Source organism: Nipponia nippon, unplaced genomic scaffold (assembly GCF_047370975.1).
Source record: "Nipponia nippon isolate SJK-2023a ecotype South Korea unplaced genomic scaffold, ASM4737097v1 scaffold_26, whole genome shotgun sequence".
Classification (NCBI taxonomy): Eukaryota; Metazoa; Chordata; class Aves; order Pelecaniformes; family Threskiornithidae; genus Nipponia; species Nipponia nippon.
Genome location: NW_028262343.1, coordinates 67,466 through 137,091, shown reverse-complemented (window position 1 = coordinate 137,091; position 69,626 = coordinate 67,466). Strand labels below are relative to the sequence as shown.

General features: G+C 49.8%; 2 protein-coding genes, 2 long non-coding RNA genes and 1 pseudogene across 7 annotated transcripts; 3 read left to right on the top strand and 2 right to left on the bottom strand.

Moving 5' to 3' along the window:
• Positions 1-15,128: 15,128 nt before the first annotated feature.
• LOC148055120 (uncharacterized) lies at positions 15,129-26,451 on the bottom strand. 2 transcript variants are annotated; one of them, XR_015705840.1, is made up of 3 exons: positions 23,659-26,451; positions 20,546-20,815; positions 15,129-18,661 (listed from the first exon to the last, which is right to left on the bottom strand). It is a non-coding gene; the product is annotated as an uncharacterized LOC148055120 (long non-coding RNA). The 2 variants fall into 2 exon arrangements; XR_015705841.1 differs by having other exon boundaries at positions 15,131-18,661; positions 20,666-20,815; positions 23,659-24,511.
• Positions 26,452-29,590: 3,139 nt separating this feature from the next.
• On the bottom strand, positions 29,591-45,967 carry LOC148055118 (uncharacterized). Its single transcript, XR_015705814.1, has 3 exons — positions 45,788-45,967; positions 42,637-44,706; positions 29,591-29,772 (listed from the first exon to the last, which is right to left on the bottom strand). It is a non-coding gene; the product is annotated as an uncharacterized LOC148055118 (long non-coding RNA).
• LOC148055119 (protein NYNRIN-like) lies at positions 36,448-42,643 on the top strand (annotated as a pseudogene).
• A 362-nt stretch (positions 45,968-46,329) lies between the features above and the next one.
• LOC148055117 (non-lysosomal glucosylceramidase-like) lies at positions 46,330-52,904 on the top strand. 3 transcript variants are annotated; one of them, XM_087762448.1, is made up of 6 exons: positions 46,330-46,814; positions 46,982-47,088; positions 47,243-47,385; positions 47,691-47,806; positions 51,773-51,916; positions 52,050-52,904. In XM_087762448.1, the coding sequence occupies exons 3-6, from the start codon at positions 47,280-47,282 to the stop codon at positions 52,428-52,430; spliced, it is 747 nt and encodes a 248-aa protein (XP_087618574.1). In that variant the 5' UTR covers positions 46,330-46,814; positions 46,982-47,088; positions 47,243-47,279; the 3' UTR covers positions 52,431-52,904. The 3 variants fall into 3 exon arrangements, 2 of the variants coding, with proteins under 2 accessions (XP_087618574.1, XP_087618573.1); XM_087762447.1 differs by having other exon boundaries at positions 51,773-51,964; XR_015705813.1 differs by lacking the exons at positions 51,773-51,916; positions 52,050-52,904 and adding an exon at positions 50,929-51,122.
• A 7,824-nt stretch (positions 52,905-60,728) lies between these two features.
• Positions 60,729-62,792, top strand: LOC148055116 (avidin-like). The gene is made up of 5 exons (XM_087762387.1): positions 60,729-60,817; positions 61,737-61,863; positions 61,985-62,195; positions 62,541-62,661; positions 62,743-62,792. Exons 1-5 carry the CDS (start codon positions 60,729-60,731, stop codon positions 62,774-62,776), a joined length of 582 nt encoding a protein of 193 aa, XP_087618513.1. The 3' UTR covers positions 62,777-62,792.
• The last annotated feature ends 6,834 nt before the right edge of the window (positions 62,793-69,626 follow it).

The following is a 69,626-nucleotide window of genomic DNA, read 5'->3' as shown; positions in this document are numbered from 1 at the left end:
GTAAAATATATATATATATATATTATTTCCCAGTTTTCTCTCTGCTTTTCCCCAACCATGCTGCCTGTACTGTAGCTTTCCCAGTTCATGGTAGCCTCCTTTCAGTAATTCCATACCGTCAAGCCTGCACTGTGCATTGTACCTAGACTATTAGGAAAATCTTCTTAGTGTATTGGGCTAGCATGATTAAAGCACGCTCTAGCTAATGGCGCAGACCACAGCATCTCATCTGCCTACCTTGCATTGTGTCCAAATGACCCAGTACCCAAATTTTTCCAGGGGTCGAGGGGTAACTGAACATCATCCCTGAATGACGTCAATAATGAAACCCTAGGTCCATAGTTATACATGTAAATGTATTATACCACTGAATTCAAGACTCCAACTAGTGTCCCCAGGCTGAGGAGAGAGTGAAAAGTAGATCCCTGTTTCACAGCAGAGGCCAGCTGTAAGTGAAATGTCTCCTTCTATTATGCCCCACCATGGCAGAAAAAGGCAAAAAAATATGGTGAAGCAGTGACACAAGGGTGCTGCTTGTTGATCTGGAAATTATTTGGCTTTGTGTTGTTACAGTATCATGTAAAAAGAGTAAAAAAGATGTGTTTGTCCTAAACTAGCACTACTTTTCCCTTACCATTCTCCCACTACTCAGTGTGGAGGCCAGTTCCCTTCCTCAACAAATTGATATTGCATACATTACACAAAGGTGAGCAAGAGAACAGGGAATGTATAAAGCAGGAAAAACAAGCATAAGTGAATCAAGTAGGCTTATTGGCAAGCACAAAATCAATCCCAGTCTTGCAGAAAGAGTCGGATTCTGACCTCCTGTAGGTGCGTGTCTTCCTTGGTGAAATGCTGAAGTCCAAGTGAAATCAAGACCAGAGAGAAGCCTCATGTTTGCAAAGAGCTTCCACCTGTTTTGATCCTCTGCTGTGTGAGAGCAACCTAAATGGCATTCACGGAACTGGAACACAGAGTTGCAGCGTATTTGGCTGGGTGTATGAGTAGGTGCAGGAGTGCACATGACAAAACATTTCAACGGGTACAAGGATGGCTATGGTGAGGTACTGCACATGGGATCCTATATTTGTGAAGAGGGATGAAAAGGAGTGCCCTTTTTTTACACGGGAAAATTGGATGCACAAGTTAGACCATACCTCATGGACGATGTATGTTACCATTTCTTTTGGATTACCACAGCTGCTGAGGACTTTGCCATGCTTAGAAGATAAAGGAGTATATTAAGCACAAAACTTAAATGTTGTATCTGTGTAGCTGCTACTTCTACAGTATGTTTAGTGCTGGGTCATGTCCATGTTACAAATGCAAAGAAAAAATTTTTATTTTGCCATGTTTTTCAGGGCTTGCATGTTCTAATAGAATAAATACAGGTAAAAATATAAGCAGGCCCTTTTCAGATAACCCATAAAGGTTTGAATTCCCTTCCATGTTCTCTGGGCCAAAAGATAGTTGGTATAATCTCTATACCACCAGTACAGGTCATGTTGTATAAACAGCTGGCTGTCTAGACCTTTCATATCTTTTGTATATTATCTTAAGAGGATGTGTCCATTCCTGTAATTGTTTCCCAACTCCTCACTGTCAGTATGCCACAAGCAAGGGCATTAGCTTTAAGAACATTACTGTTCTGTATTCCTCTTCATATTATGTGTATATCAATATTTACAGAGCAATGACTAAGTCACTGGTGTAGCTTAGAAAAAATGATAGTGCTCTAACCCTGTGGTCTTTGGGCTTCTCCTCTGGGAGGAGTTCTCCCAGCAGCTGCAGATTCAAGTAGTCTTGTAATCCAGGTAATAAAGAAATCAGTGAGATTTGGAGAAGGAAGTTGTGGCCAAGAGAGAGGTGGTCTTATACACAGCAGACTGAAAGAAACCTCTAAGAAAGCATGAACTGAGGCATTTATGTCTTATTTTCTTAATTTCAAGCAGGCAACTAGGTATAAATAACATTGTTCATTAATATGCAATTTTAAGTAAGTTTGTTAAATGTCAAATGTTACGTTTGTAGAATAGAATAGCATAGCATAGCATAGAACAGAATAGTTCAGTTCAGTTGGAAGGGATCTACAACGATCATCTAGTTCAACTGCCTGACCACTACAGGGCTGGCCAAAAGTTAAAGCATGTTATTAAGGGCATTGTCCAAATGCCTCTTAAACACTGACAGGCATGGGGCATCGACCACCTCTCTAGGAAGCCTGTTCCAGTGTCTGACCACCCTCTCGGTAAAGAAATGCTTCCTAATGTCCAGTCTAAACCTCCCCTGGCACAGCTTTGAGCCGTTCCCACGCGTCCTGTCACTGGATCCCAGGAAGAAGAGATCAGCCCTTCCCTCTCCACTTCCCCTCCTCAGGAAGCTGTAGAGAGCAATGAGGTCGCCCCTCAGCCTCCTTTTCTCCAAACTAGACAAGCCCAGAGCCCTTAGCCGCTCCTCATAGGACATGCCTTCCAGCCCTTTCACCAGCTTTGTTGCCCTCCTCTGGATGCATTCAAGGACCTTCACATCCTTCTTAAATTGTGGGGCCCAGAACCGCACACGGTACTCAAGGTGAGGCCGCACCAATGCTAAATACAGTGGGATAATCACCTCTTTTGACCGGCTGGTTATGTGGGAATAAATGAGATTGTGTTTTACTTTGACGAGATGCAGCTGTGCTCTTGAGGCTTGTTACAAACAGATTCGCAGGAATGCAGCTGTGCCCTTGAGGCTTGTTACAAACAAGTTTGTGAAACTTAGAGGCAGAAAAATAAGGACGAGATTGGATACATCCCTGAAAGAGGAATTCGCGTGCACCAACTTGAAGAACCAATAAGTAACGCTGAAGAGACGCGTGGATGCAAGACAGTAACCAATGAAATAAGTTTTGCTTCCTCGTGAACACTAGATCATAATATAAAAGGGATAGATTGTAAAAATAAAGTGTCTTCGCTTGTCTTCGCCTAAACTCATATGCAGAGTCCGTGTTTAATTGCCACATGGTTATACTGTGTTTGATGCACCCCAGGATGCGGTTTGCCCTCTTGGCTGCCAGGGCACGCTGCTGACTCATATTGAGCCTGCTGTCGACCAGCACCCCCAGATCCCTTTCTGCAGGGCTGCTCTCCAGCCACTCCTCTCCCAATTTGTACTTGTGCTCAGCGTTACTCTGCCCTAGGTGCAGAATCCAGCGTTTCGACTTGTTAAATGTCATCCTGTTAATCATAGCCCAATGCTCCAATCTATCTAGATCCCTCTGCAAGGCCTCTTGTCCCTCAAGAGAGTCAACAGCACCTCCCAGTTTGGTATCATCAGCAAACTCGCTAATGGTGCATTCAACTCCTGCATTCAGATCATTGATAAATATGTTGAACAGGACTGGCCCTAGGATTGAGCCCTGAGGAACACTGCTGGTGACCGGTCGCCAGCCAGATGCAGCCCCATTCACTACAACCCTTTGAGCCCTGCCCTTCAGCCAGTTCTTCACCAAGCGCACCGCAATCCCACTCATCCCACAGTTGGACAACCTCCTTCTGGAGGATGTGCTGTGAGGGACAGTATCAAAAGCCTTACTAAAATCCAGAAAAACTACATCCACCGCCTTCCCTTCATCTACTAGGCGGGTGACCTTATCATAGAAGGATATCAAATTAGTTAGACAGGACTTTCCCTTTGTGAACCTGTGTTGACTGTGCCTGATGATTGCATTATTCTTTAAATGCCTTTCAGTAGCACCCACTATGATCTTCTCCGTAATTTTTCCAGGAACTGAGGTTAGACTAACAGGTCTGTAGTTCCCTGGGTCTTCCCTCACACCCTTCTTGTAAATTGGAATAATGTTGGCTATCTTCCAGTCAGCGGGGACCTCCCCAGACTCCCAAGACCTTTGGTAGATGATTGAGAGGGGTCCTGCCGTAACATCCGCTAGCTCCTTCAGTACTCTGGGATGAATCCCATCAGGCCCCATGGATTTAGCTGTTGCATTTTGACAGCAATGGCAAAGAACAGCAAAATGGTCGAGACAGCTCTTGTTAGAGCCGGGCAGTAAATGACATCCTCTGCTCCATCCACAAAGAAATGTTTATCATCTGTTGCCAAAAAACACAGTGCCCTGATGTTTCCTCAGGCTTGCTTTCCATTTCTACAGCCACCGAGGAGGCTGTTACCCTTGGGAAGTCTCATTTAGAATAAACAGAATCTTTATGTTCATTATCATAATTCCCAGAGAAAGGGCTGGAGGTAGCTAATTAGCAATTAAGCATGACTGATCAGGCAGCCTGGAAGCCCCAGGCTGGACCCAGCCGATCTGCTAGTGCATCTTCCAGGCTGAAGAGCCACATCAAACCTTGTGACTCTTCCTCCAGCCTCAAGGACACCCGACACCCGGGCTTTGAGCTGGGGAATTTCTTCTTTTTTTTGGGTGACAAACAGTTCACTGGGGGGGGGAACCTAACAACAGTGCTGTTTCAGGAAATGACCGATTTTAAGGAAAAAATAAGAACCTGAGTGCCAAAGTGTTTCAGTTCCTCATTTAGAAGCAGTGTTTGCAGATCAGAAGTGACCAACCGCTTCTTGAAGGCAAAAAGGAGACTCCAAACAGACAAGCACAGGTGTTTTGAGGGAGGCCTAAATTGCATTCCTTGATTTTTTTCCAGTTCAGCCTTTGAACCTCAGTTCATCCCTGCTTCAATCTCACCCCCGTAATGATGGCACAAGCCAGCTGGACTCAGTGAGCTCAGAGCCGGTCACCGGCATCGCTCAACCAGGAACACCCGGCGATGCTCACAGCCTCCTCAGCTGCACAGACCGAGAGCTTCGGAGCAAGATTGCAGCTTGGTTTAGGCACAGCTGCCAGGGCTGGGGACTCGCACCCACCTTTGCCCGGTTTGTCCCTCTCCTCCCAGCATGCTGGGGGGTCCTGGACCTGGTGGCTGTGGTCCATCATTCAACCAGTGAGGGGAAAACAGGTCTGATAAGCAACCCTCCTCAGAGCAGGTCTGTTTTAAATCCAAGCAAGATGAACCATTTTGCTATTTAGGGAGTTGCTCACAGACTTTGCCAGTGGCAGATTTTTGTTTCGGTTTGATGCCTTCACCCTAGATTTAGCTCAACTCCTAATAATAGGGGTTAATCTCCTCTTGTCAACATGGCTTATTAAAAGATCACAGTAATTCCTCTGTGGGTTCAAAATCTACAAGTTAAAAATGTACTAACGTACTCAAAGCGATGGCAGGTTAAAAGGAGTGATACTCACACTCTGGCTTATCTGTAAGTTAGAGGTTGGATTTTGTTCTGCTGGTTGTACTACCTGAAATAGCCGTTTGCTAAGATATAACTTGATTGCTTTCTGATGTTTTGTAACAGGCACAGAGATTGTCTCACTTTTGAAATTTCTAAGATTTCAAAGTCCCACAAAGACAGTCTTTCAATTCCCACTGGCCTGCAGGAAATGCTTGTAACCCATAAGTTTGAATCAAAACAGTGCATTTTTATCAAATCTTGTTCAAGTTATTTTTCCATTACCAATTTCTCCCCCAAATCATTATTTTCTTATATCATAGAATACCAGGTTGGAAGGGACCTCAAGGATCATCTGCTCCAACCTTTCTAGCACAATCTAGACAAGATGGCCCAGCACCATGTCCAGCTGAGCCTTAAACGTGTTCAGCGTAGCGGAGTCAACCACTTCCCTGGGGAGATTATTCCAATGATTGACTGTTCTCATTGTGAAAAATTTTCCTCTCGTGTCCAATCGGAATCTCCCTGGGAGTAACTTGTACCCGTTACCCCTTGTCCTCACCATGTGACTCCTTGTAAAAAGGGAGTCTCCATCTTCTTTGTAGCTCCCCTTTAAGTACTGGTACATGGTGATGAGATCACCTCTAAGCCTCCTTTTCTCAAGGCTGAACAAACCCAGCTCTCTCAGCCTATCCTCATATGGCAGGCTTCCCAGATCATCTTGGTGGCCCTTCTCTGGACCCCCTCCAGCCTGTCCACATCTTTTTTGTATAGTGGGGACCAGAACTGTACACAGTATTCCAGGTGTGGCCTGACAAGCGCTGAGTAGAGTGGGATAATGACTTCTTTATCTCTGCTGGTGATGCCCTTGTTGATGCAACCCAGCATCCTATTGGCCTTCTTGGCCGCAGCAGCACACTGTTCACTCATGTTGAGCTTCCTGTCCACCAGGACCCCCAGGTCCAGAATTATACATTCTTTGCTACTTCGAAACATAGGAAGAGAGAACAAATGCATCAGCCAGCAATGCAATCATCTCTGGAACCACTAATGGCTTCTCACTCAGCAAACAGATTTTGATGTAGGCACATCGAATTCAGAGAAGGAAGCCAAGCGAATGGCACCATTTCACTTGAAAACACACAGAGATGACCAAAACCCTTATATAACACAAGCTGTGTTTTTTTAAGTAGACGAGGAATCACATCCAGATTTCCCCCATGTTTGCAGAGCCTGGGTTAGCCAATGTGTGTTGGACGTGGAGGGAGAGCTTTTCAACTGCACCAAGTGGAGCGTGCACTGGACAATCCCATTTGCCTTTCCCAACTCAGCCTGCCTGAACTTGTCCCTGCGGGCCAGGACATGGAAAGGAAAGCAAAGAAATAAGGTCTGGCATGGCATCCCCACAGAAGGGTGGGGGTTAAAAAAAAGGGCAACATTAAAGTTTCCTGTTGAATTGAAAGCAGGGGAGCACACACAGGATGAACTGAAAAGGCCGGTCTTGATCTGCACGGAAATTCAGCATCTCCCTCCTGCATGATGGCACAAGGATCCCAGAGGGCACTAACCTACTTTCTTTTCTCTAGCATTCCCAAAGGACCTAGAAATGCATGGCACTGTCTTGCAAAAGCAGGACAGCAATGAGGCAGTCCTGTGGCTGGGGTGACACTGCAGAGCTGCTCCCTTCTCACAGTGACCAGCTTCCCCTGCCACCGAGGTGTTTGGAGCCAGCAGTCCCGCTCCTGGCCAGCACAGAGGGCTGTTGTACAGGGATGCCCAAAGAGCTGGGCAGAGCCTGGGTACCCCTTCCTCGCCCCTTGGCTGAACGCTGCTACATGCCCAGCACCCAGCATCGCCTGGCAACCTGAGGCTCCAGCAGCCCTCCCTCCACTGCAGCCACCAAACATGTTATGGGGTCGACCGGTCTGTAACCCACCAACGTGTGGGCAGGTGAAAGGGGCTCCCAGGATATACAGCTCTGGGACAAAACCCCTGAAGGCAACTCTAGACCTAAAGCAAAATGCATCCCCAGCTCCCAAGAAGCTTGCAAGAGGATACCCGTACAGGTACACTCTGTGCACTCTGTGGGGGATCTTCAAATGTAAAAGGTCTGGAAAAAAGGGACAGAGCATGGAACAGTACTGCAAGGGAAACTTGTAAATAAGGCAAGGTCTTTTCAGTGAAAAGAAAAAAGGAACAATGAAAGGGAGGTGGAACAGAGGGCTGAAACTCAAAAACAGTGGGGAGCAGGCAGATAAGGAGCAGTGCTGTGCCGTGTCTCACTTTGTAAAATCCAGGGAGGACCCAAGGAAATGAAATTTAAAAAAAAACCCAGATAACAAGTACTTTTTCATGCAACACTAAACTGCAATATTTGGAGTGAGGTGGAGGTTAGAGGATTAAGGAGGTTCACACAGGAGTCGGACAAATTCATGAGGACTGGCTCTGGGTGGGCACCACAGGCAAAAGCCTGCCTGTCCCCATCGGCACAGGCAGGCGTAGAGACGCTGCCAGCTGTAGATGGGAGGTACGCACAGCAAAAGTCATCCCCAGCGCTGCTCTTGTGCTGCCATCTGCCAGCATTTTATTTAAGCTCATACTAAGTCACTCACTGCCATGCTATCTTAGCCCCTTAGAAATTGATATCAGCTGAATGCTGGTGGCCTAAGACTGCATGGTCTGCTTTGATTTACTTCAAAGCTCTTGCTGCAAATGGGAATGTCGAGCAAGAGCAGCTTTCTCTCAGCCTGCCCAGCTACCTGGGCTGGTTTGAAGGCAAGATAAAGCAGCCCTCCAAGTGTTATGACAAGAAGCCTTTTAGCAAAAATGAAGCAGAGAGACTCTGTTTACAAGAACCGCTTGTAAATGGAGAACAAAACCTGAATTTGAAAGGAAAACCACATGGCCATAATCTCTCTCCCATGAAAGGAGCAGTAATTCTGATGTCACCCTGCAAGCTAAATGGTCTCCTCTAACCAAACAAGGATTACAATTGCATTCCTGGATCATACCTGACCCAGAGAGCGCTCTGAAGTGTGGGGAGTGGAAAAGGCCTCTCCCCTTACTGCATTACACCACCCTGGCACAGCTGAACAAAAGGCTATGGAACAGCTCGGTTAGTTTACAGAACAATTCAAATTATTTTTCTGGAATGAAACCTTGACGTGAACATTTCCAGCGGGGATGGATACCAGCCTGCTTCTACTGTTTCATTGTCAACAGGAAACTTGTGACGTATGCAATGGATTCACTTCTTAATGCTGCATTTCATAATTCAACTTATAGGTGCAAAGTAAATGTGGATTTAGGAGGCTGTTGCAGTATTTATTTTGCCAGTAGACATTCCATGCAAAGACTGGACTTCGGCTTGTACTTCATCCCAGCTGAACGATGACCTAGGTTTGGATTTGCTCTGAATGACTGTGTAAGACAGGGAGTTCACAGTGGGCCAGTATATGCCTACATATGTGCACATGGACGGATAGATACATGAGCCAGCACTTCTACAAGCAACAAGCCTTTATACCAGGGCTTTTAATGCCTTAGAGCTGCAGCAAGGAGATTTCACCCAGGGATCTCTGAACCTCCATTCTGGCCACTGAAATGCGCATGAACTCCAGGGCTGACTGCCTCCAAAACTCCTCCTACCTCCAGGCATGGCACCCGTGGAAATGTAGAGCTGGCAGAAAGTCTAAGAAACAGCCAGTGGTGGCAATGCAACTGGCAAAAAAATATGGGTTATTGGCTTTGCTAACACTGTGTAATGTAACAGGGAATAAGAGACAGCATTTGAAAGACCAGCACCAAAAACAAAGTCCCGGTTAGAAGGTCTTTCTCAGCAGATCTCAAAAGGAGGCAGCAGTGTGTACTAACACAGGCCATTAAGTCACCGGCATAATTAATGTATAAGAAAACAGACAAGTCCTTGTTCTCCTTGAGAAAACGGGGGAGACAGAGAGAGAATCTTGTACCCACATGGTTAAGCATCCTACTGCACAGCCCTGCAACACAATTCTCACGGGTTTTACTCCTTCACAAAGTGGGCATGATCAAAAGGCTCACTGCAAGGCAATCACATCAGCAGGGACCTCCTGTACTCAAGATCATGAAAGGGTTAAAGCCAAGATAGACAAAGCCACTGCCTCAAAATGCCTCCTGAAAGAATTAAAGCCTAGGGGCAAGGAGGATATTTAAATATCTTAGTCACTTAACTAAACAAAAGAAAGGCCTTTGGGATTTAGGGAGTAGTTAGAATGGTTGTAAGATAAGGGGGCTTCCGGGATAATCCCATCTCAGACAACTGGGCCTTGGGAGAACAAATGCATGGAAGACAGGAGGGCACAAAAGAATGACAACAACAGCCTTGAAGGACACCGTTTACGTGATCCTAGGACTGAGTTTGCGCAGAAGCAAAGGTCAATCAGCGAGCACAGTGAAGAAGACTACGAGCCTTCATCTGAAGACCCCCAAAGACCACCTGAAGACCACCGCGGGAGACGACTGCGCATGCGGATCGGACATTTGCATATGTTAATGAGTTCCAGGAAACCTCATGTTTATGTAAATGATTTCTCGGAAATCCTGAGAATATGTAGGATTTTATAGTATATAATCTCTGAAAGTCCACCAAATCGGTGGAGCACTCATGGTGGAGAATCCCCAGTGCTGCCCAGCGCTGCAATAAAGGATACCTGCTTAATAGTGACTTCCTTGCTATTGAGTTTCATTTCAGGGACTCTCTGAATACTCCGTTTCTCCCTTGGGGAGATTCGGATTGTGAGGAGAAGCATCCGTGAATTTTTGTATCAATCACCGCACGATAAAAAGCAGACACTCACATGAAGTCTTTGCCCTCAAACACAGCCATCCCCTCCTGACACCTACGGTCACCAGTCCCTCAGTACTCAGGGAAACAAAGCAATTCAGTAAACACACGCTGCTGAGCACTGCAATGAAGACAGAGGCAGTGGTGCCTGCAATTCACAGCACTCTCTCTGACCAGCACTTTGTGTGGCAAATGCTCACATTAAAGTGCCTGAAAAAACACAGTATTCCAGGTGTGGCCTGACAAGCGCCGAGTAGAGAGGGATGACGACTTCTTTATTGCTGCTGGTGATGCCCTTTTTGATGCAACTCAGCATCCTATTGGCCTTCTTGGCCGCAGCAGCACACTGTTCACTCATGTTGAGCTTCCTGTCCACCAGGACCCCCAGGTCCAGAATTATACATTCTTTGCTACTTCGAAACATAGGAAGAGAGAACAAATGCATCAGCCAGCAATGCAATCATCTCTGGAAACACTAATGGCTTCTCACTCAGCGCCTGCCCCTCCTCTTTCCCTTGTGAGGAAGCTGTAGACCGCGATGAGGTCTCCCCTCAGTCTCCTCTTCTCCAGGCTGAACAGACCAAGTGACTTCAGCCGCTCCTCGTACGGCTTCCCCTCTAAACCCTTCATCATCTTCGTGGCTCTCCTCTGGACACTCTCTAGTAGCTTCGTATCCTTTTTGTACTGTGGCGCCCAAAACTGCACACAGTACTCAAGATGAGGCCGCACCAGTGCAGAGTAGAGTGGGACAATCACCTCCCTCAACCGGCTAGCAATACAGTGCTTGATGCACCCCAGGACTCGGTTGGCCCTCCTGGCTGCCAGGGCACACTGTTGGCTCACGTTCAACTTGCCGTCGACCAGAACCCCCAGATCCCTCTCCGCGGGGCTGCTCTCCAGCCTCTCGTTCCCCAGTCTGTATGTACATCCAGGGTTGCCATGTCCCAGGTGCAAAATCCAGTGCTTGCCCTTGTTAAACTTCATACGGTTGGTGATTGCCCAGCTCTCTAATTTGTCCAGATCTCTCTGCAGGGCCTCTCTGCCCTTGAGAGTGTCAACGGTTCCTCCCAGTTTTGTGTCATCGGCAAACTTTGATAACAAACCTTCAAGTCCTGCATCTAAGTCATTAAGTCATTTATGAAGACATTGAAGAGCACTGGCCCCAAGAGGGATCCCTGCGGAACCCCGCTAGTGACTGGTCGCCAGCCCGATGTAACCCCATTTACTATAACCCTTTGAGCCCGACCCGTCAGCCAATTGCTCACCCATTGCATTATGTGTTTATCCAGCTGTATGCTGGACATTTTGTCCAGGAGGATACTGTGAGAGACAGTATCGAAAGCTTTACTGAAATCCAAAAAGATTACATGGACTGACTTCCCTTGGTCAACTAGGTGGGTAACCCTGTCATAGAAAGAAATTAAGTTTGTTAAGCAGGACTTTCTCCTCGTGAAGCCGTGCTGGCTGGGACCAATGACTGCATTGTCTTTCAGGTGTTTTTCAATAACTCCCAGAATAATCTTCTCCATAATTTTGCCAGGCACAGAGGTGAGACTGACAGGCCTGTAGTTACCGGGGTCATCCCTGTTGCCCTTCTTGAAGATTGGGATAACGTTTGCCAGCTTCCAGTCAACTGGGACCTCCCCAGATTCCCAAGAGCATTGAAAAATCATTGAGAGAGGTCTCGCTATGACATCAGCCAGCTCTTTAAGTACCCTTGGATGAATCCCATGAGGCCCCATTGACTTATAGGGATCCAGCTGGAGCAGCAAATCCCGCACAAGTTCGGGGCTGGTTGGGAGTCTGTCGTTCTCGCAGTCATGGTTCTCTAGCCCACATCGGTGTTGAAGACCGAGGCGAAGAAAGCATTAAACATCTCTGCTTTGTCTATGTCCCTGTTTGTGAGGTGACCATGCTCATCAAGTAACAGGCCAATGTTATTTCGCACCTGCCTTTTGCTATTTATATATTTAAAAAGCCCTTTTTATTGTCCTTCACAGTACTGGCCAGCTTCATCTCTAGTTGAGCTTTGGCCATGCGTATTTCCTCCCTACAGTGGTGAACAGCATCTCTGTAGTCCTCCCATGTCGCCTGACCTTGCTTCCACTGGTCATACATTTTCTTTTTTCGTCTTAGTTCTAGAAGAAGATCCCTACTCAGCCAAGCCAGCCTTCTACCTCACCTGCTTGACTTCCAACATTTTGGAATTGCTTGCTCCTGTGCTCTTAGGAGGTGGTACTTAAAAAGTGACCAGCACTGATGGACCCCAGCACCTTCAAAAGCTTTTTCCCAGGGGACCTTACTAAGTAGTTCCCTGAGCAGCCTGAAGTCAGCTCTCCTCATATCCAGAGTTGAGGTCCTGCTGGCAGTTTTCCTCCTGTTACCATAGATTTTAAACTTGACCGCTTCGTGGGCGCTGTGGCCAAGGCAGCCACCAATCGCCACTTCACCCACGAGACCCCCTCTGTTAGTAAGCAACAAATTGAGGAAGGCACCTTTCCTGGTCGGTTCCCTTAGTACTTGTATCAAGAAGTTATCATCCAGATGGTTTAGGAATCTTCTGGACCTGCTTGTACCAGCTGTGTGGTATTCCCAGTTGACATCTGGGAAGTTGAAGTCCCCCATAAGGACAAGGGCAGATGACTTAGAAGCATCCCTTAGTTCCTTAAAGAATTGTAGCAAACACTACACATCAAAGTTATCCCACTAGATCTCCAGCCAACACAGGCTTTATACCCCCAGCAGTAGGTGTGTCATGTTATAAGGGGCGGAGACAAGGGAGGGTCGACCCTTAACTCTTTCCGTACAGCACGTGATCTTCCGGTCGCCAGCCCTTATCTTTACTACAAAGAATAACTCATCAGTGTCGTCATCCTGGCTGGGTGGCCTATAGTAGACTCCCACAACGACATCCGCTTTATTTGTCTGTCCCTTAATCCTTACCCAGAGGCTCTCAACTGTGCCATCGTCAACTGCTAGCTCCATGCATTCCAGCCCCTCCGCTGCATACAATGCTACCCCCCCTGCCTCGCCTGCCCATCCCTCCTGAAGAGCCTGTAACCATCCATCATGGCACACCAGTCACAGGACTCATCCCACCGGCTTTTGCTTATGCCTATGATGTCATATCTCTGGGACTGGGCCAAGGCATCTAGCTCCTCTTGCTTGTTCCTCATGCTGCACGCATTTGTGTAGAAACACTTCAAGTGTGGTTCATTGTGCCCATTACCTCGTGTAGCAGCCTGAGGAATCTCACTAGCACGCAGCTCCTCGAACTTTGGCATGCCATCCCGTTGCTCATCGCTGACTAGCCAGGTATTGTCCCTTTCCCCCTTCCAATCTAGTTTAAAGCTCTATCAATCAGCCCTGCTAGCTCCTGGGCAAAAACCCTTTTCCCCTTCTGAGAAAGGTGCATCCCATCGGATGTCAGTAGACCTGGGGATGAATAGACCATCCCATGATCGAAAAACCCAAAGTTCTGCTGATGACACCAGTCTCGGAGCCACGTGTTGATTATCTGGGTCTGCCTGTTCCATTCAATATTCTTCCCTGCTACCAGAAGGATCGAAGAAAACACCACCTGAACACCTGATCCTTCAACTAACTGCCCCAAGGCTCTGAAATCCCTTCTGATTGTCTTAGGGCTTCTCTTTGTTCTCTCTTCGCTGCCGACATGAAGAACTAATAGTGGGTAATAGTCTGAGGACCTTACCAGACTAGGGAGTTTTCTAGTGACATCTCTTACCCTGGCCCCTGGGAGGCAGCAGACTTCCCTGTGGGTTGGGTCCGGTCAGCATACGGGACCCTCCGTTCCCCTCAGAAGGGAGTCACCTATGACAACTACCCTTCTTTTTTTCTTAACATGAGTGGTTGTGATGCAGGGGATAGGCTGCATAGACAACCCCTCCATCCCAGAAGGACCTACGTCCACATCATCAGTTGTCTGCCCACCCAATTCCAGGGCCTCATACCTGTTGTGTACGGGCACCTGGGAAAGTGAGGCAGGCTGAGAGTGGATTCACCTGCCGCCCCGAGCAGTAACCTGCTTCCATTCTCGCCCGTCTCCTGGGTCTCCTCCTTCTGCCTGGTGGCGAGAGGGTAGAATTAGTAGCTGCAGTTTTTTGGACCATTAGATACTGAATAATGAGTTAGATGTGTCATTTCCTACATACCAACTAAATTCTATTGCCCCCTGCCCATAACACGTGTTATAAAAAAGACACTTATTTTAGTTCTAAGCTCTGCTTTTCCAAATATAGACAAATACCAAATGAGAAGTTCCTACAGTTTGACCATCAAACTCAGAGGGAAGCAACAATTGCCCTGCTGCGTGTATGTATCCAGGGAAGGGAAATTCTGAGACTGGACCAGAAAAGTAGATAAAATGCATGCCTCACTGTAAGCGCAGAAAGCTGTCCTACAGACTCATGAACATAAAATAGGGCATGTATTTACATGCCTTTCTGAATGACAATCTCAGTAACTTCCCTTTCTGGAACCTGCATCACTGGTGTTCACAGCTCAGAGCTGGGTTTTCCAATAGACATGCTTCCCCCATAAAAAAGGTGAAGGAAAGTGCTCCTTGGGTTTGTCCTTGTGCTTCACCCTCCTCTTTCCAGACTCCCTCCACCAAAGTGGTGTTGGCTGAGTCCCAGCAGCAGGGAAGGGACACTATGATAATGACAAGTCCACTCCACAGGACGCAGGAATTCCTCCAGCAGGGAGAGTCCCTCTGAGCACAGCTGGCTGGGAAGGTTCAGCTTTCTGTCTGCATCCGGCTAAGATCTGTGTATAGACCTTTCTCATTTCTGATTCACTGTATGGTAACTTTTATAACACATAATATCAGAAACATTTCATTAAGATTTATGGATAAACACATATAGACACTCAGATAGAAAAGTGACATTTTCTTCAGCATACTTAAAGTTTTATAAAGCCAGACCAGAGGAATCATTTCCAATTTTAAGCTTGGTTACCACAGAGCCAGGGAAGTCATTACCTTGTAAATTATTTATTACACTGTGGCTCCAAAAGTAACACACACACACACACCCCACACCCCCCAAGAATCCAAAATAAGAATATAGAAACATCTACACTCATGTCTAGTTTAATTACTAGGCTCATGCACGTAACAACTTTGTTTCATATAAATACTATGTATAATTTTATTAGAAATATTATGTTGATGCTAAGACATCAAGTTATAAGCACAAGGATAATAAAGTTCGTTATTTTATTAATATTAGAAACATATTTAACGGAAACATTTGCAAGAGTGTGTAGTGATGGGAAAATGCTGATTGCTAATGGGTTTAACAAAACCATAAAGCTTGGAAAATGTTCTTTCAACACTGTGCCCAGTACATACAGGATTAGTCTTTCTTGCAAAGCTGAAATATTGACACGGAGGAATTCCTATACAGTCAGGCTAAACCAGGAAAAGGAGAGGAAAACTGATTGTAAATGGAATTAAGGTAATCCCTGGAGTTATTGTTGGTATCACAGCTTGAATAACCTTCTTCCTAGAAGTATTTCAGAGTTAATACGTTAAGCCCCAGAGAAGCAACAAAAGATGGGGGTGGGGTCCAAGAATTTGTTAATTTTACATTAAAATCAATATGTTTGTTCCTATTACACATTCCAATAACTATACTGTTCACTTGATTTATATAAGTATATGAAATACTAAAACGTGTATAAAATTATTTTGATTTTATGATGTATTCATAATTAAAAAGATATTTTTTCTTATACTGTTGGCAGCTGCTTTTGTTACACATCCTTTCTCTGAAATACAGAAATGTTGGCTGGAAGAGACAAGTAGCAGGAAACTCCCTTATGCTGCCTTTTAGCTTTATTCTTGGAGCTGAACTATACGCACTTCCAGGAGCGGGACTATGGGGGCATGAGCTCTTGCAGAATAGGGCAGGTTTCTGTCTTTGTAGAAATAAGGCATGCACCCACCTCCACTATTAGGATGGTGGCTCCAGCACCCCATGAGGGCTACATGACACTGGCTCCAGAATCCTTACCCCATGCTGCCGGTGTACACAGCTTCTGTGCAGCCTGGGGATGCGATACGGGGGGTCCAAGGCTCCTCTGGCATCCTGCCACCGGTACTGGGGAAAAAGGGGGAATAAGGTAAAGGCTCTGGCAGGCCTCGCCTACCCTTTGTGCCTGCCTGAGGCTTCACAGACCACGGGGAATGGGGCCGAGGCAAGGCCACCCTGTCTCCACAGGACTCCCTCCCTCACCCCCACTCCAGGGTACTGTCCGGTCCTGGGTCCTAGCGACTGTCGCTCTGCATTGTGGTTTTAGCACCAGGCTGTTTGAGACATCTTGTTGTTTTACATCAGCAGTTCTCTACACCACCCCGTGGCTCAAACAGTGGTGCGATTCGAGTTCCATACTTTACATCTTCATCTTCGGTGGTGATTTGAATATAGCGGATAGAAGGAGAAAGAGAGGACAGGAGTTTAGAAATCATACACCTAACTACTGCAAGGCCTATTATCACTGACAGAAATATCGTTAAAATCATAATTCCAATATCTACAAGCCATTTTCCCCACCCCGTGAGTCCAAGAGACTTCAGGAGAGAGTTGAACCAGGGTCCAGGGCTCCAGCTGTTAAACCGGTCCTTCGATTGCATTGCTCGGAAAAGTTCTCCAGTCTGCTCAGATACTTCTCTCATCTTCTTTCGTGCTTCTTCTATGGTGGTAGTCGCGTTGTGAATGGTGAGACAGCATTCTCCATCGGTGAGATTCAACATTCCACATACTCCCTGCTCTTTTAACAATAGCATATCTAAAGCTAATCTGTTTTGTAAAGTCATTTTAGACACCTGTTGGACTTGCAAATTTAGTTCCCCAAAAGCATGTCTGGTCCAATTACTCAAAACATGTGCTTGCCAGGTTAGGTTTTCTAAGACAAACTGGTGTCTTTTAAGGGTTACGTATGGAGTAAATATATTTTCTAACATCAAAGATGTTGTCATGCCCCAGGTATAATAATCAGGTATTCGGACTCCCTGCACTGCCCATTCCGGTGCAGTCTGAGGTGCCTGAACGTCCCGTTTCCTCCGGTTATATTTGGGGTTGTTAAAGCCAAATGTTTTGGAGGGGCACATTGATGGAACACCGATGGTGCAGCGTAAACCCGCCATTTCATATGCATGCAGGTGTGAGTACATTTTCCCATCTGAACATGCCCAGAGGGTACCCTGAGGGGCTGGATACTTAGCAGTGGAGCATGTTGATGGGTCATGGGGTTCGGTTATTGCGACTCCTTCTTCCCACGCAAAATTCCGCTTTGCCTCGTGGGTAAGCGTGACTCCACATTTTATTGCAATTTCTGTATTAGTAATGGTTCCATTACACATGGGATCTCCAGGTTTAAACCCTGTTACCGGAAAACCCCAACAAATGCACATATCCCGAATAAAGACTCGCAGTTCGGGGATATACCATGTTTCTATGGGGTCCCATGTTAGCAATCCACAACTAACTGTTCGTGAACACGTCATTAGAGGGGTATCCTCATAAGGTAGGGGATTTATTTCTTGTGCATCAATTGTACTATCTGGGTTGGACAAAAAATGCTTAAGGGACCAAGCATATTCATAACGAGAGCGGCTATAGTGAGCATAGCCACCCCGTTTGTTAGGAATCTGAATACACCAACCCGGGGAAAATGGGACATTATATTCATGTTGCAAGGGTTCACCGTGAGAGGGAGGGTCCCACCAACGTACAAGATTGCAAGGGATCTCCACCTCCCGGGGGCACCACGTCCAATTCTTTTGGGCTGCAAGGGTGGCACTTGTAGTTCCCCTGCAGAGCTGTTGCTTCCAATAGGTGGCATTCCACATATCTCTCCAGGGTATATTAACCGGAAATCGATAGGCCACTGGAGAGGGTTGGTACCAAGTCGTCCCGCTGTACTCTTGGAATGGGAGCGAGTCAGTTCCCCACAAACATTTTCCTTTCCAGTGTGCATTTTGAATACATTTTTGGTTTAACGTTTCTAGCTTTGAATTTAGAATTCGTGAGAAATTTAGCCAAATGATGGCGAATTTAAAGCCCTCCGACGCGGATGTGGGGAGGTCTACACAAAGACCTTGGTCTGTTCGATTCCAGATCCGGATGAAACCTGTAATTAGTTCCCATGCCAAATTGGGTTGGTTATTCAAATTCCCAGTTGACTGAGACAAGACTATATATGCACAAAGTAAGAATATAAACTTCTCCCACACCATTTATCCCTAGTAAAGAAGAAAAACATGCTTAATAAAATCAGACCAACAACACAAAAAAAAATGACCCATCCAACAACAGAAAACATAAGTCCTACAGTGAGCCTCTGACAACCTGTAAAACATATACATAAAGATGAACAATGATTAATAGGATGGGACAATCCATCGGGTATGAATTCGGTGATTCTTCCCGCGGGCGTCAGTAGCTTCCCAGGCATACATTCCAAGAGGTTTCGTTAAAACCAGTGGAACTGTTCCCACAGTGGGAAGCTCCACCAGCACGGGTTGTCCTGGGTAATGATGTGGGTGAATGGGGTCCTTGGTTCCTCTTCTTCCTGGAAGTATGGTGGGAGGTTGGGGACAGAAAGCGGTGAGTCGTGGACACCCATTTATCCCCCAGCGACTATTCATTTTATAAACTGCATCGGGCAGTCTCTCTGCCCACCTAGGATCGTGAGGCCTCAGGGCACGTTTCAAAAGCCCATTTGTGCGTTCAACAATTCCATTCGCTTGAGGGTGATAAGGGGTGTGGAAGATCCACTGAATCCCTTCTCTCTGCGCCCACTCCTTAACTATTCCTGCAGTAAAATGACTTCCGTTATCTGATTGGATCGATTGGGGCTTGGGTAGGTAACTGAACCAGAGTTTTAAACCTTTTACCGTGCTTTCCCCAGTAGCTCGCTGCACTGCTTCTGCTTGTGTCAGCCCTGATACCACTTCTACCCCTACTAATACATACCTTTTCCCATTGGAAAGTCGAAAGGGACCGATATAATCTACTTGCCATGTCTCCCACAGCCCCTTCTTATCTCGCAAGTGTAAGGGTGGGTCTTTCAAAGGGTCATGTTCTAATCTTATACGGCATTGACTACAAGCAGAAATGATCCTGTTACACAGCTCTCGGGTTACAGGCCAGCCCCTGCTGCCGGCTTCTTTGAAGAGGTCTTTAACCCCTGAATGGCCGTGTTTCACATGTAACTACTCTAACAGATGTTCCCATTTCTCCCCTTCACTTTCTACAGCTATATTTGCTAGGCGGGTCAGCGAGTCTACTTGGTTGTTCAAAAGGTGAGCTGGATTGTCTCCTGCTTGATGTGCAGCGACCCATCCTACCAGAAAGGATTTTTGTTTGGAAATATTCAGAATTTCCTCCCACTTTTCCCGCTGCCATACTGGTATTCGGTTTACCTCCCATCCATTTTGTTCCCAAAAAGGGAGCCACTCTGTACATCCCTTGAACACAGCATACGAGTCTGTATAAATATACACTGGTTCTCTGGTCTCAGCTTCCCTGGTGACCACACTCCACACAGCAACTAATTCGCCCACTTGGGCACTCCCCTCACCCTCCGTTATGATTTGGTCCCCAGAGTCAACATGTAGTGCTACTGCTCGGTACTTCCACACCTTTCCCTCCCTCCTAGAGGATGCGTCAGTGAACCACACATTTTTCAGATGGGGCTCAAATGGAGGAGCAGGTTTTATGCATGAGGGAGGGGTTCTGTGTCTGGGTGATCGGTGGGCGGATCTTGTATTTGGAGTATTTTGGGCGTTCCTTCCTCTATTTTCCGTGTGTGGCAATAGTGATCCAACTGTGCATACCACTTCCTTACTGTTTCTCGCTGTGCCACCCCAATGGGAGGTGGGGTTCCAGACAACACTGGCTTCAAAACCTTAAAGGGCCCTCGTAAGATGATTGGTTGCTGCCGTATGATCCTTTCGGCTTCCTGCAAAGCTAGACTAACCACAAAAAGACCCTTCTCCCAAACTGAGTAACGTTTTTCTGCATCTTTAAAACTGCGTGAGTAGAATCCTATGGGACGAGTTGGACCTTCAGGCCCATGTTGCCACATATGTATGGATAGCCCATGAATTGCAAAACCCCATTCAATGTGGAGTGGATCTGTTGGGTGTATTGGCCCTAAAGCCTGATACGTGCCTGCTTCAAAAATCAACAACTTTAAGGCTTCCTCATGGACGGGGGTCCAATCCCAGCTGACTCTTTTGCGTGTTAGATCATATAAGGGACGGGCTATGATAGAAGAATCTGGAATGTGTTTTCTCCAAAATACCAGCAGACCTAGGGCATGTTGCAGTTCTTTTTTATTACCAGGCATTTTTACTTGTTCAAGAGTAGTTAGAGTTTCGGGGGGAATGCACGCCATTCCTCCCCTCCACCAAATGCCTAGGAATTTTACCTCAGAAGAGGGAAGCTGTACCTTTTCTGCTGGGATTTGGAGTCCTAAATTCTCTAGGTGACTGATTATCTCCGTCTGGGTCTGTCCTACTGCAGCAGCATCAGGGCCGCCTATCAACACATCATCAACGTATTGATATACCTTGACGCCCTCTCCAGGAGTGACTTGAGCAAGCTCTTGTGCTAGTGCATAGTGCGCAATGGTCGGTGAATGACGGTATCCCTGGGGAAGACGTGTGAAAGTGAATTGCACACCCTCCCACGTGAAGGCAAAGCGGTCTCTGTCAGCCTCCTGTAAGGGAACCATAAAAAACATATCCTTCACGTCAATGGTTGCTAAAATCTGATGTGCTTGCTCCTGTATGGTCGCGAGCAATTCGGCTATGTTAGGCACTGCAGCCGTCAAGGGGCCTGTGTTGGCATTTAGGCGCCGATAGTCAATTGTTAGTCGCCATTTTCCATTTGGTTTGCGGACTGGCCATACTGGGGAGTTGTAAGGTGAGTGAGTTGGGATAATTATCCCTTGCTCTCGCAACTCCGTTATCACAGGGGTTATACCCTCCCGAGCCCCTAAGGGAAGAGGGTACGGTTTGACATTAACAATTTTGGAAGGAGGGAGCACGGGTGCCGGTTGTAAAAGTCTTATAGAAACCATGGGGAGTCCGAATTTCCACTCCCTTCCTTTTGAGTCTGTCCATACTCTCCCCTTCAATAAATCAAGTCCTAAAATGTTCATAGGGAAAGTACCCAATATCATTGTGGTCTCAACAGGAAATGTGTCTCCCGGTAACCAGCATCTGACTCGAGCCGTTGGTTGTGGCTTAGAGTTTCCAAAAGCATCTGTGACCCAAATTTGTTTTTTATCAGCAACTATGCCATTGCGATTAGCGAGATCCTCCTGAAGTGCCGATATCTGAGCACCCGTGTCAACTAGGAAAGTAACTGGGGTTTTAAAGGGACCAAGGGGAAAAGTAATTAACAAGTCCCCTTTATTATTTTCTGTGAGCCTTCTCAAATGGACCCACTGGCCGTCCCCCGGCTCACTTACTGGGGACGGCGTGTCCAGTTTCCCGTCCCGAGATCAATTAAATCCTTTTCGGGGGCGTTAGGTACCTTAGAGGTAACTCCCGCAATGTCATTAGATCGGGGCTCTGCCCTCATACTCTCTCGAGTGTGCTGGTCAATTTGGAGGGGTACTTTCTGTTTGTTTTTCCACGCTCAAACGAGCTTCTCTAAGGTTATAGTAGGCATACCATCCATTAACTCCCGGGGAATCCCCTTCTCGATTCCCTCCGCCCACAATAGGTTTCTCCTCACCCCTGAGGCCTGAGGAGGGGGCCGATTTTCTCGCTGTTCCACTCTCCTTACAGCAGTTCTTGATTTTATAGCCCCCCTAGTGAGACCTATTCTCCTACCATAATTTATCAGTTCCTGGGCTACCTCCCCCCAAGTCATGGCCCCTCTCTCTCGTTGGTTTCGTCTCCCCCCTCCCCTCAGAGCCAGGATATCCCTTAGACGGTCCTGCAGCTGTACCGCGTACAGCTTCAGTGAGTCCGGAAGACCCCGGATCAGGGGAGTCATCCTATCAGGGTGTGCAATTAACAACATCGGGGAAGGCTGTTGAGGGACTAAACGCCTGTCATGCATCAACTGGAGGCAAGCAGCCTTTTGTAAACTTTCGGTTAAATGATTTATATCAGGGGTCTCAATATATGCCGGGTCTCCTCGTTCCAGGGGGTCTAAACCTCCTGCCCAATATGCGGCTCGTTGAGTTAACGACCATGGCTCTCTTTGATCATCAGTGGTTAAAAATACACCGGGCCCCCAGTATCCCTGCGCCTCATCTTCTGACAATAAAATTCGGTCTCCGCCAGACAATGATACCCTCCATACATATTCAGTCTCAGATTCTTGAGCCCGTCTACTATATTTTTCCTGGATTTTTGTTAGTTCGGTTGCCGAATACGGCACCATCCGGGTGGTGACTTGCGGAGCTCCTCCACCTTGGCCTTCGGTGGTCTCCGTTTTGATTAATGGTCTCAGAATTGCCTGCTCTTTTTCGGCTTCAGGGTAAGAAATTTCTTGACTAATTTCCAATTCCTTGAGCGGGTATAGAGGTTTTGAATTGGATGCCGACTTTTCGGCTAACTTTGCCAAGCTTGAAAATCCCGGCTCACTATCCGGAATCGAGTCACAATCTGTTTGATTGTAAACCCCCCGCTCATTCTCTTCTAATTCAGACCGTAAGATTTTTTTCTCGGTCCAATGCATCCGCTAGAGCCGCGCAAGCCCTCTGAGTGGCATTACGCTCCACAGTTAGCTGTTTCTGTAAATTCTCGCTTTTCTCACGTTCTGCTGTTAATTGGTCCTGTAAAGACCTAATTGTTTCTCCTTCTGCCTGCCTCGCCAAATGCCTTTCCTTTTGTGCCGCTGTCAGCGCAGCTCCTAATACAGCACACACCAGAGCCTTTCCTTTTCCCGCTCGCCACTTCTGCTCCTTTGCAAGGGTGACTATACGATTTACCACTGTCTCAGGGTCGTGCCAATTATCGTGAGCCCAAGCTATTCCAGGTGGCGTAGGGCACGCTTTGTACTCCTTCAACTTCCCAAAGATTGGGGAGCAGTCAAGCATTGACATTTCCCGGGCAGTCATGACTTGCCACTGCTCGAACCTCTCCCGGCCTATGGCTGAGAGGTCACTTCCCGATTCTCCCTGTCCGCATTCACTGGATGGAGAATCGGTATCCCCTTAGGACCTTCCAACACCGAGGGGATCCTGTCCGTGACGCCAATTTAAAAAATGTCACGTCCCACCTGGGGAGGAGGGGGGAGGAGTGACAAAGATTCGCAAATCCTCTCGGTGTGCATTAAGGTGGGCCAACACTCAAGGTCCGTACACAAACACCAGCTTTAATAGAAAGCTTCTATAGAGACAAATATTGAGTACAAATATTCGATACCCGCCAACCCTCTCACAGTTATATTCAGCCCAGCTATGCAGTTTTACAGAAAATCAAGGTAGGCCATGCAGTACTTGACTTCAATTTAACAACTTTAACAACTTAATCACCTTAGGAAAAGTGAAACAAAAAGAGAGAGAGAGAGAGAGAGAGAGAAAGAGAGAGAGAGAATCACCAGTCCTGGATCCAGCGTTGGTCCTGCCAACAAGGGTATTCGGTGAGGGAAGAAGAAGATTCTTATAGAGATGTTAATTCTGCGCAGGGTGCTCGGTGAGAATAATTCCACAAATCACGCACGCACGAGCATGAGCACGAACGTAAACACGAGTACCGGTACACACACGAGCACACACCAGGCACAAACTACAGCACATTTATCAGGCTACATGATTAGTATAAACCCGCCTAAATTTACACTTATTGGTTAGTGATTAACATTTCGTACACTATTGGTTTACTGTATTTAAATTAGCCTCGCTTGCTATGTAAATTAGCACGCATGCTCCTTTCAGGTGTGGGGGGACAAGTCTTTTCGGTTCTGAATTGAGTCGGTGGTCGTGATCTCCCCTCGCCACATTTACCTTTCACCTACTTTCTGCAGTTTTATCTTCTCTGGCCACCGTCCAGTCTTCGGTGCCAAGATGTTCACTTTTGTCGGCTTGTTAGCTCTTCTTCAAGGTTAGAGCCGTTAGTTTTCCACAGTTTGTTATCTTTTAGCTCCCTCCCAAATTCCTTTCCCAAGGCACAAGTGGTTAGTAGTTTTGCTAATTGGAAAATTACATCAGTGACCAGTCAAAACCAAGAGGAGTGATACCAGGACTGTCCCCCAGGCAGTAGGTGTGGGGGGGGAATAAGAGGCTTCACAGACCACGGGGAATGGGGCCGAGGCAAGGCCGCCCTGTCTCCACAGGACTCCCTCCCTCACCCCCACTCCAGGGTACTGTCCGGTCCTGGGTCCTAGCAACCGTCGCTCTGCATTGTGGTTTTAGCACCAGGCTGTTTGAGACATCTTGTTGTTTTACATCAGCAGTTCTCTACACCCCCTCCTTACTTCTCCAAGAATTGAGAACTCTATCATTTCATGATCGCTATGCCCAAGACAGCCTCCAACTGTCACATCACCCACCAGGCCTTCTCTGTTCGCAAACAACAGGTCCAGCGGGGCGCCTTCCCTAGCTGGCTCACTCACCAACTGTGTCAGGAAGTTATCATCTTCCACACACTCCAGGAACCTCCTAGACTGTTTCCTCTCTGCTCTACTGTAGTTCCAGCAGGCATCTGGTAAGTTCAAGTCCCCCACAAGAACAAGGGCTAGCGATCATGAGACTTCTCCCAGCTGCTTATGGAATATTTCATCTGCCTCTTCAACCTGGTTGGGTGGTCTATAACAGACTCCCACCGGGATATCTGCCTTGTTGGCCTTCCCCCTGATTCTTACCCATAAACACTCAACCCTATCATCACCATCATTAAGTTCTAGACAATCAAAACAGTCCCTAACGTACAGTGCATTGGCGTAGATGCACTTCAGTTGGGCTATTGCTCCTGACACCTTTTTGGGGGGAGAAGCCCTAATTCCTACGTGACCGTTCTCAGGTGCTTCCGTGGTTTCTAATGCATCCATAGCCCTTGCGTCTTTGCTGCTGCATGGCTCTCCATCCCCTGCCTCCACTGAGACGGCAGACCAAAGGACCTCGCTAGCACACTGTCCCTCAAATGTTGGTGTGCTGCCCCCAGGCTTATCTCCAGCAAGCCTGGTTTTACCCCTTTCCCCTTTCAAATCTAGTTTAAAGCTCTTTCGATGAGCCCTGCTAAGTCCTGTGAAAAGATCCTTTTCCCCCTTTGAGACAGGTGTACCCCCCTCTGTCACCAGCAGGCCTGATGTCATGTAAACCAAGCCATGATCAAAAACCCCAAAATTCTGCCAGTGACACCAGACTCGGAGCCAGGTATTGATCTGCTGGCTCTTCCCGTGTCTTCCCTCATCATTCCCTGCAACTGGAAGGACAGAAAAGAACACTACTTGTGCTCCTGATCCCTTAACCAGTTGTCCCAAGGCCCTGAAGTCTCTCTTGATTGCCCTTGGACTTCTAGTTGCAACTTCCTCACTGCTTACCAGAAAAATCAATAATGGGTAGCAATCTGAGGGCCATACCAGGGTAGGAAGCTTTCTCTTCACATCTTTAACCCAGCCCCCAGGGAGGCAGCAGACTTCCCTAAGAAGTGGGTCCAGTCGGCATATTGGGCCTTCTGTTCCCTTCAGAAGGGAGTCTCCTATGACAATGACCTGTCTTTTTTTCTTTGTGGAAGCTGTTTTGATGCAGGGTGTAGGCCGACTTAACCTTGGCGACACCTCCGAGCTGGATGTGCTATCATCCCCATCATTGTTTGGTTCCACTTGCAGAGCCTCATACCTGTTTTGTAAGGGCACCTCAGAAGGTGGCGCAGTCACAGAGGTGACACACCTGCTGCACCGGGCAGGAACTTGTCACCATTGCCCCCTATCCCTTAAGTCGCTATGTTCAGCCAGGCGGAGAGAGGATAGGGAACCTTCTGCGTCATGGGTCCTGTCTACCTGTTGGGCCTGTCTGAGGGAAGGTAGGGCTCAATTCCAGTAGTGTCTCTCTCTCTCTCTCTCTCTCAGACTCCTGATACTCCTCAACCTACTCACCTCCTCCCAGAGCTCTGTCACTAAGCAGAGGAGCTCCTCTACCTGGGCACACCTCCTACAGGCGTGCTCACTGCTGCCATCCGGTACTGACATAAGAGTAGGACACACCCTGCAGCCTGACACCTGGGTGGCAGCATGTTCCCACTGGAGCTCTGTCCGGGCAGCTGCGTCTGTCGTGGTGTGTGCAGAACTTAGCGAGGCCGTGACTTTTCGCCGGGTGGAAACCATTGCTCCCTGGTCGATCTTCAGCGTCCTTCCGCGCAAACTGCCGCGCCACGCCCTATTTGTCCACCCTGGTCGCTCGCGCTCCCTAAAGGATTCCTTTATACGGGGGGAGGGGGAAGACGGACTTGGCGCCGTTGCTCCTGGCCCCGCCCAGGTCTCATCAGCCGCTGTCGCGCGAGCTGCGGGCTCCTGACGGCTCTCTCGGCTGCCCAGGATCGGGAAATCTCCCTGTGCACCGTGCTAGAGCGCTCCGCTGCCGATCCTGCCGGCTCCGGAGCTGCTCACCTCGGCAACTGAGATAGCGGCCGGCCCCGCCGGGGCACGAAACTACAGCTCCCGGCTATGCCGCGCCCCCAGACCCGCAGGTCCCAGCATGCCGCACGGCTTTCCTCGCCCAGGATACCCTGCACAGGAGAGCTGGCTCCTTTACGCCTGCGCACTGCGGACGTCACTGACGTGCGGCGAACAGACTCCCCTCTAGAAGCCCGGGGCCGGCTCGGCCCTTTCTGCCGGGCCGGGCCCGGCTTTCCTGCCCCGTTCAGACCTCTCGGTACGCGACTCCGGGCTCCATTTCCGTCGAGCCCGGCGGCGGCCCTCTTACCCGCTCTATGCAGCAGCTGTGGGTCGTGCCCGCTGCTGGGGGGGAACTACAACTCCCGGCGTGCTGCGCGGGTCGCGGGGGTTGCTGGGAGGTGCCTCCCATGGTTCCTGGCGGCGGCGGCTGCTGCTGCAATGGGAAGGCGATGAGATGTGGCTGTTGGTGGCGGCCGCCATCTCGTACAGGCGCGTGCACCGGTGGTTGGGGCTGGGCCCGCGCTCGCGCCTCGACCTGCTGCGCGACTTGGTGACGGCGCTGGTGCGGCACGAGCGCATCGAGGCGCTGTGGCGCGCGCCGATGAGATGCGGGGCTACGCGGAGCGCGTGAGGGGCCCGGCCGCGGGGGGGGGAAGGGTTGCCGGCTGAGGGACCCTGTCGTGGTTTAACCCCAGTTGACAACTAAGCACTACACAGCCGCTCGCTCACTCCCCCCCGGTGGGATGGGGGAGAGAATCGGAAGAGTAAAAGTGAGAAAACTTGTGGGTTGAGATAAAGACAGTTTAATAGGTAAAGCAAAAGCCGCGCATGCAAGCAAAGCAAGGAATTCATTCACTACTTCCCATTGGCAGGCAGGTGTTCAGCCACCTCCAGGAAAGCAGGGCTCCATTATGCGTAATGGTTATAAGACAAACGCCATCACGCCCAATGTCCCCCCCTTCCTTCTTCTTCCCCCTGCTTTATATGCTGAGCATGATGTCATATGGTATGGAATAGCCCTTTGGCCAATCTGGGTCAGCTGTCCTGGCTGTGCCCCCTCCCAGCTTCTTGTGCACCTGGCAGAGCATGGGAAGCTGAAAAGTCCTTGACTAGCGTAAACTCTACTCAGCAACAACTAAAACATCAGTGTGTTCTCAACATTATTCTCACCCTAAATCCAAAACACAGCACTATACCAGCTACTAGGAAGAAAATTAACTTTATCCTAGCTGAAACCAGGACAGTATCCACCCCTTATTCCATACCATCTACATCATGCTCAGGTCCCATACTATCCAGTACATCCTCATTAACCACCACCCCCCTTCCCATCCTTTGATACAATACACAGGTATCGTTCCCTTAGTCTATGGACCACCCCTGTGAAATGTCTGTAAAATGTCCACAAATGTCCACAAAATGTCCATTGAGTTCGTTTAATCCATGGCTTTGGGCTCCATCTGTGATGGTGGTCACTCAGGACAGGAGAGGTGGTGTGTCGCGTGGAGTCATTGGGCACCAAAGCCAACTCAGATTGGGTCACTGCTGCACTTGCACTGCTTCTTGTAAGGCTTGTCCTCCATTGGTTCAGGTGGTTCCTGGTATGGCAATTCCTATAACATGCAACTCAGATCATGGGTTACAACAGTTTAAAGGTATTTCCATTACAATCTCCACCCCGGTCCCTTTGGACCAGACCATTGGGTTTAACACTGCAATGGACTCTTCCCCTTGCCCCTGCTCCGGCTTGGACTTAGCCACAGACTGCAGTCCCTTAGGGGAGTACCTGCTCCAAGTGGAGCCTTGTCTATGAGCCAGTCTCTCCAGGGGTATACCTGCTGTGGCATAGACTTATCCACAGTCACTTAGAGGTGCACCTGTTCCAGCATGGCCTTCTCCATGGGCCACAATGCCTTCAGAGATATACCTGCTCCAGCATGGCCTTGCCCACAGCCCCAGTCTCTTCAGAAGTAAACTTGCTCCAGCATGGTCTTACCCATGGTCACACGCTTTGAGGTGCTCTAGCATGTCCTCATGCACAGCCACTGATGCTTCCAGGTGTACCTGCTGCAGCATGGACTTATCCACAGCCACAGATGCTCCGAGGTGTACCCTCTCCAGCGTGGACTTGTCCTTGGGCCACAATCCCTTCAGAGGTATACCTGCTGCGGCACAGACATAACCATGGCCACAGATGCTTCGAGACATACCTGCTCTGGCATGGGCTTAGGCACGGCCACAGATGCTTCGGGGTGTCCTGCTCCTGCGTGGACTCATCCACAGGTGACAGTCCCTTTGACTCGAGTTCACACTGGAGTTCCAGCCTGTCCAGTATAGCAGCACAGAAACAGCAGCTATGCCCTGGCCATCTGCCAGCCCAGGCACATGGCCATTTCTGTTATCAAAATGTGCCCAGGCACAGCAGAGTAAGATGATAAGCAGTACAGCAAGCAGCAAAAGCAAAAAGCAGCCACTAACGAGCACTAGACTCTAATATACAGTAAGGCAAGCAAGCCCCGTGGCAAGCACAGAAGCCTGCCGATTAAAAGCTAAACAGCAATAACAGCTATAAATTCGATCTAGCACATTCCAATCAAATCTGTCATTATCTTGAACCCTTCGTGCCCCACGGTGGGCGCCAAAAAGGACTGTTGTGGTTTAACCCCAGCCAGCAACTAAGCACCACACAGCCGCTTGCTCACTCCCCCCCTGGTGGGATGGGGGAGAGAATCAGAAGAGTAAAAGAAAACTCGTAGGTTGAGATAAAGACCGTTTAATAGGTAAAGCAAAAGCCGCGTGCGCAAGCAAAGCAAAGCAAGGAATTCATTTGCTACTTCCCAGTGGCAGGCAGGTGTTCAGCCATCTCCAGGAAAGCAGGGCTCCATCACGCGTAACGGTTACTTGGGAAGACAAATGCCATCATTCCAAACGTCTCCCCCTTTCCTTCTTCTTCCCCTAGCTTGCATACTGAGCATGATGTCACATGGTATGGAATAGCCCTTTGGCCAGTCTGGGTCAGCTGTCCTGGCTGTGCCCCCTCCCAGCTTCTTGTGCACCTGGCAGAGCATGGGAAGCTGAAAAGTCCTTGACTAGTATAAACTAAAAATAAACACAAATTGATTTGATCTCAGTAAGATCATTGACTCGTTTGTTAAAAGGTAACGTTGGTATAACACATCTGCATCTGACATCATACCACTAGATAATTTGACTGTTATACTACAATTTGACTGTTATACTACAATAAAATAAGTAAACGTGGCACTCATTAAATGTAAGCATGATAAATTAGCTACTGAAATCTGTAGACAGCATAAGGATTAGGACAGTGAATTATAAAGAAACTAACAGAAGAATCAAACTAGCTTGATAAACTGGATGCAAATGAGGTCAAATGACAATTTTTCCATATTTGAGCAAAGAATGCCTGCCGACTGGAAGAATAATGACTTAGGGTACATGGTGGGCAGCCTGCTGAACACAGCTTTATAGCATGACACTGTAGTCATGCTATGTAGTGGGCTAATTTAGTCCCTGAATATATCTACCGGAACCAAATAAGATGACTATTATTTCTTCACTGTCACCTCTAGGTTTTCCAAGGGCAGCTTGCCTGGACTGAGGTGAACTTTGTTTCCAATGGAGAAATTGCAGGCTGGCTACAAGCATTGACAGTCAAGTCATTCAGGGTTCATTAGGCCAGGCACAACACTGAGCAAACACAACTACCCTGCTTCCTGAACCTGCTCAGATCAGGAGCAGCTTGTCAGTGTGGCCCAAGCCAGCTCTAAGCAGAGCCAGCAGGTATATCAGTGCCACATTCCCACAACGGAGCACAGGCATTCACCTCGGATCCACCATGGATGATACCACACTGAAATAATATGCCATTCCAGAGACCAAAGCATGGCACAGTAAGATCTCTCTGGCTCTACAGGAAACCTGAAAACACAGACTTTAAAATTAAGTAGTCCAAAGAACTCGTTCTGCTTAATCTATTACATGGAAGGTTAACGTATGATTTGCTCAAAAAAAACCCACAACTCCTTGGGGAGCAATTCAAATGGAAATACTTCAGAGCAAAGAGACAAATATGTTTCAAAATCAGCTATCAAAGGTATATGAAAATATCAAAGATTAAGTTAGCCAGTTAGCAGGTATGTGTCCAACAGTAAGTATAGCTAGCCAATGAAAGGTGACTGAAGGCTGTGTGGATTCTCCATCCCTATGTATCAAGACTTAATTTTTCTAATAAAAGTCCTTGTTCCACCTCAAACAGGAAATTATTTGGAAAAATATCACTAAACTCTTATCACAGAGAACATGCTAAACAATTGGAATAGTTTTATTGTTGTAGAAGTCATTTTTAGCTCAAATAAGGATCCAAAGGCCTGCTGAAGCCTTAGACTGCAAGCTGTGAACTTTCACCCAGATACGCTGACTGTATGCTGAACTCCTACCTAGCTACATGAAGGAAGGCCCTGAAACCGGTGCAAACCAGGAAGATAAGGTAGCCACAACCATCAGCAGAAGCTGCACCTAATCAAGACAGGAAAAAGAATGACCTGCCTGGAGACAGAGAAAGGATCCAATAAGGACCAAGAAGACCCCAGACCCAAATATTACTATTGGACCGAACGTTCGCATGAAGGGAGGGGAACTTAGACTGTAAGGGTATAATTGCCCAGGGATTTCTTTGTTCGGGGTCCCTCTCTGGAGACACCCAGCTCAAGCTGCTCTTCACTGCTGTACCACTCAATAAATTCTCCTGGCGTACGTCATGTCAGAGACTCTGCTTCGGGGAAACCTAGGGTTGAGCCTGAAGGGAGAGGAAGAGTCCACGGGGCTAGACAGGATCCACCCGAGGATACTGAGGGAGCTGGCAGAGGAGCTGGCCAAGCCACTCTCCATCATTTCTCAGCAGTCCTGGTCAACCGGGGAGGTCCCAGATGACTGGAAGCTAGCAAATGTGATGTCCCTCTACAAGAAGGGTCGGAAGGAGGATCCGGGGAACTACAGGCCTGTCAGCCTGACCTCGGTGCCGGGAAAGGTCATGGAGCAGATCATCTTGAGTGCCATTACGCGGCACGTGCGGGACAACCGGGGGATCAGGCTCAGCCAGCATGGGTTTATGAAAGGCAGGTCCTGCTTCACTAACCTGGTCTCCTTCTATGACAAGGTCACCCGCTTAGTGGATGAGGGGAAGGCTGTGGATGTTGTCTACTTGGACTTTAGTAAGGCCTTTGACACTGTCTCCCACAGCATTCTCCTGGAGAAGCTGGCTGCTCATGGCTTGGATGGGTGCACTCTGTGCTGGGTTAAAAACTGGCTGGACGGCCGAGCCCAGAGAATGGTGGTGAATGGAGTTAAATCCAGTTGGCGGCCGGTCATGAGTGGTGTTCCCCAGGGCTCAGTGTTGGGGCCGGTCCTGTTCAACATCTTCATTGATGATCTGGATGAGGGGATTGAGTGCACCCTCAGGAAGTTTGCAGATGACACCAAGTTGGGTGGAAGTGTCGATCTGCTGGAGGGTATGAAGGCCCTACAGAGGGACCTGGACAGGCTGGATCGTTGGGCTGGGGCCAACTGTATGAGATTCAACAAGGCTAAGTGCCGGGTCCTGCACTTGGGTCACAACAACCCCATGCAATGCTACAGGCTTGGGGAGGAGTGGCTGGAGAGCTGCCTGGTGGAAAAGGGCCTGGGGGTGTTGGTTGACAGCCGCCTGAACATGAGCCAGCAGTGTGCTCAGGTGGCCAAGAGGGCCAATGGCATCCTGGCCTGTATCAGGAATAGTGTGGCCATCAGGACCAGGGAGGTGATAGTGCCCCTGTACTCGGCACTGGTGAGGCCGCACCTCGAGTACTGTGTTCAGTTTTGGGCCCCTCACTTCAAGAAGGACATTGAGGTGCTGGAGTGTGTCCAGAGAAGGGCAAATAAGCTGGTGAAGGGTCTAGAGCACAAGTCTGATGAGGAGCGGCTGAGGAAACTGGGGTTGATTAGTCTGGAGAAGAGGAGGCTGAGGGGAGACCTTATTGCTCTCTACAACTACCTGAAAGGAGGTTGTAGCGAGGTGGGGGTTGGTCTCTTCTCCCTAGTAACGAGTGATAGGACGAGAGGAAACGGCCTCAAGCTGCACCAGGGGAAGTTTAGGTTGGATATTAGAAAAAACTTCTTCACTGAAAGGGTAGTCAGGCATTGGAACAGGCTGCCCAGGGAAATGGTTGAGTCCCCATCCCTGGAGGTATTTAAAAGACGGATAGACATGGTGCTCGAGGACATAGTTTATGGTGGACTTGGCAGTGACAGGTTAACGGTTGGACTCGATGATCTTAAGGGTCTTTTCCAACCTTAATGATTCTGTGATTTTATGATTCTATGAGGGTGAGTGTGTGTGTGAGCAAGGAGTCCAAAAGGGGCGCCCGTCAGCTCAGTGGAGCTGCCCGCTGCGAAGGGACTCCGTTTCTGGCAGTTAAAGTCTTGGGTGGTGTGTGTGCGACTCCCTGGATGGTGTGTGAATGCTTGGGCGGCTGCTGCTCCCTTAACAGTTTGGCAACCCAGATGTTACCGGAAAGCAGCAAAATAATTCACTCTCTAAAACTTAGTTTTGGAGTTTTAGAAAGCAGGCATTCTTTATTACAGCACCGGGCAGCACTGGGAATAATTCCACCATAAGTGCTCCGAAGGCTTGATAGACATTCAGTAATTATATACTATGAAAATATACATATTCGTAGGATTTCCGAGAATTTGCCTACATAAACGTGAGATTTCCTGGAACTTATTAACATATGTAAATGTCCGATCTGCATGCGCAATCATCTTCCGTGGTGGTCTTCAGGTGGTCTTTGGGGGTCTTCAGATGAAGCCTTCATCTGAAGACCCCGACGACCACCCAAAAAACACCAAGGAAAATTACTGCGCATGCAGATCGGACATCTGCATATATTAATAAGTTCCAGGAAATATCATGTTTATGTAAATGAATTTCTCCGAAATCCTTTGAATATGTAGGACTTTATAGTATATAATCTCTGAAAGTCTACCAAATCAGAGGAGCACTCATGGTGGAGAATTCCCAGTGCTGCCCAGCACTGCAATAAAGAATACCTGCTTAATAACACTCCGTTGTTATTGAGTTTCATTACATTGGTTTCCTTACTGTCCTGGTTTCAGCTGGGATAGAGTTAGTTTTCTTCTTAGTAGCTGGTAGAGCGCTGTGTTTTGGATTTAGGATGAGAATAATGTTGATAACGCACTGATGTTTTGGTTCTTGCTGAGCAGAGTTTACACTAGTCAAGGACTTTTCAGCTTCTTGTGCTCTGCCAGGTGCATAAGAAGCTGGGAGGGAGCATAGATAGGACAGCTGACCCAGACTGGCCAAAGGGTTATTCCATACCATATGACGTCATGCTCAGTATATAAGCTGGGGAAAGAAGAAGGAAGGGGGGGACATTGGGCGTGATGGCGTTTGTCTTCCCAAGTAACCATTACGCGTGATGGAGCCCTGCTTTCCTGAGGATGGCTGAACACCTGCCTGCCAATGGGAAGTAGTGAATGAATTCCTTGCTTTGCTTTGCTTGCGCGCGTGGCTTTTGATTTACCCATTAAACTGTCTTTATCTCAACCCATGAGTTTTCTCACTTTTACTCTTCTGATTCTCTCCCCCATCCCACCGGGGGGGAGTGAGCGAGCGGCTGTGTGGTGCTTAGTTGCTGGCTGGGGTTAAACCACGACACTTACCCAGCCGCACCTAGCTTCCCACCTCGGTGAGGAAAGTTAGAAAGCAAGAGGGTTCGGAGAACACCCATCTTTGTATCAGGAGTCACAGGACAAAGAGAGCATAATTTGAGTAAACCCCTATTAGTAACCATAGGAAACAAGAGTATATGGGGGTGATTTGTATTGGCGGGGGACTCTCCAGCGTGCCTGTTAGGGAGAGATCTCTTGCAGACTCTAGATGTAGAATTACACTTGTCACCTGAAGGAACAGATTTAATAATCATGGGAATGGCTGTAGTCACTGGAAGCCCAAATAATGAGCTAAAAATACCGGAAATATTTAAACGGGTACCAACAAAGCTGTGGAGTAAAACTAGCACGGATGTAGGATTACTAGTTTCAGCTCAACCTGTAAACAAAAAAAAAAAGAAAGGGAGGAGACCCCCCTCCAGCTGTGAAACAGTATCTGATTCCTCAAGAAGCTGAGAAGAGCATTCAAAAGCAAGTAGACCGGTATTTAGCCCAAGGGATTCCGAAAGCGTGGGTGTCACCGTATAATACTATACTCCCCGTAAAAAAGAATAGATTAGATGAAGATGGGGACCCGGAATATTGTTTTGTACAAGATGTACGGGTGGTTAATCAGTACATAGTGACTCCTCATCCAGTAGTGCCCCATCCCTCTACCATACTTTTACAAATACCGCGTTGGGCAAGATATTTTACTATGATTGATCTAACCGCTGCTGCCTTTAGCATCCCTTTAGGTGAGGACAGCCAACCTTTGTTTGCCTTTACGCGGAAAGGACAACAATTAACCTGGACTCGTCTCCCACAAGGGTTTGGAAGGTCTCCTATAATCTTTTCACGAATACTGAAAAATTATTTGAGATATAAAATTACCGGGCGAATTGGCTCTTGTACAATATGTAGATGATTTGCTAATAGTGAGTAAAGATGAGGATGCCTGTATAAAAGACACTATACATCTATGTACTGCCTTAGCAGGGAAAGGTCATCGTGCATCTCCATCCAAACTTCAGCTGTGTCAGAAGGAAGTTAAAGATTTAGGGTTTATCCTAAGGGAAGGGCAGCAAGTAATAGACCCAGAAAAGAATAGAAGCTGTAATAAAGCTTCTGCGTCCAGTCACAAAGAAACAGTTGCAAGGGTTCCTTAGAGCTGTGGGATTTTGTTGACCATGGATTCCTGGGTTGGGAGAATTAACAAGATCACTGACAAAAGCAACAAGTAATGAGTAGGTAGAACCTATTGCATGGGGTCCGGAAAAGGAGCAAGCTTTTAAAACAATAAAAGGAGATTTGGCATCAGCTCCCGCTCTTGGACTCTCAGACTATACAAAACCCTTTAATTTGCATGTACATGAGTGAAAAGGGATAGCCAGTGGAGTAATAATGCAGAAATTGGGTCTGCATCACAGGCCAGTCGTCTATTATTCAACTCAGCTTGATCCAGTGGTGGCAGGAGCACCAGCTTGTATTAAATCAGCAGCAGCAACAACGGCTATATTGGAGAAAAGTCACCCACTTATCTTAGGACATTCAGTGACAGTTTATGTCCCACATGAAGCAGAAATACTACTGAAGCAATATGTGACCTAAGCATTATCACCACAATGGACACATAGGTATGAAATATTTCTCCTAGTGGCAGATAATGTTATTCTGAGGAGATGCAATACCCTGAATCCTGCGATGTTGTTACCATTGCCTGATGAAGGGGAAGAACATCATCAGTGTGAATGGGTAATGCTTACTTCTAGCAAACCAGGAACAGATTTAACTGATGTTCCTTTGCAGAATTGAGATTTGGCTTTGTTTGTAGATGGCTCATCCTACTATTTGCATGGACAACAATGGACTGGATACGCTGTGGTCAGCCAAGGACAAGTGATAGAAGCTGAACCACTCCCGACAAGGCTGAGTAACTTTGATGCGCACAGCTCATCTAGGAAAGAGAAAACAAGTCAATATCTACATGGACTCTCGGTATGCCTTCGGGGTGTGCCATGCGATAGGAATGCTATGGAAAAGATGAGGATATCTCACATCATCAGGGAAAAGGGTATCCAATGGAGAGGAAATAAGCAATTTGCCAGAATCGGTCCAACTACCCAAATAAATTGTTGTGATACATTGCCCAGCCCATACAAAGGACACTACAGAAATTAGTAAAGGAAACGCCTTAGCTGATGCAGCTGCGAAGGCTGCAGCCCGGCAACCTCTGAGAGAGTGCATGGTTGCAATCTCAATGGAAAATCAGAATGAATGACCAAATTTAAGAGACCCCAAAACAATGGGAGAAGTGGGAAGCAAAACAAGATGACAGCAGAATATGGATGATTGGAGGAAAACCAGTTTGCCAAGAAATATTTAATTACCGTGGCCAGGCGGTTTCACGACAAAGCTCATGGAGGAGCAGAGGCAGTGGCTAAGCAGGTGCAAAAAATATGGACAGCACCAGGAATTTATGCCGCCACAAAAAGGATCATGAGTAGCTGCCCAACCTGCCAAAATTTTTCAAGTATCAAGCTGAGCTCAGAGTTAGGGGGATGACCATGGCCTACTTCCCTTCTCAGGGATGACAAATAGATCACACAGATATGCTATCCACCAGTGGATACAAACATTTAGTAGTTATAGTAGACCAATTGTCAGGTTGGGTAGAAACTTTCTCCACAAGAAAAGCAGACACAGGGGGAGTAGTAAAAGCATTATTAAAGGAAATTATACCCAGATATGGAATTCCCAAATCAATTGAATCAGACAGGGGGACAGGTAGAAAGAATGAACAGAACCTTCAAAGAAAAGATAGCAAAAATATCCACAAACAGTGGTTTGGAGTGGCCGGACGCATTGCACTTAGCTCTATGGGATGTGCGAAATGCCCCGTGACAACCCATAGGACTAATGCCAGCAGAAATTCTCTTTGGGAGACATTTGGCCATACCAGGGACTTATATCCCAGCTAAGACCAGCCTGTTGGATGGAGATGAATGATTGACCCAGTATAAGTATGCAGAAACAGTTTGCAGACCAAAAAAAGAAAAAAAAAAAATTATGCTCAAATGGTACCAATTGGCACCACCTGAAGTAGAGGTACATGATATACAGCCTGGGGATAAAGTTCTAATAAAGATATTTTCTTGAAAGTCTAAGCTAGAACCGAAATGGGAAGAGCCATATACTGTTTTACTATGCTCTTACTTTGTTGTTAAAGTTTCAGGAAAAGAAAATTGGATACACCACTCATACATCAAACGAGTGAGGGATAGCCAACCAGCTGACAAACTGGAACACCCCTTAGGATCCTCTCTATTAGCATTAGGGACTAATCAATGACCTTTGTCTGACATATTAAGCAGGAATGCTTAATAAAAAAAACATGGGGAGGACTGTTGTAGAAGTCACTTTCTAGCTCAAATAAGGATCCAAAGACCTGCTGAAGCCTTAGACTGCAAGCTGTGAACTTTCACCTAGATATGCTGACTGTATGCTGAACTCCTACACAGCTACATAAAGGAAGGCCCTGAAACCGGTGCAAATCAAAAAGATAAGGTAGCCACAACCATCGGCAGAAGCTGCAACTATTCAAGATAAGAAAAGGAATGTCCTGCCTGGAGACAGAGAAAGGATCCAATAAGGACCAAGAAGACCCCAGACCCAAATATTACTATTGGACCAAACTTGCATGAGGGGAGGGGAACTTAGACTGTAAGGGTATAATTGCCCAGGGATTTCTTTGTTTGGGGTCCCTCCCCGGAGGCACCCAGCTCGAGCTGCTCTTCACTGCTGTACCACTCAATAAATTCGCCTGGCATATGTTGTGTTGGAGACTCTGCTTCCGGGAAACCTAGGGTCGAGCCTGAGGGGAGAGAAAGCAACCGAGGGTGAGTGTGTGTGTGAGCGAGGAGTTGGAAAGGGGCACCCGTCAGCTCGGTGGAGCTGCCCACTGCGAAGGGACTCTGGTCCTAGCGGTTAAAGTCTCGGGTGGTGTGTGTGCGACTCCCTGAATGGTGCGTGAATGCTCAGGCAGCTGCTGCTCCTTCAACAGCTGTCCTTGCTGTGGTTCTCCAAAAGCTATTGGCACCAATTCGGGGCTGTTCTCGGCTATATTAATTGCATGCACCAGCATCTTGTTAGCATGCAACCCTGCACAGACTGAGTTGAGATTTCTGCTGAGTAGCCAGGATGATGCCCAGCCACCCTCCTTGAGATTCTGTTACCAGATCCATGAGCTGGGCCCTGTCAGATTTCTTCTAGCAGGCATTTAGCAGTCCTTGGGGTTTGGTGCTACCATCCTTTGCTGTCCTCTTGTTACTAAGTGGGTTTCCTGAAGGTCTCTGAAATTCCCTTGATACTTCTGCATTATCCTCTGTTGTCTGCTCGCTCCCTTGGCAGAAGCCTTGAAGCAGGGTGGCAACTCCCAGCCCTTGCTGCTAACCTGCTATCATAAGATGACCATTTATGTAATGTCTCTGCCAGCTTTTGAACAAGGATGATGCTGACAAACGAGTGATGCTGGCACTGGGCCTCTGCAAGATTTCTTGAAGCTTAAATTATATAAAGCATTTACCTGAATATTTCTGGAAAACTAAGTTTCCTGCCTGCTCGTCAGCAGATGCTCAGAGCTCTCCAGGCTATTGGGATGTGGTTTTCCTTCGTGCATGCCAGGCATTATCATAGTCAGGATCTGTGCTTCTGTTAAAATTGTTGCTTTAATGAGTTTACCTGGTACACATGTCTGAACCAGCATGTAATTATCCAGCTGCCTCAGAGCTTTTCTTAAATATGGGCACAGTTCACACACCCTGGAAAAAGTTGGAAGCAATGACTGTCACTAGAAAGTCACAGTGTCTCTGAGTGCAGCGCGGTTACAAAGCCATGGGGTGCTCTGTCCCTCCTACTTGTGCCTGGTGGCTTTTCCTGCCTGATTTGTTCCTATGGTTTGATGACTTATTTTTTTCTAACCCCTCTGTCCATGGCAGGTATTTTTACCCCACGCAAGTAACTGCTTTTTGCAAGCAGGAAATATAATCTCTTAACACCCTGGGGATGTACCCTCCAGGTTGCAAGGGGGCTGGGGCATGCCTGAATAGCCTCATCCCCCTTGGGGCGTGTGGGAGCATCAGTGTCGTGTGTGTTGTTCGTGTGTCTTGTGTGTGTGTCCCATAGGCTTAACGGGGTCACTTGTGAATATTTTTTTTCCTGGCAGGTAAAAGTAGCCCAATGGAGAAGGGCGAGGTGACAGCGCAGTGGTGTGTGCCAGCTGCAGGGTGCCTGCCTGGGGGCATAGGACACGAGCTGGCCCTGGCTTGGGACATGCCTCGTGTTCATTTTGGCTCCAAGGAGAAGCTGCACCTCAGGTGGGTGGGTTGTCTCTGCTGGGGCTTGGCTCACATCCCTGAAGCCCCCTTCTCCCTGCCTCCGGGCTTGAGTGCTACCTGGGGAGCCTTGTGCCACCCACTCCCTGTGGCTGTGGCCCTGCCAGCTCACAGAGGGGACCCTCTCCCCAGCCCCTGCTCCTCAACACCCCTGCACTAGCAGTCACTTTATTCTGGTATTTGTCATAGTCCAGCCCCTCTTCCGTGGCCGGGTGGGCTTCCCAGCCTGAACCCACGGTGTATTTGCCAAACCCCTGCTTGGCAGGTGGTATACCCGCTTCTTTGGCAGCAGAGGCAATGCCATTCCTGCCCTGTCGCATCGTGCCCTGACACACTACGAGGAGTGGGAGAGGAAGATTGAAGTGTGACAGAAGCACATCCTGGAGAACAAGTAGGGTAGATGGGAGCATCTTCCCAGTGGCCTCCTGCGGTTGTCTGGGGTGTCAGGGTGGGAGCATCACCACCTTGGCTGCTGTGATTGAGTTTCCCTCTTGCCCGCAGCCAGCTGCCTTCCTGGTACAAGTCAGCCCTCTTCAACGAGCTGTACTTTGTGACAGATGGGGGGGGGGGGCGGGAACGGGACACCATCTGGGTAGAGCTGCCCCTAGACTGCTGCACCAAGGACCTGCAGGGGCCAGCAGGGGCTGGCCTCTCCCACCTCCTCCCTGTCCTGCAGGAGTACAGAAGGTTTGCTTATTTGGAAGGTAACTTGCAGGGACGTGATGGATGGTCCTAACTCAACCCTCCCTGTGCTGTCACCAGGTGGTTTTTAACCTGCCGTGGGGATGCTTTTCACACCCTGATGGGTAGGGAGCAGCACCATTCCCAGCAAAACCCCTTGCGGGACCAAGCCCTGTAGGGTACAGCACAAGGTCTTCTCCAAACCCCTGGGTGCTATACGTAGAGAATAAAACCCAATTCTAATGGGAGCCCCTGCCTGTGCTGGGAAAGGGCCCAGCCTCCCAGGCTGTATGGGAGGGAGGACCTGCCCCTCCTTTACCCTCCCTGTGGCAGGTCTCCCATCCCTCACAGTCTCCCCAGTCCTTCCAGGCCAGGAGTACTGGATGTACAACACCCACGATGTCCACTTCTATGCCTCCTTTGCTCTTGTCATGCTGTGGCCCAAGCTGCAGATCAGCCTGCAGTATGACATTGGTGAGTGACCCAGGAGACCTTGGCTTGATGCTTGCTGATGTATTGACCTAAGGAAGAGATGGAGGATTTGGGACAGTGTATGCCATAGAAATCTGTGCCATGGAGCCAGCATCCCCCTCCAGCTCCTCTGCTGGGCCCAGGACTTGCAAGCCCCCAATGTTGTTGCCTCTCAGCATCTCTTTGCCCAGCACTGGGATGCCTTCTTGCCATGCTGGGGGTGCGCAGCTGGCTCTGCCTGCACTGGGGGAGTCCCTGATCTTACTAGCTCTCTCTATGCCCCTTGCAGAGGAGAAGCATGGAGCTATTTGCAGACCCTTGATGCTTTAGGTGGGCTTGGAGGCTGCTCTGTGGTGGCCCAGCCAGCAGTGGAGCACAGCCCTTTGCTGGGCGGTGGGAGGGCTGAGCCTACTGGGTTTCCCTCCCAGCCCTGGGTGCTGCCACCACCTGCTGCTGCAGTGCCTGCTGCCTTTCTAACATCCCTCGCTCTGTGCCCTCTCCAGCTGTCACAATGGTCAACGAGGACGTCCAGCCCTGGCAGTACTTGATGTGTGGTCAGACAGCCTAGGTGAAGCTGAAGAACGTGGTGCCACATGACACTGGGCCTGGCCTGCTGGGGGCAGAGGGGGTGCAGGGCTGTTCGCACAACTTTCTCAGGGTAGCTAACTCTCAAGCTGTGGGAAAGGTATGGTGCATGGAATACAGTGGTGTGGGTTTTTTTCTGGGAATGAAAGGCTTGGATGGTTTGGGGTGGTGATGGTAATGTAGACCACACTGCATGGAGCTTGCACAAGGGAGATGGAGGGAAGCTGAGCAGTAGCAAGACGGCTGCTCTTGCTAGAGATGGCACAGGGTGTCACATCCCACCTGGGGAGGAGGGGGGAGGAGTGACAAAGATTCGCAAATCCTCTCAGTGTGGATAAAGGTGGGCCAACACTCAAGGTCCATACACAAACACCAGCTTTAATAGAAAGCTTCTATAGAGAAAAATATTGAGTACAAATATTTGATACCTGCCAGCCCTCTCACGGTTATATCCACCCCAGCTATGCGGTTTTATGGAAAGTCAAAGTAGGCCGTGCAGTACTTGACTACAGTTTAACAACTTTAACAACTTAATCACCTTAGGAAAAGTGAAGGAGAGAGAGAGAGAGAGAAGGAAAAGAGAATCACCAGTCCTGGATCCAGCGTTGGTCCTGCCAACAGGGGTATTCGGTGGGGAAAAAAGAAGAGTGAGGAGAAGTGAAGGTCCTTATACAGATGTTGATTCTGTGCAGGGTGCTTGGTGATAATTCCACAAATCACACATGCACAAGCACGCTGTCATACAAACTGCAGCACATTTATCAGGCTACATGATTAGTATAAACCCGCCTAAATTTACACTTATTGGTTGGTGATTAACATTTCATACACTATTGGTTTACTGTATTTAAATTAGCCTTGCTTGCTATGTAAATTAGCACGCATGCTCCTTTCGGGGGGAGGGGGGGGGCAAGTCTTTTCAGGCCTGAATTGAGTCGGTGGTCGTGATCTCCCCTCGCCACATTTACCTTTCACCTACTGTAGCGTTCGTTACATATCAAGGTTATACCGGCGGATCTCCAGCCGACCCAGGCTGGGGAAGGAACAGTCAGCACACACAGTGTGGGTGTTCAACTCCCACGTTTATTGCGCAGTAGTTTACCTTTATGCTCCCAGCAGTAGGCGTGTCATGTTATAAGGGGTGGAGACAAGGGAGGGTCGACCCTTAACTCTTTCTGTACAGCACGTGATCTTCCGGTCGCCAGCCCTTATCTTTACTACATTTCCCCCTCCCTTAGCTCCAGTAGCTCTGGATCTCGCTGGGGAAGCTGCGTGTAAAATAATCGATACGTGGTAAGACTTCTTAATATACGACTCATAGAACGCATAATTAAGCGTAATAGACAGGGTAATAGCATAGCAAGGACAAGAATAAGTAATAAGATTATGAGCCCGGTTATTAAAAGTTTGGGAATATTGGTAAACCAGTTGCCTATGTTAGCTATAGCTCCTAAATTAAGGGAGTTTACTTGTATTGCATCAGATAGTTGGTCAAGCGCGTTGGTGTGGCTCTTAGAAATATTCAGTGTATCGTTGCCTATTATGACGTTATTAACATTCCAGTTTTGTAAGCCTGGGATAGTGGAGCTCTGGTTTGACTTGTGGCAGCAACTGTCCTCCTTATCGCTAGTGAAGTAGGGGGTGAACAATAGACAGGAAGAGGCTTGTCCAATAGCCGGCATATACAGACACGCATCCGTTACGTTCATGGATTTTGCCCAATCCAGCCAGTAGTTCGTCGCGGCTCCCTCATTACTCCCCCACACCATCAGGACGCATGGGGAAATGGTAACCTGTCAAGATAAGACTCAATAAATTGATTAATGTTTATGCGGTCGAATATTTTGACTTGGTACCCATTCTAGCGTCCCTTTCTCGGTTTGCACACACGCATACCCACGTCCCAGGCAATGGAGGGAATAAGGGCCCCCCCATTCACGGGTTTGCAGGTCCCGTACTTGAACCAAAGGGTAAGGCCCTTCGTTCTCATCGAGCCGGAAATGTGCCTGGGTTGCAGTCTGGGTTTTATAGGTGTTCCCTCGAATGGTATGATTTAAGGTAATTAGTGCCGTTGTCAACAGACACTGTGCCCGAAATAAGGGAGGGTCAAGGGGAGGGGGAACCCCTGTTCCTGGGCTTATATTTTCCCCCTCCCTTAGTCGGTCGAGTAACCCTTTTAATGTGCGATGCGCGTGTTCTACAATGCTTTGGCCCGTACTGTTGTAGGGAATACCATGACTCAACTGAATATCCCAGCGCGCGCAAAAGTCCTTTGTGTTCTTGCTGATGTATGCCGCTCCATTATCTGTTTTAATTTTTTGTGGAATGCCAAGTTGCACCATACAGTCCTGCCAATGTAAAATAAGTGGAATAAAGGGTTCATAAATCATAACATCAGACTGCCATATTTGGTTGGGTTGCAACCCTCGAGGGTTTACCCCTGCTTCCCAGAGGGGACCTTTGGAACACACAGGATAAGCAACAATCGAGGATCCCTCGTCGCCCCCTCCGTCCTCACTGCTATCAGAGCTCATGGGGTAATCGTGTACAGGCTCCCTCCACTGTGAGGGAATACCAGTTCGCTTTCCCACTGCCCCAGGGGTAGGGGGTCCCTCTGGTAGCTCAGGTATCACTGGCAGTGCCGGGGGAGCCCTACCACCCCCACCCCCCCCCAAGATGTTCTCAGCCGTGACGCTGGTTCTCCTTGTTCCTCAGATCCTTTCCTGCGCTCCGCTCCCTGTGTGTCCAGCACCCGTCGATCACTAGGATGCAACGGGGCATCCTCAGAAGGTGATGGTGTCTTGCCCTCCTTTTCTCCTTCCCGCCATCTTCCTTCATGTAGTTCGCGATACCGCTGGGATCCCGCATCAGCCCCCGGGACCCAATCCAGCAACCTATCAGTCAGCTCCCTTTCCACACATTGTTGCAACTCGCCCCAGGGGTATTGAGGAAGTGGCAGATCCGCCGGTGCAGGAGGTGCCGAAGGTTCCGTGGGCGGCTGCTCTAGACTCCCCACTCGTAACGGGAACAGCTTTCCCGACTCCTTTGTTCCCGCTGCGCCATAGCCTCCCTGCGCCTCCCCTTCCTCCGTTGGCTCAGCCCCCAGTAACGACGGCCCCGTCTGTGCCCCACAGGCCACCCCTTCAACTCGAGTTCACACTGGAGTTCCAGCCTGTCCAGTACAGCAGTACAGAAAAACAGCAGAGATGCCCTGGCCATCTGCCAGCCCAGGCACATAGCCATTGCTGTTATCAAAACGTTCCCAGGCACAGCGGAGTAAGATGATAAGCAGTTCAGCAGTACAGCAAGCAGCGAAAGCAAAAAGCAGCTACTAACGAGCATTAGACTCTAATATACAGTAAGGCAAGCAAGCCCCGTGGCAAGCACAGAAACCTGCCGATTAACAGCTAAACAGCAATACCTGCTATAACTTCGATCTAGCACATTCCAATTAAATCTGTCGTTATCTCGAACGCTTTGTACCCTATATTGGGCACCAAAAAAAACTGTCGTGGTTTAACCCCAGCCAGCAACTAAGCACCACACAGCCGCTCGCTCACTCCCCCACGGTGGGACGGGGGAGAGAATCAGAAGAGTAAAAGTGAGAAAACTCATGGGTTGAGATAAAGACAGTTTAATGGGTAAAGCAAAAGCCGTGCACGCAAGCAAAGCAAAGCAAGGAATTCATTCACTACTTCCCAGTGGCAGGCAGGTGTTCAGCCATCCTCAGGAAAGCAGGGCTCCATCATGCGTAACGGTTACTTGGGAAGACAAACGCCATCACTCCAAACGTCCCCCCCTTCCTTCTTCTTCCCCCAGCTTTATATGCTGAGCATGATGTCATATGGTATGGCATAGCCCTTTGGCCAGTCTGGGTCAGCCCCCCCGGCTGTGCTCCCTCCCAGCCAGCCTGTGTCCCCTCCGAGACTAAACCCGTTTGCTTTTCGTTCCCAGGAACTTCATGCCCCATCAGCGCTCTACGTGCGGCAAGCCAGCACCGCTTTGCCGCAAACCCCTTCTTGAGCACCCTTTCTACTGTTCCCGAGGCGCGAAGCCGGTCACTGGCTCCTCCAACATTGCTTATGATCGCTTCTGTCAGCTCGTTGCGTATTTTCCCCCAATTTGGGGTGTCCAAAAACTTCTGTGGGAGCGCCGAGCACTCCCCGGCATAGCATCCATTGGATGCAGTCGCCCGTGGGCCTTTTCCTTATCGCCCCATCCTCGCCCACCTCCGTCGCTACCGACTTTAGTACCTTTACGAGTTGTGCGAGCTCCATCGCTGCTACCTGCAGCCGATCACGTCGGGGTCACCACTATGTAGCGTTCGTTACATATCAAGGCTATACCGGCGGATCTCCAGCCGACCCGGGCTGGGGAAGGAACAGTCAGCACACACAGTGTGGGTGTTCAGCTTCAACGTTTATTGCGCAGTAGTTTACCTTTATACCCCCAGCAGTAGGCGTGTCATGTTATAAGGGGCGGAGACAAGGGAGGGTCGACCCTTAACTCTTTCCGTACAGCGCGTGATCTTCCGGTCGCCAGCCCTTATCTTTACTACAACCTACTTTCTGCAGTTTTATCTTCTCTGGCCACTGTCCAGTCTTTGGTGCCAAGATGTTCACTTTTGTTGGCTTGTTAGCTCTTCTTCAAGGCTAGAGCCGTTAGTTTTCCACAGTTTGGTATCTTTTATCTCCCTCCCAAATTCCCTTCCCAAGGCACAAGTGGTTAGTAGTTTTGCTAATTGGAAAATTACATCAGTGACCAGTCAAAACCAAGAGAAATAATACCAGGACTGTCCCCCAGGCAGTAGGTGTGGGGGGGAATGAGACGCTTCACAGACCACGGGGAATGGGGCCGAGGCAAGGCCGCCCTGTCTCCACAGGACTCCCTCCCTCACCCCCACTCCAGGGTACTGTCCGGTCCTGGGTCCTAGCGACTGTCGCTCTGCATTGTGGTTTTAGCACCAGGCTGTTTGAGACATCTTGTTGTTTTACACTAGCAGTTATCTACACAGGGTGCAATATGTTATTTTAGTGCTGCTTGATCACAGCACCCTTAGGACCTTGCTCCTGGGTAGGAGAGGGGATGTTCATTGCTGCCCTGCTGCATCCACTCTGTCCTTGCTTAGGTGACAAGCTGTGGCAGTGTGTCAATGCCTACCTGATGCACGACACGGCCGACTGGAAGGACCTCAACCTGAAGTTTGTGCTGCAGGTGTACTGCTACTACTACCTGACACACGACTCCCTGTACTTGCAGGGCATGTGGCCAGTCTGCCAGGTACTGGGAAGAGATCAGACCATGGGGCATCCCCCCTCCCCGCTTCCCTTGGGAGCCGTGCGACATCCTGAGAGGATGAATGCTCCCAAGCAGAGAGTGAGGGGCAGCTGTGGCAGAAAGCTGCTGAGATGCTTAGGCTCTGTGACCATCTCCTACCTCTTCTGCAGGCTGTGATGGAGTCGGAGCTGAAGTTTGACACCGATAACGATGGGATCATCGAAAATGGTGGCTTCACTGACCAGACGTACGATGCGTGGGTGGTAAATGGAGCCAGGTGAGCAAGAGAGGCAGGTGGGGGTTGGAGATGGGGAGTGTGGAGTGGGGAGGTAGCTCAGAGCTGGGACCGCAGTTCCCATCTGTTGCGGGAGCTCCATGCAACCTGTGGCGTGTCCCATGTTGCTGATGCTGCTCTCCTTTTGCTCTGGCAGTGCCTACTGCAGTGGACTGTGACTGGCAGCCGTCTGCATGATGTGCAAGATGGCAGAGGTGCTAAGGGACACCAAGATCCAGCAGAAATATGCTGTCATCCTGAGCAAGGGCAAGGAGGCATTTGAGAGGATGCTCTGGAATGGTGGGTGCTTGCCGGTGGGAAACCACGCTTGGCTGGCCATGCGTCCCTTGGGAGGGGGATGGCTCCTCCTCAGGTCATGGAGCCTTGCTGGGAGCAGGGGAAGGAGGGGAGATGCCAGCCCTCTAAGCAGAGGGGAAGGAGCAGGTACTAGGGAGAGAACAAAAAGGGTTTGGGAAAGGAAGGAGAAGACAACCTTCCGGAAAAAGCTGCTGTGTTCCTGCCTCATTGGGAGGAGCGTAGGGACAGCACACGTGAGCTGGGGACCTAAACTATCGATTTTAAACTGTTTCCTGCCTTTTTTCCAGGAAAATACTACAACTATGACAGCAGTGGGAGTGACACCTCCAGCAGCATCATGTCAGACCAGTGTGCCGGGCAGTGGTTTCTCAGGGCTTGTGGCCTGGACCAGGGGGAGTTTGAGGTAAGAGAAGGGGCAGCCTGGCATGGGGTGGGGGGCAAGATGGGACCTGTGCCTGGAGAAGAACAGCAGGGCTGGCACATGGCACGGGTTAAACATCAAGGACTGGTGGAGGGGCTCCAGCCTGCTCCCCTGTAGCAGTGCGTGCTTGGGTGGAGGCTGTCAGGCACACATTGGTGCAACCCGCCTTAAACCAAAATCTGCTCATGGAGAGGCCGTGCAGCAGGGGTGTGTAACTGCAGTCAGCTCTGGCATGCTTGGAGGAAGGTCCCACTGGGGTTTGCCCTCAGCAAAACACTATTTGTTTAAAAACAGGAGAAAAAGTGTATGAAACTTTACACATGTTATTTGCTGCCCAGTTAAAGTCCTAAATGAATATCTAAGGGGAGTAAGGTTTATCTGGGGCCCTGAAGTCTGTTGCTCTTCAGTTACAAGAGAAGAATTGGCTGAAGACTCATCTTGTCTGATGAGGCAGTAAGAGCAGCTGCTAGTGGTGTAACACCTGGAACAGAGCTGGGAAGCGGAGAGCCATCATATGGATTATTTATGACTGATAGGCAATTGTCAGACCAAAGCTCTCTGTGGTGGTGATGGACAGGCAAATGCTTCAGGTGACTGGAAGAGGGAATGACTCTCAATTGAGCGAGGGTGATGGACCACTTCATTGTCTGTTGGTACTAGAAGGGAGCTTCAAGTAACCTTTCCTGGGAGCAGCTTGTGCTGGACACTGTGGGATTTAATGAGAAATGGGTGCCTGGTCATGCCCTCCTGCATTTATCCCAGTGTGGGTCCCTAGATTGTGGGGACTGGGGCTGTGCCTGGGGCTCCAGACAGGATCTCACCCAGACCTCATGCAGCAATACCCAAACATCCCTTTTTGGGGGGGAAACAGTAAACTTAGTGCAGTCCAAAAATCTTGCTTGCCTTTCCATAGCCTCAGACTTTTGTTGCTTAAGGTGTCACTCTTCTCTGTCTGGTGAGCTTTGAGCTCACTGGAGACGGGACTGGTGAACTTCTCTTTCTTGTTACTACAATAATCCATTTTTTTTTTTCCACATATTTTGATCCCTTGCTTGGCTGGCAGCACTCCTGTTTGTAACCTCATTAATGCATTCTTGCTGCATGCACAGGTCAGTAATGAAATATGAAGTAAGAAAAGGCTGTGACCCCAGTCCTGAAGAAACTGTGCCCCAAAACCTTGTGCCAGAAAAGGCTGCTTCACAATGCCCCTCTGCTGACTCCTGCTCCCTAACAGCGCTTGGGCTTATCTCCAGAGCCGCACTGAAAAAAATTCCTGTGTCAAATGCTTGGCTTTAGCATAGATAAAGGAAAGTCAGCAGATCCCTTTTGAGTCTACCAAAGCTGTCTGGTTAGACTGCCCAGCCTACCTTGGCAAGCTCCTGTCTTGTGTCATCACACCTTCCACTTCCTCTGGCTCTGATGACTTGCAAGAAAAGTCTGGCACATCCCTGTGGTTGGGCTGTGCTGATGAGCTGGGAGCCACCTGAGTCTTCCTCTTCTTGCAAATGGATGTCAGGTTTGCTCTGTCCCAGCTCCATAACACTGCTCCTCATTTGGTCACCCTGAAAAGTTCTTGTTACAGTTTTCTAGCCACTAGGTGGGCATAGGACGGAGATGAGCCAGCTCTCCTCTTGCAACATACCAAGTCTTGAGTTTTGCTTTTCTCACCGAGGCAGTGACTTGTGCTGCACTAACTCTTCCTAGTTTTTATTGCCAATAACAAAAGCAGAGGAAAAGCATTATTTACTTTCAGCTGTGCACAGAGGCTTTTCATCTTAATGCAGTCCTCATTGTGCTATAGCTCCACTGCTTTTTGTTTAGCTGGCAGGCCGCCTTGTGCTCAGATGGGTTTGGTTTTTTTGTTTGTGGGGTGTTTTTGTTTGGTTTTTTTTTTTTTCTTTTTGTCGCGGTTTAACCCCAGCCAGCAACTAAGCACCACACAGCCACTCGCTCACTCCCCACCAGTGGGATGGGGGAGAGAATCAGAAGGGTAAAAGGGAGAAAACTCATGGGTTGAGATAAGAACAGTTTAATAATTGAAGTAAAATAAATTAGAACAGTTAAATAGGCAAAGCAAAAACCATGCACGCAAGCAAAGCAAAGCAAGGAATTCATTCACTACTTCCCATCGGCAGGCAGGTGTTCAGCCATCCCCAGGAAAGCAGGACTCCATCACGCCTAACGGTTACTTGGGAAGACAAACGCCATCATACCCAATGTCCCCCCCTCCTTCTTCTTCCCCCAGCTTATATACTGAGCATGACGTCAATAGCCCTTTGGACAGTCTGGGTCAGCACCCCCCCCCCCCCGGCTGTGCTCCCTCCCAGCTTCTTATGCACCCGGTAGAGCAGGGGAAGCTGAAAAGTCCTTGACCAGTGTGAGCGCCACTTAGCACCTATTTAGCAACAGCTTAGCGCTACTTAGCAAGAACCAAAGCATCAGTGCATCATCGACATTGTTCTCATCCTAAACCCAAAACACAGCCCCATACTGGCTACCAAGACGAAAGTTAACTCTATCCCAGCTGAAACCAGGACACTTTTTTGGCAAGAGCTTACTCAGCGTGATACTTCAGTTTGTTCTCAACTGTTTTGAGCTCTTGGCCTTAGTTTGTTGAACAACTTTTTTTTTTACTTCCTCCTGATAATCTCCTGAAATGGCTGTTTATCTAGCAAGCACTACTGACGTTTCACAAGTCTTTAACTTTTTACTTGGGATAAAAGTTTCAAATCTCTCATACCAGATGCAGAAAACCATCAGACATCCTGTGCATCTCAGTCTGACCTCTTCATCCTCAGGCTGCCCCTTCTATCACCTCAAACTTGCCTTGGTCCAGGCCACAAACTCTTGCATTGCCACCTAATTGCAAAATTTAAGGGATTAAAGTCCTTTTGAAATCACTCAAAACTAAACCCTGTTTTCAGTTTCAGCTCAGGGGAAGGAAAATATATATATATATATATATATATATTCCCCCCCCCCCCCCAAGATTCTGAGCATTTACCCAAACAAACCTACCACTATCCACAACATTCACTTTCCAGCTGTGAGATGCATTCCCATGTCTTCTCACCAGCTTTGCCATAATCTTTCCCTTTTGGCAGGAAGATACCTCCAGCCTCGCTGACCCCAGACCTGTAGGAATAAGTGAGATTGTGTTTTACTTTGACGAGATGCAGCTGTGCCCTTGAGGCTTGTTACAAACAAGTTTGTGAAACTCAAGAGGCAGAAAAATAAGGATGAGATTGGATACATCCCTGAAAGAGGAATTTGCATGCACCAGCTTGAAGAACCAATAAGTAACGCTGAAGAGACGCGTGGACGCAAGACAATAACCAATGAAATAAGTTTTGCTTGCTCGTGAACACTAGATCATATTATAAAAGGGATAGATTGTAAAAATAAAGTGTCTTCACCTAAACTCATATGCGGAGTCCGTGTCTCATTCCCTTCACAGACCCTCCTTTGGCCACCCCTGGTCAGTGTCCCATCTCTTGCAGGCATTACAGTGCCTCTTATAGCTGGTGCAGACAGACTGATGGGCTGAGAGAACAGTACAGCAGCTTTACCAGGAGAAAGTCTGGGCCTCAAATAGTCATTAGCCTGAGAAACAAGCAGTGGTGACCATAAATCAAGACAAGGATGGTGTGGTTGGCCAGGTCCCTGAAGCAAACTCCCAAGAGATGTGGAGGTTTGGCTGGTGACTGAAGGCAAGAGGCTGTTTATGGAGACACACTAGTTGGATGAGCTATCAGCGTCCCCAGGAGAGACTGGATCTTTTCAGGGAAAGAGGCTTTTTCACTTCCTCCTGCTATTTTCCTTATGTGGCTATTTACCCAGTGAGCAGCATTGACCTCTTTCTAATGAGAAGCTTAACCCTGTGCCCTGGAGACCCAGACTGAGGGCTCTGCATGAGTGCTGAGCCCAAAGCCCTCTCTCTTCACGCAGGTCTTTCCCAAGAGTCATGTTGTCAGTGCGTTCAAGACCATCTTTGAGAAGAATGTCATGAGCTTTGCTGGTGGCACTATGGGAGCGGTGAATGGCATGAGGCCTGATGGGGAGCTGGACACCTCCAGTGTGCAGTCCAACGAGGTATGGATCAGTGTGGTCTACACCTTGGCTGCCACCATGATCCATGAGGTGAGTGGCGATGCTGTGCCCCTCAGCGTGTGCTATCTCCTTGCGTTCCATGGAGGTGCTGATGGTCATCTTCCCTCTGCCGCAGGGCCTGGTGGAGGAAGGCTTTTGTACAGCAGAGGGCTGCTACTGGATGGTTTGGGAGTGGCTGGGCATTGGCCTTCCAGACACCAGAGGCCTCATCGGGAGAAGAAAGTCTACCGCTCACTGGCTTACATGCGGCCCCTTAGCATCTGGAGCATGCAGCTGGCCCTGGAGCTTAGAGCCAGCTGGGCATCAACACATGCACAGCCCCCCCAGGTCCCCATCCACTCTTGAGCCTGGTGGCACTGAGCAGGGCAGTAGGTGCAGCCAGGGGCCTGGGGGGATCTCAGCTGGTGCCCATTTCCTCCCCATCTTTGATAATACTCACATTGCTGTTTTTCTTTCCTACCTCCACTACATGCCCTTCACCTTGGGGCCCCTCTAGCCACCAATGCTGAGCATGAGGCAGGACCAGAGGTTGTGGGTGATGTCTTCTTGCCCTCACCAGTGAGAGGAGAGGGGTGGGATAAGGAGGTGCTGCTGGAGCCTGTACCTCCCTTTCCCCATTGCTCAGGGCTCTGAAAGCCTGCAGGGCCCCCAGCCCTCCTCCACAGGAGCACAGGAGACCTCTCTTCTGCAGTCAGCAGGCTTGGTAAGGTGGGAGCTGGCCTGCAGGGTAAAAAAAATGTGTGTGTGTGTGTGTGTGTGTGTGAGGGCATGGGCATGTGGATGCTATAGTTGTCCCTCTGTTGTGTGACACTGAGAATGCAAACTGACTCTGCCCCAAGGCACTAGCTGCAGGAGAGCCTGTGGCAGGTACAATACTCAGGGGAGCTCTGGCTCCCCAGACAGTGGCAATCGGAGCCCATGTACCAGGTCCTGGTCTGGTACTGTGGCACCCCTCCCTGCTGGCACTGGGAGTGGGCAATGGAGCAGATTTTAGGGGATGAATCACTTTAAGTTCTTAATAAACTCTTGTCCAGCTGTCTGTCCTTCTTCTTGCATGTCTTCTCTGCCATGGGGGGCTGATGCATGGAGGGGGGCAAGTCCTAATTGCAGGCTGGCTCTTGTAGGGTTTTGCTAATGAGAGCAAGAAGTGGCACCATCCGCTGGGGGGGTGGGAGGTGGCCCTGGAGCGGGAAGCATTCTGTCCTTCCTCTGTGACCATGTTGTTGTTCCCTGCCCCCCTGCCCTTGCCTGCCCTGGGAGCCGGTGCAGGTAGGGCATCGCTGTGGTGGCCCAGTGCTGTCAGCAGGTGGTAAATGGCCTTTTCTTTGCTCCCCAAGAGAGCATTCTTGCATCCACCTGGGCTGAGGAATAATGTTATCCGGGAAGGGAGGAAGGGCAGGTCATCCTGGATGTGGTGTTTCCCCCCCCCCCAGACCAGCTGGCATTGTCCTCCTGCAGCAGAGCCCACAGCTGGCAGAGAGGGACCAAGATGCTTGCCCTTGGGGTGGAGGATGTCAGCCCAGGCACCAGCTGGGCTGGGCTGCCTGCCTCCGTTTGTCTTGTGTAGGCAGCCACTGGGGATGGTTACGTCCTGATCCAGCTGGTGAGGGACAAAAGCAGGTGCTGAAGCCAGCACAGCTTCTGACTGGGCTGGGTTTTATTGCTGTGACCCGTCAGTATTGCTCCTTAACCCCAGGCACTAGGCTGCCTGCAGACTTTCTTTCAAAGGTTGGGGTGTTCAGTCTGTATCAAGGGATATTTCTGCTCTTTCCATTTCTTTTGACTGTATCACATCAATAAAACTTGTATCTGCTAGGCTCAGCTTTTGGCAATTCTGCATGAGCATGGCTGTGAGCTGGGAGGACAATCTTTGGTAACAGATATGATTTTCTCTAATATTTGCCTGTATTACTATTTTTCAAAGCTGACTCAGTCCCAGCTTGAGCAGCGAGTTTAATTATTCATTAACCCTTTCTTGACCCCTCACATATACAGGCTTAAACCACAGCCTTGCCAACTTTTTTCTTCAGCACTTTCTGGTTTGGACTTCTTCCCTGCCTGCCCATTCCCTCTTGCCTGTTCCCTGCTGTGCCAGGGCTCAGGTGGGCACATGAAGTGGCATCACAGGATTTGGCCATGGTAATGATTGCCAGCCCCGAGCCACTTCACTGTCTGCCCTTTGGAGGATGCCTCGGGAGTGCAAACCCCACAGAGATACCCCAGCTCTTGGCTTGTTTTATTTTTGACTCTCTCCAGCTGAAACTGGTCAACAAATCCACCTCCTTGAGCACTGAGCTGATCCCTGCACCTGCAAGATATACTGCTGGGCTACAGATTGTTAAATATAGGAAAAATAAAGGTTATGGGCAAATAGCAGCGATATTGTGTGTATGATGCTAAAATAAACCTATGGCTGTAAATGAGTTGTGGGTTGCCATCAGCAGCGGTGCCCATATGGGGACCTCGTGTTGCCCAACCCCATGCTTACTGGTGGCCACAGGGTCCCTGCAGGAGCTCCCTGAGGCAAGGTGATGGCAAGGGGGGCTGCCCCTCCTGCCCCCGCACCCTTCCCAGACAGACCCTGCTGGTTATCACAAACCTCTGCCACGCTCCAGGCAGCGCCTGCCTGCTGAAAAACCAGCCAAAGCAAACAGCAGATGTGTAGGAAAACATATCTTGTTATGCAGTTAATTCCTAAAATGGAGGGAAGCAAACACCAGGGCAGGAATTTCCTGCAGGCAGCCAGCTCACTGGCCGGGGAGCTCCCACATGTGATGTCCTGCAGAAACAGTAATTTTCCAATTAGCAAAACTACTAACCACTTGTGCCTTGGGAAAGGAATTTGGGAGGGAGCTAAAAGATAGGAAAGTGTTTGTATAAGTAATGAACTGTGGAAAACTAACAGCTCTAGCCTTGAAGAAGAGCTAACAAGCTGATAAAAGGGAACACCTTGGCGCCAAAGACCGGACAGTGGCCAGAGAAGCCTGAAATTTGCTAAAACTGCAGAAACTGGGTGAAAGGTAAATGCGGCGAGGGGAGATCACGACCACCGACTCAATTCAGGCCTGAAAAGACTTGCCCCCCCCCCCCCGCACCTGAAAGGAGCATGCGTGCTAATTTACATAGCAAGCGAGGGTAATTTAAATACAGTAAACCAATAGTGTATGCAATGTTAATCACCAACCAACAAGTGTAAATTTAGGCGGGCTTACACTAATCATGTAGCCTGATAAATATGCTGTAGTTCTTTATGACGGTGTGCTTGATTTGTGGAATTACCACCAAGCACCCTGCGCAGAATAAAGCAATGTTGGCTCTCTAAACTAGACTTTTAGTCTTTCATTTGGAGGGTGTTCTCAATTACGTGCAACACAGACAGGGGTGCAAGAGGGCTGCGGGGCTCCTGCAGAGAGGAGAGGGGGGCGTTGAGATGCCGGCAGCAGAAATGCGGTGCTCTCCAGCCCAGGTAGCAATGAATTTTACTGCCGGAGAGAAACTGGGGCTCAAACATGAGATTAAAGGGAAAGCAAAAATTGGGAAGTATTTCTGAGATGCTGCAAAGAGTTGCCTTGTCTCCATTTTATGAAAAGGAGCATTTTCTGATGAATGGGGCTCCATCAGCTCTTGCTGTGATGACCGAGGGAATTAAAACACACATATTTTAGGAGACTGCCTTGAAAATCATTGAGGAATGGGTGAGAAAATCTGGTGTGAACCGAGCCACTTCAGCCTCCTGTCCTGGTTTCAGCTGGGATAGAGTTAATTTTCTTCCTAGTAGCTGGTATAGTGCTGTGTTTTGGATTTAGGATGAGAATAATGTTGATGATAACACACTGATGTTTTGGTTGTTGCTGAGTAGTGCTTACACTAGTCAAGGACTTTTCAGCTTCCCATGCTCTGCCAGGTGCACAAGAAGCTGGGAGGGAGCACAGCCAGGACAGCTGACCCAGATTGGCCAAAGGGCTATTCCATACCATATGACGTCATGCTCAGTATATAAACTGGGGAGAGTTGGCTGGGGGGCAGCGATCGCTGCTGGGGACTGGCTGGGCATCAGTCAGTGGGTGGTGAGCGGTTGCATCACTTGTTTTTCCTGGGGTTTGTTTCTCTCCAAAAAGGACTGTCGTGGTTTAACCCCAGTCGGCAACTAAGCACCACACAACTGCTCGATCACCCTCCCTCTGCCGGTGGGATGGAGAGAGAATCGGAAGAGCAAAAGTCAGAAAAATCGTGGGTTGAGATAAGAACAGTTTAATAACTGAAATAATATAATAATAATAATAGTAATGAAAAGGAAAACAACAAGAAAGAGAGAGAGATGGGTGATGGTTGGAGGCTGTCTTGGGCATAGCGATCATGAAATGATAGATTTCTCGATTCTTGGAGAAGTAAGGACTGGGGTGAGCAGAACTGCTATATTGGACTTTTGGAGGGCAGACTTTGGCCTGTTCAGGGACCTGGTTGACAGAGTCCCTTGGGAGGCAGTCCCGAAGGGCAAAGGAGTCCAGGAAGGCTGGATATTCTTCAAGAAGGAAATCTTAAAGGCGCAGGAGCAGGCTGTCCCCATGTGCCAAAAGACGCGCCGTCGGGGAAGAAGGCCGGCCTGACTGAACAGAGAGCTTTGGCTGGAACTCAGGGGAAAAAAAGGAGAGTTTATGAACTTTGGAAGAAGGGGCAGGCAACTCAGGAGGACTACAAGGATGTTGTGAGGCTATGCAGGGAGAAAATTAGAAGGGCCAAAGCCCAACTAGAACTTAATCTGGCTACTGCCGTAAAAGACAATAAAAAATGGTTCTACAAATACATTAGCAACAAAAGGAGGGCTAAGGAGAATCTCCATCCTTTATTGGATGCAGGGGGAAACACAGTGAGAAAGGACAAGGAAAAGGCTGAGGTACTTAATGCCCTCTTTGCCTCAGTCTTTAATAGTCAGACCAGTTGTTCTTGGGGTACCCAGCCCCCTGAGCTGGAAGACAGGGATGGGGAGCAGAATGAAGCCCCCATAATCCAAGGGGAAATGGTTAGTGACCTGCTACACCACGTAGACCCACACAAGTCTATGGGGCCAGATGGGATCCACCCAAGGGTACTGAGGGAGCTGGCAGAAGTGCTCACCAAGCCACTTTCCATCATTTACCAGCGGTCCTGGCTAACCTGGGAGGTCCCAGTTGACTGGAGGTTAGCAAATGTGACGCCCATCTACAAGAAGGGACGAAAGGAGGATCTGGGGAACTACAGGTCTGTCAGCCTGACCTCGGTGCCAGGGAAGGTTATGGAGCAGATCATCCTGAGTGCCATCACATGGCACGTAGAGGACAACCAGGGGATCAGGCCCAGTCAGCATGGGTTCATGAAAGGCAGGTCCTGCTTGACTAACCTGTTCTCCTTCTATGACAAGATGACCTGCTTAGTGGATGAGGGAAAGGCTGTGGATGTTGTCTGCCTGCACTTTAGTAAAGCCTTTGACATGGTTTCCCACAGCATTCTCCTGGAGAAGCTGGCTGCTCAGGGCTTGAACAGGTGTACTCTTCGCTGGGTAAAAAAAACTGGCTGGATGGCCAGGCCCAAAGAGTTGTGGTGGAGTTAAATCCAGTTGGTGGCCGGTCACAAGTGGTGTTCCCCAGGGCTCAGTATTGGGGCCAGTTCTGTTTAATGTCTTTACTGATGATCTGGATGAGGGATTCGAGTTTGCAGACGACACCAAGTTGGCCAGGAGTGCTGATCTGCTTGAGGATGGAAAGGCTCTACAGAGGGATCTGGACAGGCTGGATCAATGGGCCGAGGCCAATTTTATAAGATTCAACAAGGCTAAGTGCCAGGTCCTGCACTTGGGTCACAACAATGCTACAGGCTTGGGGAGGAGTGGCTGGAAAGCTGCCTGGCAGAAAAGGACCTGGGGGTGTTGGTCAACAGCTGGCTGAATATGAGCCAGCAGTATGCCCAGGTGGCCAAGAGGGCCAATGGCATCCTGGCTTGCATCAGAAATAGTGTGGCCAGCAGGACTAGGGAAGTGATTGTCCCTTTGTACTCAGCACCGGTGAGGCCGCACCTCGAGTACTGCGTTCAGTTTTAGGCCCCTCACTACAAGAAGGACATTGAGGTGCTGGAGTGTGTCCAAAGAAGGGCAACAAAGCTGGTGAAGGGTCTAGAGCACAAGTCTTATGAGGAGCAGCTGAGGGACCTGGGGTTGTTTAGTCTGGAGAAGAGGAGGCTGAGGGGAGACCTTATTGCTCTCTACAACTACCTGAAAGGAGGTTGTAGCGAGGTGGGGGTCAGTCTCTTCTCCCAAGTAGCAAGCGATAGGACGAGAGGAAACGGCCTCAGGTTGCGCCAGGGGAGGTTTAGGTTAGATATTAGGAAAAACTTCTTCACCAAAAGGGTAGTCAGGCATTGGAACAGGCTGCCCAGGGAAGTGGTTGAGTCCCCATCCCTGGAGGTATTTAAAAGACAGGTAGATGTGGTGCTTGAGGACATGGTTTAGTGGTGGACTTGGCAGTGCTAGGTTAACAGTTGGACTTGATGATCTTAAGGGTCTTTTCCAACCTAAACGATTCTGTGTCAAACAAGGGCTCAATGCCTTTTGCATGGACTCATCTAACACATGAACTCACTAATTCATCACTTCAGCAACTCACAAAGTTTCTAACTCATGGGTTCCCTAATCCCTAACTCACAGTTCCTAACTTGGGTACCCATGAGCACCCCAGGCAGGAGCTGCATGGGCAGGGAGAGGCACGAAGGGCTTGGAGGGGGGTGCTGCCTGGGGGCTGCAGGGCTGCCGGTGGAAGAGACTGCCTGATGGGGCAGGGATTTTGGGGTAGCAAGCTCACAGTGCCCTGGGCAAGTGTCAGGGTCTGTCCACCATCCTCTTCCTCTTGCAGGGTGCCCCTGCCTGCCCTTCCCCAGCCTTCCTCACCCTCTGCTCCTCTCCTTCCTTTCCTGCTGGGCTCCAGGGCTGCTCTCAGGCCCCCCAGCTCCTGGGGAGTGCACAGACCAGAGCCTGTCCAGGGTATGCATTTACCGGCTGAGCCACAACTGGCTGAGGTGTCTGGTGGTTCAGCTTTTGATCAAAAGCCACCCCTCCACTCTCATCCTCACCCCCGCACCCTCATCCTCACCACTGCATCCTCAGGGCTCATTCTCATGCTCACCCTCCCCAAACGCCTGCTGCGGCTGTCACCAGCAGCATGAGTGGGTCCCCGCCACAGCACTTCCCTTGCAAACTGCTTCTCCAAATAGTCTGTGAGGTTAAAGCCTTAGGAGCCCAGTGGGAGCAGGAGGATGAGGCTGGGAGCCCTGGCAGGGGAGTCCACGGGGGATGTGGGACCACCGAGAACCATGTGGGACCAGGGAGTAAAACTTCATTTCTGTCCTTTCATCACCCCCATGGCTGTGGGTGTCACTTGGGGTCTCCTAAAAAGGCAGCTCACAGGACAGGAGACGACGTAAGCAGTCTGCTTGCTTAATTGTGGAACAGAAGCAGAAAGCAAACCCACAGGGTTTACAGGAAGCCAGCACCTACAGTGCTATTGCCGCTGCCCTACCCCCAAGCTGCACTTGTCAGGTGCCCTAAACATCCCCCATCCTGGCCCCACTTCCCTTATGGCCCCGTCCTTGATCCTTCAGCAGCTGTCCTGCTCCCCCGCAGGAACAGCCCACCCTGGCCTGATCCTGCCCTGACGTTCACTAACCTTTTGCTCTCGCCTGGTAAGTGTGACTGGGGCTCCCCACCTCCAGCCTGCAACACCCTGGGGGTTTCCTATTGCTGTTGGTGGTACCGCAAACTGGTCCAAAAACTTTCTAACACCAATTTGGCATTTAGAAAGTAGGCATTCTTTATTGCAGCGATGGATGCACGGGGGATATTTCCACCTAGTGTGCATGCTGTAGGTCATGCCAGCAAAGTATTTATCAAACTTAAAACATACATATTCATTAATTTTCCAAGAAAAGTCATTAATATTACAATTATTTCCCATAAATCATTAATATATTTCCCCTCCCACCTGAGCATGCGCTGTTTAATTCTGAGGATGCTTTCGGGGGTCCTTGGTGGTCGTTATCCTCAAATTCGAGCTGTCCGCTTGTTGACGTAATTGATTTTTTCCCCCTAATCATGCTGATTTGGCTGTTCTCTTTTGTTAAGAACACAGCTGACACTCCTCAATGTCCAGGGAGTTTCTTGTTTTATGTTCAGACTCCCCATTATCTTCGTTCTGAGCTCACTCTTTCATTCAGATATTCCTTCTTATCTTACAGGCCTCTCCTCTGTCCTTGGTTTCTGTCGGTTGTTGGTGATTAACTTCTAAGCAGTCCTTGGTGATTAACATTTTTCTGAATCCCACATGTAACATTGGAGTAGGTTCGCTTCCTTCATCTGCCGAATCCCTGGAGATGCTGCAGAATGCCACCTGTTCCCGCACACATACCCTTGCCCTGCCCTCAGGACTCCCTGTCCTTCTGTCCATCCCCTGCAATGACCAGGGGGTGGTTTGGGGTGAAGGGGCTTCTGCAGGGCAGGGGTGAAGCCCGGGCACAGCCCTCAGCCAGAGGCTGCCAGGACCCAGGCCAGGGACCCCCAGGCTGGGCCATGTCAGAGGGCAGCTCCAGTCATCCCGGTCTGCATCCCCGTGCTCGTCCCCATCCCATCCCCATGCCCATGCACGTCCCCGTCCCTGTCCCTCCCGCCGGTGCCGGCCGGGACTTTCCAGGAAGACAGCGGCGAGGCCGAGCCGGGCTATAAAGGGGCGGGCGGCCCCAGCACGGTGCGCTCCAGTCTCGCCGCTACAGCCCGATGAGACACCGCCTCCTCTCCGCCCTCGCCCTGCCCGTCGGGGCGGCCCCAGGTGGAAGCGGGGACACGCGTGGGAGCGCCTGCTGCGGGTGGCTGCTGGGAGACGCGCGTGGGAAACTCGGCCCCGGGGGAGGCTGCATGGGGGCACACGTGGGGATCCCGGTGTCCGGGGAGGGACACGCGTGGGAGACCCACCCCGGGGGGACACATGTGGGAGCTGCAGCGCTTGGGGGGGAGGGACACGCGTGGAGGACACACCCGCGGGGGGAGTTCCTGGCAGCAGGGGGACCCTCTGCTCCAGGGGGTACATTGACTGGAGCTCCTGCCGAGGGGGGTGCTCCGAGGGGGAGGGATGCTCCGGGGTTGTCCGTGTCTCTGGGAGGGACGTGCATGGAGATCCCTTCCCTGGTGCAAGGGGGCAAGCATGTGAGGACCCCCGACCCGGGGGACATGCAGGGGAATTGTGGCAGGGGTAACCTGGGGACCCTGCCCCAGAGGGATGGCTTGCTCCTGCCTAGGGAGGTGCGGTGTGGGAGGGGACAGGGAGTGCTTGGAGCCGGAGCTGGAGCCTTGCAGGTGGGCTGCTGCAGGGCACTGGCTGTGCCACCTCCTTGGCTACGCAGGAGCCTACCATGGACCTGAGGGCTCTGCCTGTCCCGGTGGGCTCTCCACTGGTACCACGCACTGGTGCTAAGCACAGCACATGTCCCCACAGGCATGGGCAGACATGTCCTGGGGTCACACAGCTCACCTGGCAGGGCTGGAGTGGGGGTCCTGCCTGTGTTCCTTCCTGTCTGGGACTCCTGCCTTTAGCTTTTTCTCTTCACCTCTCCCCTTCTGCTTGGCTTACTCCAGCTTTTGGCCCTCCTGATGTGGCTGAGATGGCGTCGACTTTATAAATCATGTCATGTCTCTCAAAAACGAGTGCCTGAGCACTCACAGGGCTCTGGAGAAACCCTGCTGTGCTGCTGCCCAGAGCTTGCCCCTGTGTTTCATTTCTTTTCCAAGCTCCTCTGCCAGGCAGCCAAGATCCCTGGGCGGGCAGGGCAGGAAGGTCAGTGCAAAGGAGGCAAAGACGACCAACACCAAGTGGTGGCCAGGCTGCGAGCAGAAATGTCCTGCAAGGAACGGCAAGGTGAGTGCCGGCACCCCATGGGCATTGGGGGGGGGCGCAGGCAGGGGGCTCAGCCCACAGGGCAGAGGTAGGCACTGCGTGCAGGCAGCCCCTGGGAACATGCCCGCTTGTTCCCTGGCAGTGCAACCTGACTGGCTGGTGGGAGAATGAGCTGGGCTCCAGGATGCATGTGTCCACGGTTGACAGCCAGGTTGACTTCTCCAGCAAGTACCACACCGCTGTGTCAAGTGCCCAGAAACCCATCGAGCCATCCCCCCTCGTCAGCTCCCAGCACTTAGATGAGGACAGGCAGTGCACCTTCAGCTTCACCATCAACTGGAAGAAGTTTTCTGGTCAGTAGCTGCAGTGGCAGCCATGCCTGGATGGGGCAGGGGATGGGAAGGGGAGGTTAGGCAGGTCCCAGCACCCACCCCACATCCCTCCATCCCCTCCTCTCCTGTCCCCAGTCTATCCTTCCCCAACCTCTCCCTGCTCTGGCTGGTGTCTGCAGACAGCAGGAGACCTCCTAAAACACTGTTCAGGCACTGAAAGTTGCTTTGACAGCATCTCTGCCACAGAGCATTTCCCTGCAACCATTGGGACCCACCCGGGCTCCGTGAACATTAAACCCGCTGGTGCTTGTGAAGCCCCAAAAGCAGACAGGACCCCACTGGGATGCTAATGGCCACCACTCTCAGACTCCACAGCCGTCTTCATGAGCCAGTGCTTCACTGGGGCTGGCGGGGAGGAGGTCCTGCAGACCACCTGGCTGCTGCGGGAGAAGGTTGACTCTCTGCCCAGCGACTGGAAAGCCACCAGGTGAGCCACGGGACCCCTGGCCTGGCTGGGACGCATGCCCCTCTGCCGGCCAGGCACTGATAGGCTTCTGCTTCCCTGCAGGACCGGCTGCAACATCTTCACTCAGATGGGCTGAAGAGAGGAAGGAGAAGCCTCTCGCCCTCCATTTAGCATTTATTGCTCTCGCAACCCAGTGGAAAGCAGAGCAATTGCCGGCTCCCCGGCTCCAACCAGGCTTGGGAAACTGGGGGACCCCTCAGTAGCATCAGTGCGTACCAGCATCAGGGCTGTTATCAGCTCTGGAGGAAGATGCCCCCAAAAAACAAATAAAGTATTTTTTCTTTAAACCCAACCTTGTACAGTCTGCGGATATGTCCCGGGGAAGCTGGGCTAAAGCACTGCGGTGGGTGCAGGGCAAAGCTCTCACCCCATTACGCTGGAAAGAGACTGGCCCTGAGAAAGCCCCTTTTCCAGCCCAAAGGGGCTTTGCAGCTGCTGCAGATCACTGCAGGTTGCCAAAGAGAGAAGGGCAACCAGTGTGAGTAAGGTAAAGACCAGGAAAGGTCTTTGGGAAGCCAGCACAGAGGAGAAGACGGTCTCTACACAGGCACACTTGCTGTCTGGTTTCTCCTGCCAGGTGCTCCTGCCCCAAGAAAGTCCGACTTTATTTTCAGTACAGATTAGCTGCTAGTGCCAAACAAAGTGGCTCCAGCTCAGGACATGGTGTCAGGCTCCAGCCAACCCTAATTTCTGCTGGGGAGGATAGATTCCCTCCCCTCTGGGGGATCCCGCTCCCAAAGGGGCTCCCTCCTCCTGCCAGGCAGAAGCCTGGGACTCTGCATCTGAGAGACGGGGGGGGGGCAGGGATGGCACATCCCCAAAGTGACCCTCTGACACTAAGCGCGGGTCAGCACTGGCTCTTCCCTGCTCCATGCTGGGTGAGCGTGATGGGAGGGTGAGCTGGGGGGGCCTTCTGCACCCCAAGAAGCTGGCTGGGAGCCCCCCCTGCTCTGAGGCAGCCCTCGGGCAGGCAGGTGCGGGGTCCCAGTTGTGCCTGAGCTCCTGGCAAGCAGCAAGGGCTGCTCCATGCTGGCAGCACAGCGCTGGTAGCTGCAGCACATCCAGCTCCGAACCTCTTCCTAGGGAAATATGTTTGATTTACTGGAAAGGGGAAGCCCAGCAAATCCAGCCCCAAACCCCTGCCTGCCGGACTTTGTAAAGGGCAGCTTACTGTAAATGGGCAGCACTGGTGCTGCCTGAGTTGCCCCTCCCAGCCAAAACGAATGATTTCCAGGAAACTCAGCTCTGGGTCTGAATCTGAAACTTGGTCCTTGAGCTGCCCGGTCCCAAAATAACCCCGGACGGTGCTGCATGCCCCGTGCTGGCATCCTGCCTGGGATTTGGGCAGCCCAAAGGCAGGAGTGGGCTGGTGGGGCTGCCACCTCCCACTGCTCCCCTGGCTTTCCTGCAGTGGATGCTGTGGGAGAGCTTTGCTAACAGCATCCATGACTTTAGCAAGTTTTCCACCTGCTCTTTGTGTTGGCCCACCTTGTTGCAGATTTGCGCGTAGTTTGCTTTTCACGTTTTCTCTTGTTGTAGGAATTATACAGCTGCTACCTAGACCATGGTAGGAATTATGCCACTGCCATCTAGACCGTGGTAGGAATTAAGCGGGTGCCACCTCAACAGGGCTCATCCCTAGGTTCCGCTTTAATAAAAGAATCAGAGTTCCTTCTTCTGCTATGTTTAATAGCCAATAGTAGCTACAGCTCGAGCTGGGTGCCTCTCAAGAGGGACCCCACCTGTCAATTGTTACCGGATTTTATAGTCTCTATAGGTCACTTGATTTCCTGATGGCGCTTCTGCTCGTCCAATCCTGTTCACGGAGTCTGAGGTCTTCTCTTCTTCTGATTTGCTCTCACAGCCTCCAGGCACCCTTTTTGTCTGTGTCTTGAGACGTTTCCTTATCTTTTGTTACAGAATAACCTGTACTTAAAGTTTTACTTATACTTCCTTACCTACTGGTTACATTTCCATAGATAAAAACAAAGGTTAAAGTTGTTGTGGTTTAACCCCAGCCAGCAACTAAGCACCACACAGCCACTCGCTCGCTCCTCCCCAGTGGGATGGGGGAGAGAATCGGAAGAGTAAAAGTGAGAAAACTCACGGGTTGAGATAAAGACAGTTTAATAGGTAAAGCAAAAGCCGTGCACGCAAGCAAAGCAAAGCAAGGAATTCATTCACTACTTCCCATGGGCAGGCAGGTGTTCAGCCACCTCCAGGAAAGCAGGGCTCCATCATATGTAACGGTTACTTGGAAAGACAAATGCCGTCATGCCCAATGTCCCCCCCTTCCTCCTTCTTCCCCCAGCTTATATACTGAGCATGATGTCATATGGTATGGAATAGCCCTTTGGCCAGTCTGGGTCAGCTGTCCTGGCTGTGCCCCCTCCCAGCTTCTTATGCACCTGGCAGAGCACGGGAAGCTGAAAAGTCCTTGACCAGTGCAAACTCCACTCAGCAAGAACCAAAACATCAGTGTGTTATCAACATTATTCTCATCCTAAATCCAAAACACAGCACTCTACCAGCTACTAAGAAAATTAACTCTATCCCAGCTGAAACCAGGACAAAGTACAATTCATATGGCCTAAGGCTTCGTTTACTTTAGTCACTAGCACTAAGCTCTGGCACAAATTAGTCTCTCACTACACTCTTTTGGGTGCATCTTCCTGTTCTGGAGCGATGCTGTTGTTTCCTTCTTGGTGTCTCCCTGGAATTTCTCCAGCTTTTTCAGTTCCTTTACAGCCTTTCTAAGTAGAGTGCCTTTACATCAGCCCTCTGCTACAGGATCCCTGGGTCTGTGCAGCCTTTTACCTGCTTTTGAGGAACCTGGGGATTAGGAAAGAGGGCGGCAGAGGGGCCACGGGACTGTGCTCTCACCCCGAAGCGTGGCCAGCTCAGTGGTGGGGCATCCTGCTAAACCTGCAGCTTTACTACACGTGTCCTCCTGACTTTATTATTGCCTTCATGTCAACATTTCCCCAGGGCAGGGCTCCCAGGAGGCTCTGCAGCAGTCCTGGGACGCTCCAGCAAGGTGGCAACGCTGACTGTGGTTTGAGCAGTGTGCAAATCCCCATGGGCAGCCACGGTGCCAGTGAGAAATGCAGTGGGCACAGGCTGGTAGAGCTGTTTGCAAGGCCAATCCCTATACGAGGGCACCCGGCAAAGCTGTGACACACTTAGCATCTCAGTTTTGGGGTGATAGGATGTGGTGTGCCGGGGGTGATTGTGCAGGTCTGGGGGGCTGTGGCTGAGGATGCTTCCCCATGGATGTTGGGCATTCATCAGCACTGGGTTTTACCCAGCTGCAAGACCTGCTCACAGTGCTTTGCACGCTGCTCATGTCTGCTGTGCCTCTCTGAGCTGCAAACCCAGTGCTATTTGCCTCCTTCCAGCTCGGGCTCATCGGCACAGCAAAGCTGAGCAGCAGGGTCCCCTTCAGCCCCACTGCAGACCTTCCTCTGGGAGGAAAACCAGCCGTTGCTCCTGCATGGCAGGCCTTGGTCATGGTTGTTTACGCACTGTGAACACCTTTGGAAACACAGGGAGCTGGAGGAAGCAGGAAGCACTTTGCAATCACACGCAGTGGATTGCTGCTGTGGTGTCTGTTGCACAGGTGCTCACAGGTAGTGTATTGGTTAAAAAAAGAAAATTTAATTTATTGGGATCTAGGCATTGGGTAATGCTCATGTAGGTGATCAGTCAGTCACTCTCCGGATGGAGAAGGAGTCTCTGTTGCAGGGGTCCTTGCAGCAGCACATCCAGCAGGGTCAGATGACACTCCCTGAACCACTCCCTGTTCAGCTCTTGTCCGGCTGTTGGCCATGCTCCAGTGCACGCATGATCCATCGCTACTGCTTGTCTCAGCTACATGGGAAACAGCACTTACATGTCTTAACTGCGTGCAGAAGACTGTCCTATGTGGCCATTTCTGCAGGGACTGTTCCTAGCAACTGTTTACAAATGTCTCATCACTGAACATCTCAGTGTCCAATGTCTCAGTGCCCAACATCTGTCTCAATCCAGCTGTTGTTCCACCTAAGCAGATGGAGCTGGAGAGTTCCTGGGTGGCTCAGGGACTCCACGGCTGGTCAGTACCAAGCCATGCTGCAGTGACGACAAAAGAATAAATCTGATTTTCAAGCCTATAATGTCACTTATAAATGAAGTCCAGTAGCTTCTGCCCCCTCCGCCATGTCTGTGGCTGGCACTCCTGCCAGCCCCCTAGTCGAGACCTGTCGTGGCTTAACCCCAGCTATCGACTAAGCACCACACAGCCGCTCACTCACTCCCCCCCCGGTGGGATGGGGGAGAGAATCAGAAGAGCAAAAGTGAGAAAACTCATGGGTTGAGATAGACAGTTTAATAGGTAAAACAAAAGCCACGCACGCAAACAAAGCAAAACAAGGAATTCATTCACTACTTCCCATGGGCAGGCAGGTTTTCAGCCATCCCCAGGAAAGCAGGGCTCCATTGATACAAAGATCGGTGTTCTCCAAACCCCCTTGCTTTCTAACTTTCCTCACCGAGGTGGGAAGCTAAGTGTGGCTGGGTAAGGAAACCGATGTAATGAAACTCAACAACAACGGAGTGTTATTAAGCAAGCATTTTATTGCAGCACTGGGGATTCGCCACCATGAGTGTTCCACCGATTTGGTAGATTTTCAGAGATTATATACTATAAGATCCTACATATTCACAGGATTTCGGAGAAATTCATTTACATAAACATGATATTTCCTGGAACTTATTAATATATGCAGATGTCCGATCCGCATGCGCAGTCATCTTCCTTGGTGGTTTTTGGGTGGTCATCAGGGTCTTCAGATGAAGGCTCGTAGTCTTCACTGCGTTCGCTGATTGACCTTTGCTTCAGTTCTGGGACCATGTCCTTCAAGGTTGTTGTCGTCATTCTTTTGTGACTTCCTATCTTCCCTGCATTTGTTCTCCCAAGGCCCAGTTGTCTGAGATGGGATTATCCCGGAGCCCCCTTATCTTACAACCATTCTAACTACTCTCTAAATCACAAAGGCCTTTCTTTTGTTTAGTTACAAAACTAACCTTGAGGAGGACTGGAAAGCCACGAGGTAGCAGAGGGATGTGGTGGGCAGCAGCCCCACAGAGGGGGCCTCCCCAGGACCCCTGAGGATGAGCATGCCCCTGGGCAAAGGGACCACCCCTGGTAACCCCCCCCAGCGTGGGTTTGCAGCAGGGATGCCAATGCCTCCTGGGCAAGGGGCTTGCCCTAGACGGGGGCAACTGGCAGCTGCTTGGAGCAAGTTGAGGGGCATTTAGGGCCACCCCTGAGTGGGTTATGTCTGCAGGTCATCCCATGGGAACTCTGCTTCCCCGCAGGGTGGGCGGAAATGTCTTCACACGCAAACGCACCCTGAAAGGAAAGATCCTGCTGAGCTTGTCCCCATCCTGCGAGGACGCAGCTTTACCCACCCTGTGACGGCACACTTTGGCTGCAACCTGGCCCCCCAAGGCAAGCAAAATCAGCCTCTCACATAAAAAAAAAAAAAGTAAAAATCACATCAGCTGTGGTTGTGTTTTTTAAAAAACTGCCCTCGCTTCCCCTCTGAGGCAGCTTCTGTCCCCACAGGTCCCCCTGCAGAGGGAAGGGCTCATTGCTATGTGCTGGCCACAACTGCCCTTCCCTGGGGACATCTGGATCCCACCCCCCCACCCCCCCCCATTACCCTCATCCAGCTCCCTGGGCTCATTTCCTACTTTATCCTAATCTGAACTTCCAACCTGTGACATCGCTCCACACCTGCCCACCAGTGGCAGAGGTGACATCGGCATTCTGAATCTAGCTGCCTGCCTTGTGGTGCCTTCATATCCATCTCTGCCAGATGCCTTTCCAGCCCCAGGACTCCCTGCAGAGTTGGGTGATGGAGGTAATGGTATCGATAGATGTGAGATGTTAGTAAAGTGCTTCCTTTGTGCTGCACAGCACCCTAAGTAAAACATGCACAGTCAAAGCCCCCATCCTGTCCTATCCCATCCATCCCATCCCTCTGGGTTACAACCAGGAATTTTACCCTTCTCTGCTACTGCGTTTCAGCAGTGCTGCTCAATCTGCTTCTGTGGACACCTGCCAAGCTTGCGCTTTTGACACAAGGTTTTTGGCAGGTCCGTGGGTGAACCCGAAGGCTCTTGCAGAAGCGTTACAAATATAACCCAGCAGCAGGGATGCTGGCACATAAGCCATACAGTCCATCCAGCCTGGCCCAGCCCCAGCAAGGCCAGTGCACACTGCCGTGTGTGACGTGGAGCAGTGGCTGCCACCTCCCTGGTACCTCAAACGGGGCAGCTTGTCCCTGCCAAACAGCACAGAAAGGCAGGGGCTGGTGTCAGGCCAAAAGGATGGAGCATGGCATCCAGGGCAAGGGCAAGGGCAAGGGCAAGAGAGCCACCAGGGGGATTTTTCAGGCCTCTGTGAAAAGCCTGTGAGTTTGTGACTGTGTAAAAGGCAACAAGGAGGAGCGATGTGTTAGGAGAGGAATGGTTTCCACTCACCCCAGCCTTCAGGGCCACCCGGACCAGAGGGAGAGGCGGTGAACAGCAGCAGCAGTGGGGCCCCAGGGTGTGCTGGGGCTCGAGGCAACCACTGAGTGGCTCCACCACCCCCAGTACACACACCACAGCCCTGGTGCCATCCAGTGCCACAGACACTGCTGTCCTGGTATTTAGGCACCTGAATCCCACCTTAATTTTCGGTTGCCCACAGCCCCATGCCTGCTCTGGGCACTGCAGGGAGCAGAGCAGCAGCTTGGGTGCACAGGGACAGTGCACACCCTGTTGTGCACATCCAAAGCCCCTAAGAGCAGTGATGCAAACACAAGGAAGGTTAGTGCGTTTAGTAAAGAGACTTGGTTGGACCCCAGTGTCCTGCTGCAGTTACTTCTTCCTCTTAA

Bases quoted from the DNA above. Each gene is read 5' to 3' on its own strand.
- LOC148055117 (XM_087762447.1), top strand. From the start codon at position 47,280: ATGATGTGCAAGATGGCAGAGGTGCTAAGGGACACCAAGATCCAGCAG. The intron at 47,807-51,772 runs GTAAGAGAAGGG...CTCTTCACGCAG, and splicing joins TGGACCAGGGGGAGTTTGAG to GTCTTTCCCAAGAGTCATGT. The intron at 51,965-52,049 runs GTGAGTGGCGAT...CCTCTGCCGCAG, and splicing joins CTGCCACCATGATCCATGAG to GGCCTGGTGGAGGAAGGCTT.
- LOC148055116 (XM_087762387.1), top strand. From the start codon at position 60,729: ATGAGACACCGCCTCCTCTCCGCCCTCGCCCTGCCCGTCGGGGCGGCC. The intron at 60,818-61,736 runs GTGGCTGCTGGG...TTCTTTTCCAAG, and splicing joins CGTGGGAGCGCCTGCTGCGG to CTCCTCTGCCAGGCAGCCAA. The intron at 62,196-62,540 runs GTCAGTAGCTGC...CACCACTCTCAG, and splicing joins CAACTGGAAGAAGTTTTCTG to ACTCCACAGCCGTCTTCATG.